The following is a 69,982-nucleotide window of genomic DNA, read 5'->3' on the forward strand; positions in this document are numbered from 1 at the left end:
TCAGGCATGCCATCTGGCCCCCACCCTGCAGCCACCCCCTCCCAGGGCCTGTCAGCCCCTGGAGCTGTCGTTGTGGCGTCTGTAGCTGCCGCGTCTCTGCTCCCGGCCCAGCTTCCATAGGGCTGCATGCCTCCTCGCAGTAAACACACGCATGCACGCACGCACGCGCGCAAACACACACAGCCAGACCCAGACACGCAGCACTACGCCCTCCCTCCTCCCGCCTGCCTCCTCCCGCCGCTTCAGCTCCAGCTCCCGCCGCAGCTGTGTGCGCCTGTGTGCGCCTGGGGGGCTCATCACAATGATCGATGAGCCTGTCAGATTCTGGGGGCCACTCCCGCCTGGAGGGCACCCTTCCCACACGCCCAGGGTGCCCCCCTTTTGCTCTGGGGAGGGAGTTTTCTCCCCCCGCCCTCCAGCTCATCTCCTCTCTTGCTTTTTAGATAAAGAGAATCAAGGAGCCTGATGGACGCACTGCGACCCAGGCTCAGGGCACAGTCATCACCACTGCCCAGGCGCCCTGCACTCGCCAGGTCGCTCGCCCGACCCCTCCCCCACTCACGCAGGCACTGACAAGTCAGGCTGTCAGCAAGTCTTTCTGAGCCCTGGGAGCCAAGCATATCCGGGGTGTTTGGGAGGCAGGGACGTCTCTTTCTGCCTGCCCAGGGGTGGGGTAAGGGGCTGGCTCTTCAATAAGGTGACAAGAGCATAAACCCAGCCTAGACACCTGCAGGCAGGTAACACACCAATTACAAGCCAGCGGAAGGGAAGACTGAGAGTTCGAGGGAAGGCCTGGGCTGCAGGGCAGCCGTCTGGGAAGAGGCAAGTTAGGACGCAGGGCTGTGGCGTGGGCAGCAGGAGGGGGACACATGAATGGGGCCCGGGGGAGGGGCCTGGCATGGGAGCTCAGATGGGGCAGGGGCGCAGGCTGGGAGCTCTGGGAGAATCCTTGTGGGTAAGGTGGTGGAGGGGCTCGGAGAGACACTACAAGGCGGGGCAGAAGCTGGCGCTGCTGAGGTGGGGCAGGCAGTTTGCTGAAGGACTAAGAGTCTCAGGGCAGGTGTGGAGGGCTGAATGCTGGGTCACTAAGGGACAAGTGGGCAGGAAGACTGCATGGCCACGAGGTAGCTGGACGTGAGCGTGGACCATCAGACATCACATACTGATGACAACACACACGTAAGTGTCCACACGCACGTGCACAGGGACAACACAAGGCGAGGAGAGAAAGAATGCCGGGGAGATGGAGGTACCCAAGTGAGCTGCCATCCTCATCCCCCGGCACTGCTCCCCCCCATCCCCTCCCCCAGCTTTTTGCTGATTTTCCTACTGCTCCCACAAGGCAATTCCCTCCAGACCACTTCTGGACTCCCAGCCTCTGGCCAGGAGGGGCTGGGGCTGGGTGACGGGCTGTAGGGGATGCTGGCTGTCGTGGGGGCTGCGGGAGCCCTCTCACCTCTTTGGGTTGCTGCTTGCCAGCTTGCTGCTGGGTGAGGAGCTGCAGGTGGAGCTGCTCTTGCTGTTTCTTGTAGTATTCCTGCAGCTGGGGGTGGAAGGTAGGGGTGGGAGTGGATTACCACCAGCCGGGGACTGTGGACCCCCACAACCACCCCAGCCCTGTCCCATGTGGGCTCTTGGGGCCAGTTTCATTTCTCTCCCCAGTCAGCCCTGAGGGTCCCTGAGCAGGGCCGGGTGCAGAGGGAGGGGGAGGCTCATCCCACAGCTCTGAAGCCCCTGCTCTTGGTGATCTCCTGAGTAGGTCGAGGGGACAAGGTGCCAGGGTGTTCCAGTACTTTGCCCTTCCCTGGAGTTCAGCAGACAAGAGTGGGGCTGGCAGCAGGGAGGGCGTGCTGGGAGTATTGTGGGGGCAGGGCTGCTGGGAGAGGCCTGACCTCTGACCTCTCCCAGCTGTCCTGCAGGAATGCAGATCAGTCTGGCCTGAGCAGTCCCTCAGGTTTCTCCCAGCACTGGCCCTCAGTGGTGGTAAACAGCCCGGGAGAGGGGGGCTGGGCAGAGGAGGGACCAGGCTGTCTGTCCCAGGCTGTCTGTACCAGGCTGGACTCACCTGCTGGAGCATGAGGGCTTGCTGCTGCTGGAGCAGGGCCTGCAGCTGCGGCGGGGACAGAATCTGCTGCATCTGCTGCGGGGTGAGCATCTGCGGCGACATCATGGCCACTGACACAGGCACCTGCGGGATTCGGCCGTTAGCCTGCTCACTTCGGTCCCACCCCAGCGAGAGGCAGCACCCAGGGCCCCACCACGGCGTGGCAGAGATGCTCTGCCTCCCTGCTCTGTTTGCCTTGTCTCTAAAATGAAAATAGCAATAGTGCCTACCTCTTAAGGTTCCCATGAGGATAAATAAGTTAATACTTAAGACAGAGCCTGGCACATAGCAAGCGCTTATAAGGATTGGCTATTATCACAGGGTGCGCTGTCCTCGGGGCAGGATTAGACCCGAGTGACACTGATCAGTAGAACCCATGCTTTGGAGGGTTTCTCCTCCTTCCTCTTGCTCAGTCTGCTCTGAGAGCGCTACCTCCAAGGTGACCTGGCTGGGAGGGCAGTCTACAGCCATCAGAAGGATTCAAAAAGTGGCCCACCTGGCAGGAGGACCTGGACCGTGGCCCCGCTCACACACACGTCACACTCTCCAGCACACCTGTCTAGATGGCACACACACACAATGGCCCAGAGCCGAAGCCCAGGGAGTGCTGCTGGCACCGTCCTAGTCCTGGTGTGTGGGCATGTGGGTAATTTTGTCTACGGTGAGGCAGAAGGAACAACAGGCAGGGAGTTAGGAGGGTAGGCTTCTACTCCTAGCTCTGTACTGAACTTACTGTGTAACCCTGAGCAAGTCATCTGCCCTCTCTGGGCTGTCAGTTTCCTCAAACAAAAAACACAAGGATTGGGCTATAAGAGAAGACACCTTCTAGCTGGAATATTCAGGCTAGAAGTAGAGCAGCTTTCTGTCCCCTGCCCTAGGTTAGGCCTCTATAGGAGGCCCCAGGAATCCAGCCGCAAGGAAAAGGTTCAGGGGAAAACAATGACATCATTCTTTTCCCAGCCCCACCTCCCCTGAAACCCCCAGGCTTGTGCAGTGGCAGCCAGGCAGGTCTAGGCCCCTACGTTGTCTTGTTCTCCTGTTTTAGCAGGACAGTGCCCTGTTGGGGTTGTCTGCCACCCCCACCACTCTGTGAGTCTCACGTATATAGAAGTCTTGTCCAACTTCCTCTCTCTGTGTGCCCAGCACACAGTAGGTACTCACTAAGTGTTTGCTCCCTGGGCTGAAATGCCTTCCCTAGCAAATCAGAGGCCCTTCTACTGGCCCTGGGGCAGGAAGGGGGGGTATGGGGCCAGCCCAGTCGGGCAGGAGTGTGCAGGGACTTGTCCTGGGTGGTGACAGGTTAGGTTCCCAGGGGACCCTCCCCCCAGTCTCAGCCCCACCTGTGGGGTAGGGGAGGAGGAGCTGGTTCTCTTCCCAATCCCTGGCAGGGGCAGGACTCAGCCATGAACCACCCCTTAAGCCACGGATTAGGAAATCCCCAGGCAGAGGAGCCACGAGGGAGGGACAGTGAATCCAAGGATATCGAGGAACCCCCACCACCCCCAACTCTTCTCATCCATCCATAACTAGAGGCTGTGACCCACCTGGGCCTTACTCCTTTATCCCGGGCCTGGCAGGCGTAACACCTAGCTTTTCAGTAAGGCCCACACCATGTGAATGAAGGCTCCCAGGGACCTCTGATCCAGAGGGGGATGTGCCACATCAGCCCTCAGGAGTGGTTTTGTCTCTTTTTCACCCCGTTCCTACCAATGCGATCAGAGAGGTCCAGTGGCTTTAAGGGGCAGGGTTGGGATTCAAGCCAGGTGTGTGTACTGCATGGTTCCCAGGTCCCACACTGCCTGCCCCAGCCCCAGGGCAGGTGTTGAGGAGGGTCAGGGAGGGCACATGCAAATGGGACGTCTAGGGGCCAAGGGGCAGATGAGGCTGAGCCCACAGAGGCAAACTTCCCTCTCTACAGTTGTATCCCAGAAGGACTCTGCAGGAAGCCCACGTGCAGGGTTGTATGGTCCTTGCTCCCTGAGGGGGGCAACCCCCTTGCAAAGCCAGACTGTGTCTGTTGTTGGCTGATCCAGAGGCAGCTGGAGTGGCTGCTCAAATGACTTGGGTTTTGCCTTCCAAACACTTAGGATGCAAACCCTAGGCTAGGGGTGTCCGACACGGAGCAGGTACCGGGACTGTCCCTCCCATGGCGGTGGTCAACAAAGAGAGGCGTCGTGGTGGTGGTGCAGAGCCCACAGCCCTGATTTCTCAGTCGGGTGAGCCCAGTTCTTGTCCCTGATATTTACTACTCTTGGAAATCACCGAGCGTCACTTCCCTGTCTGCTGACTGGGGTCTGGGGCACTTGCCCTCCCCGCATCACATGATGGCATCACACGATGGCACAAGAGGGTGTTGCTGACAGCTCAGGACATGCCGGCACTTGGCTAGCCTTTCATGTTGGCCTTCTATGTTAACCCTGCCTCTCCGCAGCAACCCTGCGAGGCGGGACCATCGTCATTGCCATTTCACAGATGAAATGAGAAAACTGAGGCCAAGAGAGGTCAAACAGCCCGCCCTGCTCCGAAAGGACGAGAGAAGTGGTCAAAGTGATTGGTATGCTGATAAATTCTCCCTCAATGTAAAGAAAATCACTCTTTAAAACACTCTGGATCTCCCCTTTTCCCTCTTTCCTGTCCTTTCCCTCCCCCTTCTGCCCTGTTGTGCCCTGGGGCACTGCATGGTAACGGTCACTTAGGACCAAAGTGGGGGACCTGAGGCCTCAGGGCCACACATGACCTTCTGGGTCCTTGAGTGCAGCCTTTTGACTGAATCCAGACTTTACAGAACAAATCCTTTAATGAAGGGATTTGTTCTGTGAAGTTTGGATTTGTCGAGGGGTCACACTCAGGGATCTGGAGGGCCACAGGTGGCCTTGAGGCCGCAGGTTCCTGGCCGTCGTCTCAAGGTGGCCCGATGGGGTCAGGAAGGGTCGGCGAGGTGGCTGCCACATGTGGATCTCCCAAGCTGGTGGACCCCATCCACCTCCCGCCTTGGGAAGGTCGGATTCTGAGGACCGAGCTGGAGCTGCTTTGGGGTCCCCGCTGACCCCTCACCAGGCTGGGATGCAGCAGGATGGGCGCTCTGCAGCTAGTAGGCTCGGCAGGGCCGTGAGTCACCATCTGGAGAGCAGCCAGGGCAGCTCGCTGCTTCCTAGAGCCCTGCAGCGTGAACCCGGGCCAGTGCCGGCAGCTGCCCCAGCCCCTCCCTCAGGGACCCTGCTCAGGCCCCTGCGCCCTCCGCCCACCATGAATACGGTGTGCTCAGCTCAGGGAGTGACTGGAAGGAATAGGGACAGTGCCTGGTATAAAGGACGCCTATTTGGGGTCTGAGGGATGGAAGCAATTTGGTGCCAGAGTCAAGGAAACAAATTCAACTTTTTAAGTATGGGGTCTGGAGTCGCTGGGGGAGTGGTGACATCAGGCTGGAGCTTGGTTTGAGTTCCACTCCCTTGCACATGGCCAGAAGGAAGTCCTCAGACTAACTCTGGGCTGCAGGTGCAGCAAGAGAGAGAGAGACAGGGCTAGAACATGGAGAACAACTTCTGGAAATGCCAGGTAGGGGGCAGAGTCCAGGGGCCTGGCCCTAGCCACCTCCCCTCCACCCCAGCCACCTGTGCTGCCTTCTGCGATGGACTTCTTCCTGCTGGGGCCCAGGCCTGCACGTGGCCAGGCCAGCCTGCTGGGCTGGAGCTGGAGCCCTGAGATGGTTTGGGAAATTCTTCTGAAGCTGGCTGTGGAGGAGAGGGGTGGTGGCTGTGGCAGCAGGGGCGTGGGCAGGCGACGGTGCTGGAAGCAGAGCAGCAGCATTCTGTGGGGACCACTGGGAAAGGGGCTGCTATTGATGTCCCTTCCTCACCCGTTTCACTCGGGCTCCAGTCAACAAAATGCACTTTTACGCTTGGGTGGGGAGCCCGGCCCTCGAGCTCCTCTATCCCTCCAGCAGCCTTGAGCTCACAGAAAAGCTATTTCTAGGCCCTGCACCCTACTTGGGGACAGAGGTCCCACCTTTTCTTGGAGATTGTAAACTTAGGGGTGGAAGGCAAGGAAGGTATGCAGGCTGGAGGAGACAGACAGGGATCCACAGTCAGGCTCCGGGGAAAACTCAGACGTGGCCCCAAGAACCCCCATCTCTCTGAGACCCAGGGAGCCATCGCCTGGGTCTCTCTACCTGGGAACTATGGTGTCCACTCCTGTGCTAAGCGCGAGGGAGCATCCCAGTGCAATGATTGCAAGCGTGAGTCCTGGAGCTAGTTGTTTGGGTTCAAGTCTGGGCTCTGCCTGCTATTCGCGGCGTAACTTCGGGCAAGTTCCTTAACCTCTCCAGGCCTCAGTTTTTCTTCATTGCAAGATGGGGCTAACGGCAGCACCTATCCCGTAGGACGAGATGATACTTGGGAAGTGCTTGGTGCCTGCCTCGTGGCAAGCACTCTGCAATGTCAGTGGTTAGTTTGGGAAGGACTCAGTAAGCATCTGTTGAATGAATGAATCGATCTATCAGTTCGGGGAGGAAGGAGGCAAGGAGAGAGAAGGCCCGAGGACAGGATCATTTCATCTGTCTCTTTGATCCCAAACCTCTAGACCTCCCTCATTTTGGAGGGGGAGGGTCTCCTAAGGAAGAGTCCACAGCCTCTCTTCCCCCCTCCAGGATCTCGCTCTCCTACTTCTGGCACCCTGCTAGAAGGCCTTTGTGCCTGACTCAGCCCCTCTGACTACCACCAAGCTCCCTCCCTCCTGCCTTGGGTCAGCAGGCTCTTCCTGGTCTGGGGGAACATTCCTGTTGCCCAGCCTACCCCTCCTTGTTCTTAGAGGAGGGCACGAAGCTGGGCCCAGGGTGGGGAGGATTCAGAGACGTAGCCCTGGGGCCACTGCAGACACAGGGAGTGTATATGAGGGTAACTAATTCAGAGAGATCCAATCCTGACATCACACATGCAGGAGAACCTTTTACTTCATCCTAGTGCATTCCAGAACTTTCTCTTCCTCCCTTTATTGATTTTCCAGATTTTGTCCTCCCCTCCTCCCCTTTGAGGGTTGTCTCATTAGGTTCAAGATTTTTAAGAGCGCTACCGCTGAGGCCGCACATCTGTCCTGCACCTTGAACTTTTCCAAAGCACTTTCCGAACGTAAACTCATTTTATATAAAACCCAGACACTTTGTCAGAGCCCTGGAATCTCCCCCAGGACAAAACCGAGTCCTGGGTCCTTCTCTGAGCACCTGCACCCCACCCCACCCTCCTCGCCTCCCTCAGCTCCGACCCCAGACTCCAGAGCGCCTGTGGCTCAGGATCCCCGCTCAGGCTCCAGCTCACCCTTCCTCCCTTAGATAAACTTCCTTTCAAAGCCCTGCTTAATCCTCTCCCCAGTTCCAAGCCTCCCCCGCTGCTGTGGGGAGGGTGGGGAGGATGCCGGCCGTTGGCAGAGGGGGAGGGGAGCGGGCTGCCCGAGTTGTGACCCAGCCCAGACTCAGACTGCAATTCTCCCAAGTTCTTTGTGACACAAAAGGTAAACAGAAGGCCTGGGTGCCCCCCCTCTCGCCCCCCCACCCCCTCCACCCCTTCCAGATCTCCCCTCCCCCAGCCAGCCAGATGGGCTGGCAAGCTGGGGGGAAGGGAGAAGGGGAAAAAAGGGCAGATTGTGCAAAGAAAAACAAAAGAGATAGAGAGACACGAAGAGACAGGAAATGTGGAGAGACTGGAGAGAGTCGGCAGGGGAGAGATAAGGGGGAGACCAGGTGACCGACTGTGGCGACTGGGAGGGGCCAAGACCCAGACACGGAAACAGAGAGGGACGAAGTGACCCACAGGGACACAGACACAGGAGAAGTGACCGAGAGAGAGACCCTGAGGGGAAGAGGCAGGGGAGAGGAAATGGTGAAAGCTGTACAAAGAGACAGCGAGAGCCGCAGACAGACACCAGCTCGGATTGACAGACACAAAGAGAAAGAGGCTGAGCAAGGCAAAGACCTGGCCGTTCAGGTGGAGACCAGAGAGAAAGTGGAAGTCTCTTTGCCCCACCCCTGCAGTGACTGAATTTCCTTCCGGAAAGCTGCCCGCTTTTTGGCATTGGGGGCTGGCAAGAGCAGTTCTCCAAGGGATCCCTGCCCTCCCTCTGTGCCAGGCCCACCCTCTAGACCTGGCCTGAGCCCAGCCCAGCCAGCAGGGTGCCCTCCTCCTCACCTGCACGGCAGAGGCAGACTGCTTGCTGTCATTGTTCCCCGGGGAGCTCAGGCCTGAGGCCTGCTGCAACAGGAACTGCCGGGCCACCTGGAGAGCCTGCAAGACAGGGGCTGAGTCAGTGCGCTCTGCCTCTGCCGCAGCAGTGGCCTGAGAGGCTGGGTGGGATCCAGGACTCAGGGAGAGTTTGGGGTGCCAGTGGGGAGGAACTCTGGGTACACTGGAAGGTCCTGTGGGTGAAAGAGTCACAGATCCAAATGGGCTTGGGGAAAGGACAGGGATAGGAGTCAGGAGAGCTGTTGGGGTTCAGGGATCAGAGCCTTCAGGGACTCGTCCTTATTAGGACTCAGTGGGGACAGCAAATGGAAGGGCCAATGGTCAAACATGACTCTAGGATAAAGTACGGGGGGGTGGACTCGGGGCATTAATAACAGGTACTATTGTTGAGCATCTACTGCGTGTCAGGCACTTTACAGGCAATAGCTTATGTAATCCTTCTCTGTAAGGTTGTGAGGTAGGGATTATTAGCCCCCATTTTGCAGATGAGGAAACTGAGTCTCCAGGAGGTTAAGCAATTTGCTCAAGATCATACAGCTAGGAGGAATCACAGCCAAGATTTGAGCCCAGGAACCTGGCTCTGAGACCATCTGCCTCAATGGGTGGTCAGGCTGGGGGCTAAAGGAATAGCATTCGCTATGGAGATAGAGCACACGGTGTGGGGGATGAAGGTAGAGTCAAGGGGTCAGTGGCACAGGCTCTGAGCACTACGTGGCCTTCTGAGTTCAACAAGTGTGGGTGCAAGGCCCTGTGGCGCTGAGGGAATTGGGTCAAGTCCTGAAGGATGTCTGAACTATCAGCACAGATGCATGGACCACAGTGGCTTGGAGGACATGGTGGCTTGGACTGGACTCTGAGCCAGAGGGGTCACAGGAGCAGGAAGTTTATGGAGTTTGCAGGAGGAGCAGCTCTGGCGGGTCAGTGTGACAGTCAAGGAGTCAGGGGGCCCAGAAAATTCTCCATACGGCCAGCCAAGCCTTCTGTGCCCTCACTCTGGGTCAGTGGGGGGATCACAGGCCAGGGATGTAGGGGCCTGTCCTGAATCCACATAACAGGAGCACAAAACCCGTCTGTCCCCAGGCCCTTGACAGGGGGCCCTGGCATTAGGCGGACCTGGGTTTCAGTCCCAGTTGCTTGGCTTACGAGCCGTGACCTTGGGCAAGTTATTCCATCTCTGCGCTTCCGTCTCCTTATCTGAAAAACTGGGACACTACCCATCTCCGAATTACTGGGGGGATTAAAGGACCAATGCCTGGCACCTAGTTGGCATTCGGGAAGTGTTCACTCCCTTCCTTTCTCATTAATCTCTCAGCAGTTCTCCACTTCACTTCCTCCAGCCTCGCCCCCACACGGCCACGTGCCCCGCGCTCATCAGACAATGCGCCCGCTTGTGGCTTGCTAGCGCGTCTGTGCACACGCTCCTGTTTTTGCTCACGTGGGCTTCTAGCCTCCTGCTCCACCACAAGCATCTTCGAGGCAAAGCCTTTTAAGGTGGGACAGGGCTGTGACACTCATGGCTCAGCAAGCGAACGTGGAGTGACCACTGTGTGCCGAGCACACAAGCGCAGCCGCCTCGTGCCCGTGCTGAATGCCGAGCCTCCTGAGACTCCCGCCTAGTTTATCTCAGGATGGTGTCTACACAGGCACTACACACTCCTCACGGCCCCCGCCCGTGGCCCAGGCCCTAGCAGGCGGCAGGAGGGTCTTTCTCTCCAAGATTCACTTCCAAAAGTAGAAATCTGACCTTTCTAAGTCAAAAGGCTCCGAGGAGCCATGGAAAGGGGTCAGGAGGTGGGGTAGAGCGGGCAGGAGAGGCAGGGAGAGGCCAGGTGGTCATCAGGACGGAGGCCCTGCCGCTGCCACCTTGTTCTCACTGACCCCTCCAGGTCTAATGACAGATGTTCTTTGTCCTCCAAAGGTGGAGGTGGGTGGAGGGGCACAGGGTCCAAGGCCAGGGGCAAGGCTGGCGGAAGACGATGGCTCAAGAGGAGCTGGGCAGCCCAGGGGCCCAAAAGGGGCACTTGGGGCAGGGGGGCGGTAAAGCAGCCCAGATTGGGGGGGGGCAGTTGGGGAGGGATTTCCGGGGAAGCTAGGGGGAGAGCGCTGCTCAGTCTCCTGGGGTGCATGGGGGAGCGGCCAGGGGAGCTGAAGTCATTCCCCATTGACTCTCTTAGTTTGTGGTCCCCTGGAGCATGAAATTACATGATTTACAGGAAAAAATGACAGGGCCTTGCAATCTCATTCCTGTGAGACCTCCCTACCTGTGACAGGCCCTTCCTCCCCCCACAACCCCACCCCTGCCTCCAGGCTTCCCTCCTCCTCCTCCTGCCAGCTGAGGTCCCTGCTGGTAGGCCAGGTGAGAGAGAGCCAGGCAAGAGCTCAGGCCAGGCCAAGGCTGCCCCTTCCCTGACTCCCCACTCTGCCCTCCACTGCACAGTCCTCACCCGCTGCTTCACTCACCCACTCCTTCATTTACAGTTGTGACGTCCTTGCTGGATGCTGGGGACCACGCTAGGTGCTGGGATACAGAGAAGCAGAATATGGTCTCCGCCCCCCGGGGTTCACAGTGGGTTCTGTGATGACAGACTCTTACACAGAGACTGCTAAGGAGCTGGTCAGCCCAAAGCGGGGCTGGGCACCAGGGCCCAGAGAACGGCTTCCTCTGCCTGGGGAAGTCTGGGAAGGCTTTCCAGAGGAGGTGGCAGCACTAACTGGAGTCGCACCACCTCAAAGGTGAGTTCACCAAGTGGATAAGGAGGGTCACATCTATCACTCTGCTGTACCAGTTGTGTCTACACTGCCTGCTGGCACTGGGGCCTGTAGATCACGGGACTGCCCGCTACCTCTGAGATATGGGGGAAATGATGGGCCCTGACCCGCACAGATCCAACCAGACTGGAGCCTCCTTGAAAGCACAGACGTTGTCAAAGACAGCTGGGAGCCCCACCCCAGCACATAGCAGACGTGGGATACCTACTCACAAAATTCATTTGAGTCTAGGCTGAATACGGGAGGCCGGCAAAGGCTGACACTGAGTTTAACACCTAATATTTCTGCAGTGCCTTGCAGTCTTCATAGCACTTCTTCAAACATTTAATTGAACCTTCACAACACTGAGCTAGGCAGAGCAGGTATCAATACCTCCATTTTACAGACAAGGAAACGGAGGCCCAAGGTCCCACAGCTAGAAGGAGTGAAGTCCGGACACCTGACTGCCCAGCTCCCCACCACATGAGTGGCCTTCATGACCTCATGCAGAGGCCAGCGAGGCCTCTGAATCCCTTCCCCTTATCCGTGTGCTTTCAGCTCTCTGGATGGGAAGGGGAGGTGAAGATGGTTGCGGTAGAGAGAGAACACCAAGAAAGGAATCTCCAGGAGAAAGGTGGGCTCGGTTTCCCTTCCCGGGGGACCAGAGGTACCCAGACACAACCCTGGGTGGAAACGGTGTTCGGATGCCCCACCACGGAGAAACCATCATGGAAAACCTGGAGCGGGGGAAGAGGGGGCTCAGGACAGAGCGGAAAACTAGAGCCATTTGGCCTCTTACACCTCCTTCTCTTCCTCCCTCCACCCCTCAGACTGAAAACCGAATGCCCAGCTCTGTGGCTTGGGGAGAAGGTCTACCCTTCCTTTAAGGGAGGCAGTGCCAACCATTCGGCGCACCGACTCTGGCCAAAAGAGATCTGCATCCAAGCCCTGGCTCCACCGTACACGAAGTGACCTTGAGTAAGTCACTTTACCTCTTTGAGTCTCCATTTCTTCCTCCGCAGAACCGGACCAACCCCAAACTTGCTCACAGGGCTGCTGTGAAGAGCACATGGGCCAACGTGCATGAAGCACTCAGCACACTGCCTGGCAAGCAATGGGTCCTGGCTGAACATTAACTATTGCTATTGTTATTGATGTTTCGCCAGGCAGCTCCTGGTCATTTGCCCGATGCCACTGGAAGGCCTTGCTAACCAACCCTCTTCGGCCTACCGCCCCCTCCCCCTTTCTCCCCAAGCCTAAGAACTCAGTCTGTTAATGAAGCTGAACTCTCCTCCCCCATCCCCCATTCAGAAGTCATTAGCAGGATCTCTGCAATTAGGAACAAATGGCTTATAACGGATGGCATCCAGGGGGGTGGGGTGGGAAGGAGGGAATGGAGCTGTAGCTTTGAGGGCAATAGGGAGCTGCTATGAAAAGCGAGTCTTGGGGCAATGGAGTTTCTGGCCTCCAGGAGGGGACCCTACCCCCATTTCTGTTTCTGAGAATTCCAGGTTGGGGCGTGAAGGGTGGGAGAGAGATCATCCTCTCTGGGGAAGCCAGGTGCAGGGCTGTGTACCAGTCTTTTCGCCAGGCTGGAGAACTGGGGGCGGGTGTGTGTGTGTGTGCGCGTGCGCTCGTGCGGGGCGGTTGCGAATGAGAAGCAGCGGCACACGGACCACAGCCCTGGTGAGCTGCAAGTGTTGGAGGGTATCTGGTCCAGGGTTTTTCAAATTGCTGGTCATGACCCCATAGTAGGTCACACAATCAATTTAGTGGGTCAAAAAATAGGAATTTTATATGCATGTGCATTTGTATTTATACTGATCTAGTTCACTTAGAGATGAGGAAATGGAGATCCAGAGAGGGGCAGTGACTTGCCCAGAGGGGCACAGCGGCAGAAGCAGAACCTGAACCCACCAGGCCTGAAAGTGGGCTCTGCACAGGAAGCAGCAGCATGAGCTGGCCAGGCAGGGTGGAGCATGCACAAGCAAATTCTGGTTTAATTTGGGTGATGGTGAGGGGCAGCCAAAATAAACAAAATCCAAACTTCTTCTGTCTGCCTCTGCTTCGTTTTGGCAAAATTGGGATTCAGTCATAACTAAATTGCCTCGATAATTAATTTTCACTGGTGGGTGCTGGATTTAGAAGGGGGGACTAAACACTGTGTGAGGTGCTGGCCCCACCTCGCCCCACTCCAAACCTAAAAAGCATTCCCTGGAAAGCCCACCACCTTCACCTCCAGGGCAACAGGCTGATTTGCTATTAATTTACCAAGTAGTTATTAAGCCTGCAAGATGTTCACACTTCCTCAGCATTAGGGACGCAGAGTATTTGCGTTAGTGGGACTCACATCCTGAGGGGCTGGGAAAGACACTAAACAAAGAGACAAGCAAACTCTGGGACAGTGGTAAGCGTTATGCAGAGGACAGCGGGCTGGCTTTGGGGTGTGTGGCCAGGGAAGGCGGCTCTGGTGAGACACTTAACATCAGAAGGAGGTAACTCTTCCAAGGGACAGTGTTCAAAGTGAAGGAAACAGAAGGTGCAAGGGCCCTGAGGTGGGAAAGGTTTGGTGCATGACGGATTAAAAAGGCCAGTGTGGCCAAGCAGAGCGGCCTGAGATGAAGTCCCAGAGATGTGCAGGGGCCAGACCACAGAGGGGCAATGATTTTTTTTTTATTTCATTCTACACTTAGAGAAAAATTGCTGGATGGTTTTGAATAGGAAGTCATAAAACCTTTGAGGGTAGTTATCTAACCCACTGCTAGTAAACAGCAGGTGCCTAATAAGTACTTGTTGATTGGAATTAAACAGGAAACACCTCTTGAGTCACCCCCGCAAATGCGACTGCTCAGGGCCCCGAGGTGGAGGGGAGGGGAACAAGAAGAAGGGGTTGGACATCAGTGGTCCTGGCCGCTGGGAGAACTGACCTGGGAGGGGAAAGTTCTTGACCAGCCAGGTTTTGTCCCCCAGCAAAGAGACATAAAAATGAAACTACACAGAGAAGAGGCCAAGGAGGATGGGGAGAGGAGACTATAAAACCTCCGAAGTGATTCCACACCTTTTTCCCTTTAAAAAAAAAAAAAAAAGGCTTTTTGGAAAAGGCTGTAAATTTTTTTTACACCAACCTCGTAAAAATGACATGGGAGCATTCTCAAATTAGAACCATTAAAATGAAAACCAGCAACGCACAGACACAGACAGGCCCATGGGGTGGAGGCTCACATCCTGGGCACACAGCCCTGGTTTCGGGACCCCTTCCCCACCTAATGCCTTGAAAAATTGCCTCCTAGCGGCACGAACTAGACTCCGGCCTCAGCGAGGCAAGACTTGATGACGGAACCGGCAGTATGGAAAGGCAACGGCGGTCCTTCGCAGGGCTCCTTCCCTCTCTCCCTTCCCCAAGCCACGGCTCCGAAACCCAGGCAGCCTTCGTGCCAGCAGGGGCCAGGCTTGGCCGGCTTCCTGCCACCGTGCGGCCCAGGCCTGCTCCGTTCTTCTAGGCCAAAGCCGCCTCTGCGGGGCTGCCCCAGGTGTCTGGGCAGGAAGGTCTGGCCTTTAGCAGGGAGCTGACTGACATCACGGGCTGAGGGGCGAGCCGAGGTTTCTGCCATTGCTCTCCTCACTCCTGGTGGTGCCTGGAGGTGGCTCCCAGACACTCGTCCTGTGTCCTGCCCACCCACCAGGCCTTACTTGTGGAGCTCTCTGGAAGCCGGTCTACTCTGGGGGTCTGAGTTCTGAGCCGCTTCACTCTAGCCACTTCTGCAGGGGGCTGTAAGTACAGGATTTAGAGCGGGGCCAGTGGAGCCTGCGACTCTCTTCCCGAGGACTCCTACTGGGGCTTCTCAGAATGAAGCTCCTCCAGGAGAGAAACGCCTCACCCACTGAGGGCTCCAGGCCAAGTCCCGCTCCATCCTTCACCCTCCGAAGAAGGAACATGCATGCACCCACCTTCCCCGAATGCTCCTCTCTGTCCCCAAAGTCTTAATGAGCAGGGACGAGAACTCTGCCATAAAAAGGGGGTGAGGGAGGGGAAAAAAGAGGGATTTCAGAATTCCTTACAAGGAGGGAAGGTAGGAGGCTTTCCTGCTAGTAGAGTAGGCTGGCTCCTTCCTAGTCCCACGAAAGCTGGGCTCTGGAGGTCGCTCCCCCAGGCCCTGGGGCCTTTCCTCTCCCCTCGTAGTAGTACAACTCTGTCCTAGGGGAAATTTCTGATACACAAAGCAGGGTGGCCTTTGGCTTACGGTGACCCAGGAGACATACAAGAAGGCATATGGTTACGGCCCTCTCCCCGGCCCTGCCTCCTCTCCCCACGTCCGGGCCAAGGAGGGAAGAGCAGTTTCTAAGCGTTTCCCCGCAGAGCCATGAGCTGGTGTGCAGTCTCTAAGCCTGCCCTCTGGGGAGCACAGGCCCCAAGTCTCTTGTCTCCTGCCACACCCCCGGCATCTCCAGAGCAGGGGCTCATTCTCCAGCAGGAAAAGGAGAATCCAGAAGGTGTGGGCCCGGTCACCAACTGTACACTCTGGGGCATGGGAGCAGGAGTCCTGAAGACTGAGGACAGCTGTTGACAGTGTGTGTGTGTGTGTGTCTGTGTGTGTGTGTGTGTGTGTCGGGGGTAGGTAGACAGGGGCTAATTCACCCCTGAATCCTCCCCTCCACCCCCCCCACTATCCCTCTAAGTAGCTTGGGCAGAGGAGGGCCGGATGGGGAAGGAAAGGGAAAGAAAAGTCTCTTCCATTCTTCTTCTCCCCTCCCCCAAGTCCCTGACACCCCCCATCTCTTTGAAGCGGGGTGAGCTAAAAGCCCACTAATATGCAGAGCCCCCCAACCCTTTTGAATCTCCTCACAGGATGTGAATGGGGTGGGATTTGGCCCCGTTGCCACGGCAACTACGGTGGGAGTTCCCAGACGCTAGGCAACCCTCCTGTGACCCTTGCTGACCTGTCACCCCTGCAACCCGTGGACAATGGGAGTGCGCGCACCAGAGGCCCAGGACGCCTTTCAGTGCGGCCTCAGCAGCTCTGGCTGCCCCGCCCCACACAGGCAGCCCTCCTGGCCCCAAGTCCAGCTCTTTCTGGCCAGTGGGCCCAGACCAGTCCCCACGACCTCCCCTCCCAAAATCTGGGGCACACTTCTCCCAGGCCTCACTGCCCCCCATCAGAGAGCCCAAAGGATATGTGTGGGGTCCTGGGGAAAACCCCCACACTCTGGGAACATTTTCATACAGTGGAGTCTGATTAGGATAAAACACGAGAGCAACCTTCAAAAACAGCCATCATAATAGGGCAAAAATGTAGGAGTGGGGCAGTGTGACAGAAGCACTTGCCTTGGGGATGGAGAGGGACAGTGGGCAGTAGGTCATCTACAGTCTATTCTTTAGCAGCGGCTGGGCAGCACCAGCTCCAGCTGGCCAGCAGCGGGCCTGGTGCAGAAGAAGGCTCAAGGCGTATTTGCTGAATGACTGAATGCCCCAAGGCCCAGCACCCTCCCCAGGGCAGACTCTCCACGAGGGAGGAGACTGCAGACGTGGTAAAGCCCCCAGGACAGAGAGGAGGTAGTGTGGCTCCATCGCCCACCAAGGATGGGGCTGCGAAGAGGGATCCGGGAACAGGGGCCTTGACGCTGACGTGGGGCCGCCAGCCGACGACCCCCTCTCTCCAATCAGACCTGGCCCGGCAGCCATACCAGGTCACCCCCCAGCCTCTGTTTAAACAAGCTCCCAGCCCGCTCGTTGCATAGAAACCGGCTCCTGCTCTTGTTCCAAAGTGACGTGGCCGCCCTCTTCAGCACTGTTTGTTTCAGCCTAAAGTCCTGTCGCAGACCTGACTTCTGACTCGCCCTGTTTATCTCTCTCCTCTGTCAACTCATTACTCCCAAAGGCGAGGATTGCATTTCCAGGGCTTGTTTACCCAGAGCAGAGGGACAGGGACCGAGAGAGAGACGGACAAAGGGCAAGGGGGCTTGGAGACCAAGGAGGGCACAAGCACAGGACTCGCATGGTCCACAGACCCTCTCCCAACTCCCTTCCTAGAGTTCGAAGTTGGTGCTATGGCAGCTATTCAGGGCCCCTGCCAGTGTTGCTTTTTCATCATTTTAAGGTCATCCGCAGACATTTATTTAGCACCTACTATGTTCAAGGCCTTGCTCCCTCTCTTCTCCATTTCCCACAAGAACTCTGTAAGTGGCGCAAAAAGGAGGGTGCATTGAGCCCTGAACTAGGGACTAGGGTCTTGCTGCAGTCTGTTATTTATTTTTTTTGGAGACAGTCCTGCTCTGTCACCTGGGTAGAATGCAGTGGTGTCATCATAGCTCACGGCAACCTCAAACTCCTGGGCTCAAGCGATCCTCCTGCCTCAGCCTCCTGAGTAGCTGGGACTACAGGCACGCGCCATCATGCCAGGCTAATTTTTCTGATTTTTGTAGAGATGGGGTCTTGCTCTTGCTCAGGCCGGTCTCCAACTCCTGGCCTCAAGCGATCCTTCCTCCTCAGCCTCCCAAAGTGCTAGGATTACAGGCTCGAGCCACCGCACCCGGCCTCACTGCAGCCTTTTGTTGTGTTGCCTTGACAAGTCGGAGCCTACTTCTGGCTGCCTCATCTGTGAAATGGGAATAATAGCATTGACCTCCCAGGGATGGTGAGGTGAGTGAATGACACAGTATACACGAAAGACCTAAAGCACCAAACAGACGAAAGGCATTTGTTTGTCCTCTAAGGACTTCCTGGTTGCGACTGAGAGGGAGGAAGAACCTGAGGGGCCAAGGTCTCTTTCCCATACTTGTTAACCCTACAAATAGGAACACTTGTTGTTGGGTACCAGAAAATGTTACCCTTGAAGCCCCCCGCAAAACCTCACTCGTATATTGGGGGTGGAGGGATGGCCCACAGATGGTTTCATTTTAATTCAAAATTTTTAATTTTAATTTTGCAAGGTTCTTCTCATAGTTTGGAGCCAACAAAACCTTTTTTACAGTCTCAAATATGTTCCCTGGCCCTGGGCACTATGCCCATAGTGAGCCCAAATGGATAAAACAGCCCTCTGCCTGACTCCAAATCCCCACCCCAGTTTATTTGTGAAACAGATATAGGATTTTCCAGGACTTTGGGATACTCCCCAAAACAAACAGGAATAACTGGAACGTGGAATATGGATGGGAAAACATGGCTCATGTGCAATGCAGAACCGAGAAACCTGATCAGTACAGGCAGTTCTGTCTCTCCCCACCCCAAACATCTCCCCAGTTATCCAGAGATCTGTGTTCACTCTTCAAGTAATTTTTTAGAAGAAACTTTCTACTTTTGGTACTCCCCCACCTCTGCCACATTCTAAATTTTTCATGGCTCCGTCTGCATAGCGGCACAGGAGGGGAAGAGCAGGCCACACAAAATGGGTGGCCTTGGGGACTTCTGGAGGGGGTGTGTTTTGCTGTTATTTTGATAAAGGGTAGGATTTGCCCTTTGACCTTCTGTCTCCAGCAGAGGGCACAGACTCTGTGGGTCGCTTCCCCAGAGAACTTGCTTAGGAAGGCTTGGGAGATGGCAGCAAACTCCCAAAGACCATCTCCCTGGGGGAAGGAGACAGGCCCTTCCTGCTCTAGTCTCCACTGTCAGCAAGAGGAAGTGATTTTAAAGTCCCCAGTTCTGCTCACAGGCACATCGACAAGTCAGTGTGTAGAGGGACTGCACATCTAAACTGCATCTGATCCTAACACTTTAGGCACCAAGGAGGCCAGGGCTTACAGGGGCCCCTGACTTCGCTAGGGTCACACCGCTGGTAAGAGGCTGGCTGGGACTTAAATCAGCTTTCTTCAATTCCTGCTCTAGTTCTCGCTGGCCAGCTTGGCGCAGGGGTGCTGAGCTTCTGATGGTGCTGCTTCCAGTCTGACCTCTGGCTCTAGGAATATGGTGGGAAAGGGCCCTTAGGGGTTATGGAGTGGGGGTGGGGGTGAGGGAGGAGCCCCAGGGTGAACCTGGGAGATGGCAGTGCCTTGGAGGGGAGCAGGAGGGCACAGCAGGTACAGACATCTGTGCACACGAGGCAGGGGTGGGGTACTAGGCAAGGATGTACATGCAGGACCCTGCTTTTCCACGTTCCCAGCAGAGCCCCCGAGGGCCAGCACCACCAGCAGCGATTCCAGGAGCAGAATCAAGTAAGAGAGAAAATCCCAAAGCCAGGGCTGGCTGGGCCGGTTCCCCTGAACTTGTCAAGCATGATTCTCCCTTCTCCCCTGGGTGGGGCCAGGACCTGGGGCCCCTGCTCTGTCATCACCTAACCAGGCTCCCTATCCTCCTGCCTCTCGATCCTCAAAGAGGCTGGTCTTGAACTCCTGAACGCTGCACTTAGGGTGGGGATGACAGGGGTGGGACAGGGTAGGGGGACACAGCCGGGAGTTCTAGTCTGAGCCCTAAGAATGGAGGCCTGCCTTTGCCTACCTCCCTTGGCCTTCTCCCAACTGCTTCGGCCCCTAGTGCATGGAAGTTTAATCTCTTCACAGCTTGGATCTGGCGCCCAGGCGGACGTGGAGGTGGGAATGTTTTACAATACAAATAAAGTGAAGACACCCCTGTGTGCACAGCACCCCCTCAACCCTGTTAATTTGGCCAGTTTCCTAGCCAGTGTGCAGGCGGAGAGCAGAGGTGCCCACCCATTCAACACGCAGACTCTCAAGCCTGCTGCCCAGGCATCTGTCTCTTCTTACAGCATTTCTGGGACCATCCCAAGCTCCATGATCTCAGCCCACCCCCACCCCAGTTCCACTTCTCTCTCTTGAAAATGCTGCGTTAACCCAGGCTCAAACTGGCCACCAGAATGGGAGGGTGCAGACAGAGCGCTTGGAGGCTGGCCAGTCTTAAGAATGTTCAAGTGAGGCTGCCTGGCAGGGAGCAGTGGTGCCCAGGTGGCCAGGATGGAGTGGGACGAGGCCTGGTGTCCCCTCTTCCCCTCCCCAGACGCCCAGGAGGGGCGCCAGCTCCTACCTGTTGCTGCTGGAAGTGCAGCAGCTCCGCAGGACTCATCTCACCGTTGCTGTCTGCACCAGTGGCTACATCCCTGCCCGTGCAGCCTGCGGCCGTGCCAGTGGCCCCGCCGCTGCCGCCATCAGCTTGCCCAGAGAGGCTGCCCACGCCATTCTGACCAGACGGAGCCGACCTGATTGTCTCCGAGGCGGACTCCACCATCATGTCGCTCTAGCGGGACCTGGAGGAGGAGGAGAGACATGGGGGAGGAGCCAAGGCTCGAGGCTGGACGGGCAGCAACCAAAGCCCCCCAATATTACAGTCACCACCGGACACCTGACGTCCGTCCCCCCCACCCATCCCCAGTCCTGGCGCATCTCCCCCCATCACTGGACACCCCACTCCCCTCACCCCCATCTGCAGTCCTGCAGCATCTCCTCCTCAACTTTCCACAGGCTGCTCTCTGGGACCCCTCATGGGGTGTGGCCCCTCCCAACGTCACCCCTCCCCTAGGCCTGGGTAAACAGCAGCTCCTGACTGAAGCTGAAGCCTCCCATGCTCCTCCCCTACATTTCCTCCACTTCCAGGAGACCTGGGCTGGGATGGGGAAGGGATGAAGGTCCTGCACTGCCCATCAGGGTCCTAAACCTGTTCTGGACTCTGCCTTCTGGCCAGGGTGCTAAGGGAAGAGAGAGAGGGATCGGCTGGTAGGGGAGGGGGGGAAGTCCTATGCCAATGAGGCAAAGGCAGGAGAGTTATTCACTAGGGACCCACCATATTGCTGCCCCTTCCCTCCACCTGTAATGGGTTTTGTGTTTGTTCCCCAGGGCAGAGCGTCCTTCCCCAGGCCACAAAAGGCCCTAATCAATGTTTGTTCTACAGTTTAAATGGCAGCCACTGGCCCAGCACCTCCTGGGAGCCATTCAGCTGGGCGGGAGGCATCCGATAAAGGATGCCCTGGTCCCACTTTCCATCTTCTGTTTTAAAGCCCTCAGCCCAGTCAGTGCCTGCCCAAAAGCAGACCCTCAATACTGTCTACTCCCTCTCTACAGGCACCATGAGTCCTCTGCACAAGCACTGTGGGAGACAGCTGTCACACCCGTTTTACAGATGGAAAAATGGAGGGTCTAGAGAGTTGGGTTACTTACCCAAGGCAGAGAGTCAGGGTCTGAATCTCCCCACCCTGGAAATACCTCCCAAGGAGTGGCTGGAACATCCCCAGCAAGACAGGGTGTGTCTGGGACATTCAAGGGCAATAGAGAGGAGGAGAGGGTGGTCCGAGCTGCTGCACACAGCTCACGGAGGTTCCACGATGGTGATGGGGTACTTTATGCAAAGCTGTTCTCAAATTCTGGAGGGGGTCCCCAACTACCCCCAGAGCTACAGTCACCTGAGAGGAACGTAGATTTCTGTCACACGAGCCATGGCTGGAATCCACCACTGACTTTTGACACATCTTTTTTTTTTTGAGACAGAGTCTCACTCTCTTGCCTGGGTTAGAGTGCCGTGGCGTCATCCTAGCTCACAGCAACCTCAAACTCCTGGGCTCAAGTGATCCTACTGCCTCAGCCTCCCGAGTAGCTGGGACTACAGGCATGTGCCACCATGCCTGGTGAATTTTTTTTTCTATATATTTTTAGTTGTCCGATTCATTTCTTTCTATTTTTAGTAGAGACGGGGTCTCGCTCTTGCTCAGGCTGGTCTCAAACTCCTGAGCTCAAACAATCTGCCCGCCTCAGCCTCCCAGACTGCTAGGATTACAGGCGTGAGCCACCGCGCCTGGCCAAACTTTTGACACATCTTAAAGTCCCTAAACCTCAGTTTCCTTGTCTGTGGCAGTAAAATATTCCTCCATATCTACAGAGGAGGGGTTCCAGGACCCCCCTGGAAACCATAATCCAAGGATGCTCAAGCCTCAAAATTGGCCCTGCAGAACCTGTGACACAGAAGTTGGCCCCTGTACCTGTGGGTTCCGCATCCCAAAAATACTATACAGTACCTTTAGTCTGTGGTTGGTTGAATCAATGGATGTGGAACACGAGGATACAGAGGGCCAACTATATTTAATCCCAGCCTCTTGAGTCCTTCGAGGAATAAACTGAAAGTACGTACAAGGCACCTGGCAGAGCAAGCCCCCAGTACTGATTAGCTCCTTCTCCACCTACCCTACTTGTAAGGGTGAAGCCCCTGAGGCTCAGAGAGGCCAAGAACTTGGCCCAGGTCACTCAGAGGTCACCAAGGGGTAGAGCCACAGGAGCATCCAGAAAGGCCCAGGGAAGCCAGCCAGTGTTCTTTCCTCCCTGTTTGATCCCCTTTGGCCAAGGCAGACCCTACAACCACATGGCCGCGCTGACCCACTTGGTGGACGAGGGCCTGGCAGGTAGCAGATTGGAGACCTGCAGGAAGAGACTGGATTGTTATTTCCCTAGTTCTTTCTCCAAGGAAGCGGCTCCAAAAGCATCTCCCTCCAACTCTCAAATTCTCTCCTTTACTCCCAAAGGGCTCTTTTCCCTCACTCTACTGGGCCATTTGCTCAGCTTTTATTCCTGCTGGGACAGAGAGGGAAGGAGGTGGAGGATAAAGAGCTGCTAAGGGTCCATGGGGAGCCACATCACTGTTCCTGGGGACTCTGGGGACTTGGGGTATTCCTGTCCCAGTGAGTCTGTGGCCTCCTGGGTGCCCGTGTTTCCGAGTTTCCCCATGTGTTCCCAAGGTCTTGCTCTGCTCACTCCCTCAGCTGCCACTCCACTCCGGGGTTCTGAGAGGAGCAGGGCCTGGGTGCACGCAGGATGGGAGTGATGGTTCGGAAGAGATTGAGCACTCGGTCTCAGGACTTAATGGCCGTGTCAGCCTGAGGGCGAGTGGCTGCGAAATGATGAATGGGGTGGGCACCAAGGCTGAGGCCAGAGCACAGGGCTCTAGCCCCTTCCCTGAAACCAGCCACCCAGGAGCGAACAGAAGCACCTTCCCCCACTCGAGGCGGGCCTGGGTCTCAGCTACACGAGGGGGTACGGAGACAGCAGGCCCGCTCTGCTCTCCCTCTCCCCCAACCCTGGCCCTGCTGGGGGTAGAGAGCAGCTGCCTGCCCTGATTCCAAGTCTAGCTCCTCTGAGATCTGAGAACTCCTGGGCCCCAGGGGACAAAGACCAGAGCCTCTGGGGTGTATGCACTCACAAGAGAAAGGAAAGAGAATCTGGCAGTTATTTCCTAGGGGTAAGGGAGAGCCTCCCTTCTGACACACAGGAATACCATAAAGTTGTAGATCAGATAGCAAGTTTGGAAAAAGAGAAAAAAGGGAGAAGGAGGATGCAGACAGAGGTGTCCCTTTCTTTTCTTTTTAATTTGGGGGGGTGTACAAAGCGATACCCAGTGAACAACATAATTGCTGCAATGTGGTGTGTAATAATAGCTATTCAAGGGCCGATCATTCATATTAAACAGGGTGAAGCAAGCCTCTCATTTGCATGCTTGAGATTATATGCATTTGAAAAGTCATTTCCGCAGGGTGTATGAATGGCATTAATTCCCATGTGGCATACTCTGCCCCCTCCCCGGCCTTTGCTGATGACATATACCCATACACCTCCTTCCACACTCCTACCCACCCACCGACACACCCCCAAACCTGCAGGACAGGCACTCCCAACCCTCTCCAAGTTCTCACCTCTGCCCTGGGACACCTGCCCTCCAAGAATGAGCATACCAGCAGCCTCACACCTCCTGCTCACCTTTCCATAAGGTGTTGCAACTGCACTGGAGTGTTCCCTGCACTGTGGGTGAGCCAGCTCTGAGTGCCTGGGGCCCAGCCGGCTAGGGACAGGACAGGGTAGGGTGCTGGGGGCAGGCCTTGATATCAGTGCTCTGTAAAAACAAAGGTGTCGGGAAGGAAGCCAGTGTCCATGGCAGCCTGCACCCTGGCTACGAGAGAAGGCAGGGGTCTGGGCTCCACCACAAACTAGCTGTGAATCCTTTGCCTTCCTCTTTCTCTGGGCCTCAATTTTCCCCTCTCTACATGGTGGGGGGTGGTCTTGAAGGTCTCTTCTGACTTGGAGCTCCAGGAGCAAAACTCCCTAGTCCAGCAAGTGGACATGAAGCCACAGTATTTCAGTGGCTGTTGGGAGCCACTGAAGGTCCATTAGCATCACAACTGTGGTCCCTTTCCCAAAGAGCTCCACCCGGTGTAGACCTGAGCTGCTTGCTCAGTACTGAGGGTGCACCCTGCAAGAGCCCCTCCCCCCTTCACTCCCTTCCTTGTTCCTTCCCCAAACACCGCTCCCCTCCCAGTCCTTGCTCCTCCCAGTCACCTAGTTGCTCAGCAAGGAGCAGCTGAGCACCTGCATTAGCGAAGGGCAGAAGCTCTGAGAATTAGACCACCTGGTTTCAAGGCCCAGCTGCGTGACCTTGGTCAAGACACTGCCTCACATCTAAGTCACTGGGCTGCTCTTCTCCCGCCATACAAGGAGGAGGAGGATCAGAGGTCTTTCTAGGGTTCTCTAAAACCGGGCTTCTCATCCCCCACCCCAGACTTCCCAGACTCCTCTCCTGCCACATGTTGGGGTGCACTGGAGGCCGAATTATTTTGGGTGGCCCAGGATTTCTTTCTGGGGCTGGGTCCTGCACTTTGGCAGGTCCTAATCTCCCATTCCTCAGGGTTCCCGGTAGGGGGACAAGAGTGTTGTTGGCCAGGCCAGAGGCTCTCAGGAGAAAGTCAGGTCAAAGCAGAGGCCGCCTCTACCGCTCTGGAGGAGTCAGGGGGCGCTGGGGGCTCTCACCTCCCCTGAGGCTCCAGGCTCTTTGAGGAACCCGGGCGTGCCTGCTCGCTAAAAACGAGGGACGCCCTTGGAACTCCCATGGCCCGCCTGATCCCCTCCCAGGCCGGAAGTGATGAGTTCCACCTATCTTGGGGCCACAGGTTGGGGGAACCCAAGGGCTGGGGTGCTTTGAGGGGAGGGGGAGACAGGGCGCCCCACACGCGGAGAAACCTTTTGTGCCTTTTCGCGGGCCCATATGGCGTAGCGAGTATTAATTACCGTAGCTTTTTAATTAACAATCGCTTAATCTGAGCCGTAACATTTGCCACGACACCCTTCGCCTCGCCGAGAACCCGCGCCGCCCGCCCTGCCAACTCATCAATTAATTTTTATTGACGTTTTCTTCCCCAAACAGGCACAATACCAGGGTTTTCCAATTAACACCTCCGCGATCTCTAATTAGTGCAATTAACAGACTGATGGATGCCCGGAGTTTACCCTCCAGGGAGGGAAGAAGGGAGGGGGCGAGGCAGCCCCAGGCGCGCTCCCGGGGCGCACGTCCCGCTGGACACACTCGTGCACGCGCGCAGCTGGAGTGGGGACGTGCCTGGCTCTTCAGGGAGCACAGGGCTGGGTGAGTGACCACAGGTAACCTGTACCCAGAGCAATGGTGGCGACTGGAGTTCGTTTCCAGCTCTCTGGAAACGAGGAGATAGCAGAACGAGGCGAGACTGAGAGCCTGACTCTGGAAGTTGGAGAACTGGTGTCTAGCCCCAGCTCTATCACCAACTTACTGAGTGACTTGGGCCAAGTTAATTCTCCCCTTTTCTCCTCTGGATAATGGGGAGAACTGGACTAGATCTAGCTATCTATTTTATAATTTATGATTCCAAGAAAGATTAGGAAGCAGATTGTAATAAAAGATAAAATTTCTTAAAATACAGTATCATGGAGAAGGAGGGGTAAATGATGGAACAAAACCTTAAATCAGGGGATCGAAAACCTGAGTGCACCAGAATCACCTTGTTAGAACACAGATTTTGGGTCCTAACCCCAAAGTTTCTAATTCAATAGGCTGGGGTGGCCCCAGGGATTTGCATGTCTAAAAAGTTCCCAGGTGATGCTGATGCTTGTCCAAAGCAATAAGGCTCCAATGATCAACACTGACGTTAGTTATGAGCTTCCTGGTGGCCACAACTAGATGATCCATCTCCAAGGGACACTCATTCACTCAACATGTATTTAGGGCCCAATTAAGCTAGGCACTGGGGATCTATCTGCAGGAAACTGAAGCATGGTTCCTACTCAACAAGCTAGTGCTATAGTGTCCCAGATGTTTTGAAAGCTGTGTGTAAAGGACTCAGCAAGGGCAACTGGTAATAAGGCAGGTCCTATCCCCTTTCCTTTTTTCTAGGTAAATCTGGCATTTGTCTTTTTTAAACTTTAGCTACTAGTGGAGCTTTGACTGTGAACAAAGTCATGCTTCTCTTTCCTCCAATGGTTGGCCAGGGGTACATTTCACCGTCAGTGACCCTTCATCCATTCATTGGTTCAACAAACATTTAAGTACCTACAATGTGTAGGCCCTGTGTACGCAGACCTGAACAGAACAGGGCAGGCACGGGCCTTGCACTCACAGAGCTCGTTCCCATGAAGGGAGGCAAATGATAAACAAAGACACGAATAAACAGATAAGCTCAAAAAGACAAACTCTACCCAGTGTGAGCACAGGGAGTAAATGGGGATCTAGTTTAAATGGAGAGGGGCAGGGAAGGCCTTCCTCTTTGAGGAAATGGCATTCATGCTTAGAAATGAAGGATGAGCAGGTATTGGCTGGGAAAAGTGTACACAGAATGCAGGGGAAACAACATACGCAAAGGCCCTTATTTTACACAAGAGAGGTTACCAGTTGCAGACTTTTCCAGAAGCTTTTCAGAGCAATGAGCACTGGCCCTACAAGTAACTGAAGGCTGCTTCTCAATCTACAGGCTCAGAGGCCCACCCTCCCCCATCCAGCTCTGGCCCCAGAGGCCCACTGGCTTCAGGCTCCAGGTGAGGGGAGGGCTCTAGGGCAGTAGCCACTTTGGGCCTCTTGGCCAGCCACTCATTTGCCATTCTACCTGCGAACTCTTCCCTGGCTTCTTGTTACCTTTGTGACATTGAGCAGTGAGGTCACCAGTCTGAGCCTCGGTTTCCTTATCTGTAATATGGGGCTAATGCCAATAAACCTTCCCTCCAGCGTTGTTGTGTTACCAAATGAAACACACGGCATGAAGACGACGTTCAGAGAAGGGTAGCTACTTTAAGTATGGAGGCCCAGAAGTCCTGCTGTAACCAACTCTGAGTAGGCTATAGTTTAAAAATTGATGCCACCCCCTTCCCCCAGCCCTTGGTGCAGCACTTGAGGACAATGAGGCAGGACCCAAGGATTAGAATGCTGCTATAGCTCCCAAATGGGTCCTGGAACCAGAGCTGGGTGATCTGAGTCCCACGACTACTTGGCTTTCTGATCAGGCCAGCAGTTTCTCTCCCCAAACACATGCGGCTCTGTGAGTTCCAGAGTAAGCTTAATCTCTCCCCAAACCCCTGTCCTCCCTGTATGTCGGGACTCCCCTTTTGTAGGTCAAAGGCTGGCACCCTGGGCTTCCCTCTACACCTCCACCTCTGCCTAGGATTTTCCCTAAATGACCTGTGACACCACAGGAGCTACCTGCCCTAACTCTAGGGACCATTCGAGGCACCAGAGGCACTTAGTACAAGTGGCAGAGCAAGGACATGCCTATCTAAAAGGTCGCAACAAAGCCTCTGATTTGTAAGGTGAGCCACCATCTTGTGTCATCTGTTCCAGGTTCTCTCCCGAGTTTTAAATAACTTCATTTCCTAATCCGAAAAGTAACAGACATCTTGGTAGAACATTCTGAAGGAAAAAAAAAAGTATAAGAAAAAAATAAAGACTACTCATAATCCTACCACCTAGAGATCTAGCCTTTTGGGATATACATACACCCCTTCCTGTCAATCCACTTTCACTCTCTTTTGGCATATAAACATTTAAAAAGTGAAATTGGGGTCATAATCTGTACATAGTTTGAATTTTCCTTTTCCCCCCACTCACTACTTACTGTCATAAGCATTTCCACATGACATCAAATATTTTAAGCAACGGTTTTTAATGGTCACACAGTTGCCTGAATGGGCTGCATGTTCCAGAATTTATTTTGCCGATTCCCTGGAGTTAGACATTTAGGCTGCTAGCTATTTTTCACTATGACTCTGCAGTAAACACCTTTATGGGAACAGGATACTCTACATTTTTGACTATTTGCCTAGGATACATGTTTAGAAGGTAGAATTGCATATTTTCAAGCCTCCTGATATTTTTATTCCCTAATTGACGTCCATAAAATTTGTAGCAATTCTGCCCTCCCTTCAGCCAGGCAACCCTGTCCCTCAGAAGCCCACACCTTTTTAGCAATTTCCTCTCATTCTCCTCAGCCCCTTCTCAGGGAGACTCTCAGATCTCACACAAGGCATTCAAAACTCAACACTGTAGGCCCTGTTGAGTCTGGGTGACTGCCTGGGCTCACAGCGGGCGCTGGGGCTTTACCTGCAACTGACACTGAGCCCAGTGGGCAGTAGAGTCTGGACAAACGGAGGTGGACAAAACGCAGCCCTTGCTTTGAGGGTGCTTACCATGGAGGAGAAAAGAGAGAACTTGGGCAGGTAAACTTACCTTCTATACATCAGAATCACCTGAGAGCTTTAAAAACACAAACCCACAGCTAGGCCCCCAACTAGGTCGATTAAATTCAACTCTTCAGGGAGTGGGACTCAGGCGTGGATATTTTGAAAAGCTTTTCCAAGTATTCTAAATTTCAAGTGCAGCCAAGGTTGAGAAACTCTGCCCTACACAACACACACACACCCCTTTACAAATGTTATGTTAGACTCAGGGGGGACCACAGGTCCCCAGAGGGAGTGTGGTGCTCTGAAGAGGCTTTCTGTAGGAGGTGACTTCTGAGCTGAGCCATAAGGCAGCCAGAGAGGCCCTGGCACACAATCTGTGAATATATTTTACTCTTAACAGCAACCATTCCACTCACAGAGTCCCCGAAGCCCTTTCCTATGCCCTGTCCCTCCCCTCCACACAATCTTGTGCTCATTTTGATGGAGGAAGAAACCACACTTCAAAGATGCCAAGTGACTTGACAAAGTCATCTGACTGCCTAGTACCTGAGCCACACTGACACCAGGTGGCTCTTGGGCCTCCCAAACCAGTACCCTTCCCCGCATCCCACCTCAGAGGAATCCCACCTCAGAGGAGGCAAGGACCGAGGGCGGTCACTCTGGAATCCAAACCTCTCCTGCCACCGCCACTATTCTCAGGTTACCTTTTACTGGCTCTGGGCCCCAAAATGCTCCCACTAGGCCCTGGCAAGGTGGCCTCCCTCAACACCCCTTCCTACTGTGTGACCAAAAGGAAGAATTAACAATAAAGGGGAAAAAAAAGAAAGAAAACCAAAGATCCTACTCCATCTCATTAAGAAAGTAAACATAAGAGCCATCTAAGTGTCTAATTAAGCTTCTAATTAGTCCCTGCTTGTTACTAATGCAAATTAGATTACTCCGCTTAACTACAGCATGTCCACAACACCCTTGTTAATTGCGGCCTTTTGAAATTAAATTACTCCCTAATTAGCATATCAAAGCCATTGATTCGGAGCTGGGAAAGATGAGGGCAAGAGAAGCCGAATGCCAAGTTTGGTTAATCAGAGATGGCTAATTAAATAGTGACGTCTTACGTGGGGGGCCTGCTGGTTAGGGGGTAGGGGCAACTCGCCCAGGGCCTGGATGGCCATCTGGAGCCTCGTTCTGACAGTGTCTTTGGCACCAGGGGCTCCAGCGGGCAGAGGAGGGGCTCTTGTGGCCCTCCCTGGGCCATTGGCTGTTCTACCCAGCCCAGCCCACCCCGACAGGCCCCAGCTCCTCCCTTCATCTCCTCAGATGATTTCTAGGTGTGGCATTCACCAAGACCTTGGGCACCAATTCAGGGACACCAGAAACAGCCACATTCGAATAGGCAAAGAGTAAATGTCCTCCCACATCTCTCTCCCTGTTCCAAGGTGAGTTCCAGAAGGGTGGCATCTACCTAGTTTTTCTCTAGTCTCCACTTGTGGTTCTGTTCTTGGAAGAAAGCTCCTCCTCCCCTAACAAAAGTACACAAAAAGAACAACTTTGGGAGGCGGGTAATAGGGTGATGACTTTCACTGAGGGGCTCACCCTGCAGGGGTGGGCTTGTTTCAGCTTGGAACAGGCTCCTGAAGACACAAGGCCTTATCATTCCCTCCATGGAAGAAAGGAGGGAAAAAGAATCACCACCACCATCAGTTCTTACGCAGCTGTGTGGGAATTAGATTTGGGTCAGGGCATCCTTATAGATCTTCTCTGAGCTCTTGTTGCACAGACCCTGCAGAGCCTTCCCGACACCACTTCCCTCTAGATGTTCCCTGAAGAATACTGGGAACGGGTAAAACTCCGAGTCAAAACCGACAACCAGGCCTGGCTAGCACTCTGGGAGGCCGAGGTGGGTGGATCATTCAAAGTCAGGAGTTCGAGACCAGCCTGAGCAAGAGCGAGACCCCCCGTCTCTACTAAAAATAGAAAGAAATTAATCGGACAACTAAAAATATATAGAAAAAAATTAGCCGGGCATGGTGGCACAGGCCTGTAGTCCCAGCTACTCGGGAGCCTGAGGCAGGAGGATTGCTTGAGCCCAGGAGTTTGAGATTGCTGTGAGCTAGGCTGACGCCACGGCACTCTAGCTCTAGCGCGGGCAACAGAGTGAGACTCTGTCTCGGGGGGAAAAAAAAAACAAACACACACCGATAACCAAAATCGATAACCAAAATGCTCTCGGGGCTAGGCAGTCAGCCAGGAGGCCAGGTGAGACGTGGAGGGCGGAAAGGAGGAAGCAGCCGATACTCAATCCAGTCTCTCCTTGCTACACAGAAATGCAGGCACAGTGTTGACAGGGTATGGGTTTTTCTAAAGAAGCAGCAGTGGCGACACAGAAATGAAATTTATTGTAATGAACTGTGTGGGGGTCAACAAAACTCAGCAGGAACCAAGTTAGTCAATTTGTGCCCCAGCATTCCAGAGAGGCAAGTTCCAGTTAACTGTGTGACCCTGGGCAAGTCATGTCACCTCTCTGGGCCTGGGTCCTTCACCTGTCAAATCAGAGTAATAACTATCGCTACCTGGAGAATCTCTCAGGGTTGGGGTGAGAATTAGAACAAGGAGGTATGTCAAACTGCCAAGCTCAGTCGGGGGCTGGTGACCACCTAGTCTACCTGCCACAATCCCCCACTCCCAGATTTTCCAGCGGGCATGTCTTACGAGAACCTTCTGCCCCCATCCTCTGCGCAGGGGGCAGAGCCAGGGCTTCCAGGTATTCTTGAAAATGCTGAGGCTTTGTACTTGACCTGGCCGTTGGAAAGCTTGGAGGTGCCACACACCTGTGCCCTCTACCCTACATTTAATGAATTAACCGGGGCAGGGGCAACAGCTTCTAAGCGACTCTTCTGAGAAAACAGAACAAGAACAAAATCCCGATGGCTGAGAGGTCCCTAGCTTGGTCCTTCTTTACCGGCCTCCTCCCCAGCTAGGATGGAGTCTACCCCAATCCTCCTTCCCCTACTTGTCCTAGGTTTCTCACCAGGAGCACGCCCTGGGTCAGGGCCAAATTCCCAAAGGGGGTGATTTTGTTTCTTTAAGGAGAACTCCAACTGCCTCCCACCTCAGAAAGGGTGAATTCCAGCCAGTACCCAGCCCACGGACATCCATCCAAGCCAAACTGGACAAAGAGGTCCATAGCAGTGGTTTTATTTTAGAAAATAAGTGAAATTAAAAGCAAAGCAGAACGCGAAATGGGGGGAGGGGTAGGCTCTCCTGGTGTTGCGGGGAGCGGGGATGGCGGTGCATAAGGGCCAAGCTGCAGGCTGCCTAGCAGAGCTCTCTCCCCCAACGAGATTCAATTAATTGATAACAAGAGGCATCAAATTAATTTCTGGAGGATGTGAGATTCTGATGAAGGGAAATCTCGTCGATGGGGATCAGACGGGAAGGGGCGGGCAGTGCCCCCTTTAATCAGGTTCCACTGTTTAATTGGGAAGGAGGAGACTTGCATGAGTTGCAGGATCCCCTGCCCCCAAGCTCCACAGTGCCACTTCCGGGAAGGACCCACAGGGGCAGTAGGCTCCCCACACCGTCAGAGGGAAAAGAGTCTGCACTTGGGGCCTTCAGGTCTCTTCTCACCTGGCTGCCAGCTCATAGCTTCCAGATGCGGAGGCCAGGCAGAGGGGAGGGGCTGCAGTTGCTGTTTCACCAACTTCACATTTAGGAAAATCAAGTCCCTGAGAGAAGGTGGGTCATACCTAAAGCCACAGAGCAAGTTAGGAAGTTGGTAGTAGCGTGCTTACTGGGGCCTTTCATGATCTACCTGTCTGAGTCCAGACTCTGTATAGACCCAGACCCATGAAGTCAATCCTGAGCACAAGGGGTGTAGCACACAGCATGAGTGGCCCTCTCTGTGGCTAAAAAAGGCCGTGCTGTCCAAGCTGCCCCCTCTTCCAGCGTTGCCCGGATGGGTGCCCAGCTGCCGGTCCAAGCTGGCCCGAGGACGGCAGTCATTTTCTCAGCGTCTGGTGAGGGCTGACGAAAACACCTGGTGCTGCATCCCAGTGCTCAGGTCTCAGACATCAAAGAGCTTCCAGCACCTCACGCATGCCCTTGGGAGCTCAGGGAAGTGCCGGCTGGGAGGGTAACCCAAAGTGTCCTCAGCCGGAGAAGGGAGACAGGTAGCCCTGGCTCTCTGGGGAAAGAAATCCCAGAGGCTACCTAAAGGAGGAATCCTCTCAGTGGACCAACTCCACCCTCAACATTGGAAGCACCTCCAGCTCCGATCCAGAGATGTGGCCACCTCAAGATGCCTGCCATTTTGCTCCCCAAATGCATACAGCAGCTGCCTCTTGCTGGGTCTCCGCATCCTGACTCTCCCCCAAATTCTCCCCAGCTGCATCGTTTACTTCCAGGAGGTGGATGTGCATCTGCATGGAGAACTCTGGAAGGCAAGGAGGAGGTACACTGCTACCCTCCTTTAGACCAACTTCTTTAGGCCTGCCTGGGTCTCCTAGAAAGGTAGAAACTGCCTTCTAGAAATGTAAAGCCAGCTGGGGAATGGAATATTAGGGAGGCTGCTAGGGCCTGCCCCGCTGAGGAAAGGAGAACAGAAGCCCCCTTACCTGCCTACCTCCAGTTTCCCCTCACGTGGGAAGGCCCACCCAAGGACGCTCTCTGGGCAGCACAGGTGTCCTGTCTCACCTGGAGGTGTCAGGACCAGAGCCTGCCTCAGGTGGCCGGTACCCATAGGAAAGATCAGTGCTCCAGCCCTTGCTCAATTTCTGATTTTCTAAGTTGCAAGCGAGCCCCTCTCATTTCACCTCTTCTCCCAGTCCCGCCCCACACCCAGTGGGCGTTCCGTGATATTTGTAAAATGGATACAACTACTAAGTCACTGGCTCCACTCCCCAGTCAACCTGCCTTTGAGTTGCCATCATTTTGCACCCTCCTTCCTGCTAGCCAGAATCCTGAGTAACTTCCACCCCACCAGCCCTGCCTACCTGAACAAATACCCGAGGGTCTCTATTCTACACAGTCCACTCTGTTACTGTCTACAGAAAACCTACCATCCTGCCCCCACCCATGTACATGGTAGCCCAGGTCAGGTGCCATTGGAATTAACACAAGGGAGAAAGGAAACCCGTTTACCTCTGTCTTGTATGGCCAACTGACCCCACGCACTCTCCCAGCTGCTTGGGAACTACCACTTTTTCATGGCTTTTTACTTGTGACCAAGCTGTCCCTTCGGCCTAGAACTACTTCGTCCTCCCCACACAACCACTCACTCTCAGGCCTCAGATGTGGAGGCTCCAGCGGGGCACAGGATGAGGCCTAGGGAGGTGGCCAGAGCAGCTGGGTCCCAGGGCACAGGCCATACGGCTACCACCCAGACTACAATGAAGAAAGGTGCCAGGCTGTGCTGGAGGGAGAGCTGGGGAAAGACCTGGGGTCCTGGGACCGGGGATCAAGGCAAAGGAGGGCACCCACCAGGCCCAGGCCTGGCAAGCTCAGGTGACACCACTGCAGCGCTGACTCCACAGCTCAACACCCTGTGGCCCGGTTCATCTGTGTACCTCTGTGCTGGGAGCTCTTGCTTTCTAGCTCAGACAGGCGTGACCTGCGTCCACGCTCTGCAAGGGCCCAGGAACAACATCTCACAAGACCACCGCATCCAAAGCCACAAACTTCCGAGGAAAGAGTTCCCACTGTGATCCCAGCTTAGCGGAACCGGCAGTGAAGGTGTGTATTTCCACGGAGTATCCCGGAAGACAACACTGAAGACAGCCAACAACTTCAGGGTCAAGCGGAGCTTCTTTTTGCTTTTTCCAGATGATCCATTCAGTGGTAGGTCCCAAACCGGTCTGAGACTTGCTGCCAAATGTCTTCCATAAGGATGTGTAGGCTAGGGTTGCCAAACCCTAGAAATCTCCTTGTTTGGAGAGAGGGGGTACCAGTCATTTTTCCTCCTCTGAGTTCTGGGAAATTGTCTCTCCCATTTATATTTGTCTCCGTAAGCACCTTAGGAGTGCCTGGGGGACGCTCCAGGGTTGTACGCAGGTGGGAAATGCCAGGTTCCGAACCCTGAACCCCTACTCCCTTAAAGGGCAAACAGGAAAGGAAGATACAGCCTTCACCCGGAAGGAAGAGAGGGGCCTGGGCCTAGCTTGTGGAGTGGGGAGTGGCAGCTCCTCCCCTCCCTGCCTTTCTCCCTTCCCCACAGCAGACGCCCAGGCCCTGCTGGTTACACTGAGAGTCAGGAATCCCCCATCTTAGTGCCAGCTCTGCTACTAAGTAGCAGTGTATCCTCAGACAAGTTACTTCTCTCTCGGTTTCATTTTTCCACCCTATAAAAACGAAGGTTAATACTCCAGTATTTCCAGTATTCAGCCAACATGTGGCCTGGCAGTGCCGGTAAGCTAAAAATAAAAGCCACCCCTTGATCAGCAAGGACTACCACGCACCAGGCACTGTGCTAGGTACTTCGCATCTGCTGTCTCCTGCAACTCCCAAGCGGACTCTTTAAGGTGGGTATTATTGACCTACTTTACAGTGTAAGAAAATTGAGGTTCGAAGAGCTTAATTAAGTTCCCCAGAGTCCATCCCTACTGCCGAGTTCCAAAGCCTTTTCCACTCTGACACACGTTCTGCCCTGGAGAGGCCTGCGTTCCTTGCTCTGGGTTCCAGAGTTCTGGGGCTGAGTCTGAGGAAGCCATTTCAGCCAACGGAGCCTCAGAGTCCTGTCAAAAATAGTACCTATCCTGTCTTGGTCTGGGGAAGCTGGAAGGGTGGTAAGATCTCAAGGAAGGGAAACTGTGAGAAGCTTCTTGGATGGAAGAAATTATTATTTCACACAGTTCGGGCTATTAGGAAAGTAAAGACGTAAAGACACCATGCCTGCTTTGGATGGGAGTGGAGGGGCTTACAACCAGGCTGGAGAGACAGGAAACCGCCAAGGCAGTGGGGCAGTGCAAGGTTAAGATGTAGGAAAGGAGGGGGCAGCTCTCAGGCAAAGGCAGCTTCTTGGGGAGATGACCCGTTTCCTCCCTAGCACCTCAGATCTCTCCTCTGTACAGACACCCTGTCTCCACCCTTCTCCCCCTCACCTGATATCCTTCTCTGCTATACCAGCAATGGCAGACCCCAGCCTTCATCATACAGGTACCCCAGTACCCAGTCTGGGACCTGCCCAGACAGAGTAGGGGCTCAGCAAACATTTGGGGAATTACTGGATCAAAAGAAAGCTCCCCCCAAGGAAGAGGTGTGTTCTGAGTAGGGGCCCAGCAGGATATGCACATTCCTGGCAAGAAGGGACCTACCTGCCTACAACCAGAAAGAAGTTTTTGGCCAAAGGCAGAGGAAGGGGGATGGGGTATCTAGGTGTGAGGAGGGTACCTACACGGAAAGGAACAGGGGCAGGCCCCTTTACAAGCTGGGCCGAGCCTATCCTGCCCCAGGCATTCTCCAACATTGGTGTCAGGCCCTTCCCTCCCCAGGGCTCAGGGGTTCCCCAACTCCTTAACTTCTGGGAAGCCTGCCCAGGATTGGGAGGATAGAAAACCCCACCCAGGCACCCAGCACTTAGTGCCAAGAGAGAAGGTTCCTGTGTTCTCCCCCAACTTAGTGCCAAGGCTGGGGCCCAGGGTAAAGGAGGGCCTGAGGGTCTAGGAGGAGAGATCTGGATTTCACCCTGGGCCTGGGTGTGTGGTGGGGTGGAGGCACCCACAATGCCACCTCCTCCCCACGCCACCTTGCCCCACTGACTAGAGTGTGAGCCACGCCAGATGGGGAACCCCCAACTCACAGACTTTTGAAAGACTCAGATCTAAGGGCACCCTGGGAGCCAGCAAGCTGTCCAGGTGCACAGCCCAGCCCCTGTGCCCTCCCTTCAGCCACCAGGTAACAAAGAGCCCAGAACCCACGACAAGACAAAGTTTCTCAAGTTAAAAAAAAAAGCTTGCATACTTCCCCGCAGGGGTTTTCAGCAGAGGTTTTCCGAGGGAGGCCGGTGGCTACCCTTCAGGCAGCTCAGTCCAGCTAGGCCAGGCCTTCTGCCTCTGCCCCTACCGCCGGTTCACCGGGGGTCGGGGCCGGTTCAGTCAGGCCTCGCTAGAGGCCGTTCAGTCCCAGTTCTCCACGGAAAGCGCGCTTCTGGGTTCGGCGGTGGGACGTGTGTAGACTTTCCTGCAGCTACAGGCCAAACAGATAATCCCGCTGCTCCTTCTTTCTGAGTGGGAGAAGGGGCACTCGGGCCAAGCCTAGCAACTGTCCCCTTAAGCTGTGCTCCCGTGACCCTGAATCCCAGACCTGACACAGTTCAGCCAGGACGAATCCAGGCGAGTGCGTTGAAAGTGCGAGTGAAGATGCTGAAATTCAGGTAAAACCCGCATTGGCCAAAATGCTCCTGGGCTTTCTTGGGAACCGCCGATGTGGCAGCTTCAGACTCGGATTTGCTCCTCCAGGTCCTCCACTCCTATCCCCAGCTCTGGGCACCACGGTCAACCGGCAGGGACACCGGGCGCCCGAGTGCCAGACACGCGGGGATCTCCGGATACCTTAAAACTAGCCGCTGAGCGAGGAAACCGGCCACGAGGAGGGTGGTGAGAGAGGCCAGGGTGGAAACGGAGGAGCGGGGCGCTCTCCGGGCTCTGCGTTCCCGTATCCTTTTCCCCCAACCTAGAGAGTCGGGGTGGGTGGGAAGCGGGTGAGCCGCTGTGTTCGCGAGGTCGCCCCAGTTGGGGGAGAGAGGGGATCCGCCTCTGCCGGGCCTCTGCCTCAAAATCCGCGTCCCGCGAAACTGCACGGCTCTTTACCGGGCAGCCGGGACCCCAGATCGCTCGGGGTGCCTCGCATTCTAGCGCCACAGGCTCTGCTCTGGAGCAACCCAAGGAAGTTAGTTTAGCGTTGATGGGGAGCGCGAGGCTTGAGCGCCGCCGGTCAAAGAGAGGTATTGGGGGACACTGTCCAGGCGAGACACTAGAGTCCTCAGTCTGCTGGGGGCTCCTGCTTGGTCCCTCCAGGATACTTCCCCGGTGGCCTCGGGGCCCCCGCTGCCGCCCTCTCTGCTCCTCCTACACGATGGAGCGAGGGCTCTCCCCGAAAGGCGTGAGTAGAGGTTTCGGTCAGATCGCTCCCCCACCCTCCACCGACGGCGCACAAAATCACAGGGGCCGTTTCCAGACGCTCTCGAGTGCCCAATAAGTTTTCCGCTCAATCTCCGCGATGATTGAGGGATGGGAAGAAGGGGTTGACCGGCTCGGGCACTTCCGAGGTGCGACCTCAGCAAGACGAGTCCCCTCTTCACCTGACTCGACGCGGCGGGTAGGACCGCCGTCCCCATCCCCTCCCGCTTCCCCCACGTCCATCTGCCACCAGCGCGTCTTGGGGAGTCCCGCACAGACTGGGGCTGGGGGAGCCCACTTCACCACTTCCCTTCCCAGCTCAGGAAAGTCCGGGCCGGGAAGTATTCTTTGTCTGACTCGGGGCAGGGGAGTCGTGCCCCCTTACACCCCAATCTCGGCGGCCAGGCCGGGAGGGGGCGGGGCCCAGATTCTTGGGGGAGGGCGGGCCTCAGTGGCCTCTCCAGCCGCCCCCCGGGCCGGCCTCACGCTGCCCCCGCCCCCGCCGCGCCGTAGTCCCCACCTGTTCCCAAGACAGCTCCAGCCCGCGGGGCCCGGGCCGGGGGCGGGGTGTCGCCGCTGCGCTGGGTCAGTGCGCGGCGGCCGGCCCCGGCTGGAACAAAGTACGCCGGTCCGGGCCCGGCTCCTCCCCGCGCGTCTCCGGCGGGCAGTTTGCAAACACAAAGTGAGCCAGTGAGCGGGCGAGAGAGTGCGCGAGCTAGGGAGTTGGTCTGGTCGGCGGCCCAGCCCCCACCCGCGTTCCCGGGCCCGACCCGCCACCTACCTGTCCGGCCCGGCCGCTCCGTGCGGGCTCCGGCCCGTCAGCCCGCACGGGGCATGGGGCTCGCTCCGGTCGCAGCCCAGGACCGCCGCCGCCCGCCGGCGCTGCCCCTCCGCGCCGCCCCGCGCCGCGCAGCTCCCGGGCGTGCTCCTTGCGCGCCGCGCTGACCGCCGCGCGCCTTAGCCCCGCCGGAGCATCGCACTTTGTGGGCAGCTCGGCTCGCTTGGGCCCCGCTTCTCCTTCCCGGTCCTTCCGCGACGCTAGTTAGCTCGCTCCGGCTCCTGGGCTCCCGGACCCCGGCGTCCCCGCCCTCGGCCCAGCCCTGGTTCCGGCCCGGGCTCCTCCCCGTCGCGCCGCCGCCGCCTGCGCCGCGCCCTCCTTGCGGGCTGGGGGCTCCGTCCCGGCCGCCGGCCGTACAGTCCGCTCGGCAGGGGCGGCCGGCTGCGGACTCCGAGGGGCTGCGACTGAGCCTGGGATGCGAGTGGCTGCGAGCGGGCGGCGCGCGGGCGGGGGAGGAGGAGGGCTGGAGGGGAAGGAGGGAGCGCGCGGAGAGCGAGGGAGGAGGGAGCGAGGGAGCGAGCAGCGGAGGGAGGGGAGAACAACTTCTAGTGCTACCATAATTCGCCTAAAGCAGGTGCAGCAACTTTCACCCCGCGAGGCAGCCAGCCGAGAGCGAGAGAAGACCACGTGGAGCAAACTTTAGGGGAGGGGAAATGAGGTCGTGGGGAGAAGACGTGGGGCTACGGATCTGAAAAAGGGGGTAGGTGGAGAGACCTCAGGGATTCCGCCTGGCCTCGGGCTAACCCTGTGGCGCGCTTTGCAAGTCCTCGCCTTACCCTGGAGTCTGGAGGTACGGCCAAGTCCTGCTCCCACACGGTTCACTGGTTCCCGGCGGGCTGCGCCCGGCGCAGGGAGTGGCCAGGGGCCCAGAGACCGGAGCCGGCGTCCGGCCCCGGCCCTGCCCGGCCTCCCTCCTGCTCCCCGCCGTGTGGGGACTGGGGGTGGGCTTTCTGAACCGGGGGCGGGGGGCGGGGAGCCTCCTCTGGGCTTTGTGAACAGTCACCCCCGGGCGCACGCTGCCTCCCTCTGAGGAAGGGGAATTTCCCAGAAAGTGCTCCGCGAGCCAGTGAAGAAGGGGCCCAAGGCCGAGCCACGAGGGCAAAGCGAAGTGCAAAGTCGAGACGACTACCTGGGCAAATTAGATTGTAAACAAAACTCAGTGCCTTTGAATGCCGCTTTTGCCGGGGGTCCGGAGGGATTGTGATGTTGGTGGCGGTGGTGTGTTTGGGTTGAGAGGGGGAAGTCCGGGTGAGGAAAGGCTCTCGATTCAAGGGGAAGGGCTGTGTTGGTAGCAGACACCCCACTCCGAGATTCGTGGAAATCTCAGTAAATCCTTCCTCCCACCCCCCCATGCCGGAAATATCTCCCATCTGTCTGTATTGAGGGTGGGGAGAAGTGAGGGATGCCTCAGGGGCCCTCAAGGAGCGCCCCCACCCAGCCAAGTGATGCCAGGTCCCCGTGACCAGGGGAGGACCCTGCCGTGGGATCAGGACGGGAAGGCAAAGGCTCTTGAAGGCTCTCCTGGCCCCAAATCGCCTGAGGCAGGTGGACAAGGGGCAGACACAGGACGCCCCTGTGGACTGTGAGCTGGTGGAGGGGGCAGGGGTGGCTGTAAGAATTGAGGCTTAGTTGCCTGGGGAGAGAGGACTTTTTGGAAGAGAAGGCCCTCCAAATGGGGCTTGAAAGAAAAGGGATCTCAGAGAGGAGGCTGCCTCTTGGATTGTTCTCTATCACTTATTCTGTCCATTTTCTGTGGGTGCAATAGCCTAAAGTAGTTGTAGTGTTGGTGACACCTGCCCAGGTCCGGATCTTATGTATTTGCCCAGATGGGCAGGTGCGACAGGCGTATTTAGGTCCTGCTGGAGCCTTTCAGATATCTAGATGTGACATTGTGGGGGAAGGGCTCTAAGTACCATTTATTTGGCTATCACAGTGTCTTTTCCAGTGTAGCAATAGCAGTAGCAATAAGGCTAAACTAACAGCTAACATTTGAGTCGAACCACATGCCAGGCACATTGAGTAGCTTAGTCTTCACAATAACCCCATGAGGTAGATCTATTATCTCCATTTTACAGAGGAGGAAACTGAGGCACAAAAAGATCAAGTCACTTGCCTACGTTTACCCAGTAGGTAAATGATGGAGCCAGATTCCAGCCAGAGCCACATCAGTGAGGACAAGGAAGAAGCTCATGGAGGTCTTTAGAGCGGCACTGCCTGCTTGTGGGTTACCTGAGGAGGAAGAGGATGTTTTGGGAGGAAGAAAGTCCTTGGTGCTATGATCTGATTTATCTTGCATGGAGATTCAGCTCTGATGGAAGTCATGGAGTGGCAGGTCCTTGTGCCAGGTCAGCCGGGCCTGTGACCATGCCTTCAGCCCTCCCATTCCAGCCTCTCAGCTGTAAAGGCTGAGAGTAGGATTCGACCTAGGGACTTCAGACACAAAAGAGGGGATTTCTGCAGGGGACTTGGAATGAGGTGACCTCCAATGGGCCTCTCCAGCCCTTTTCTGGTTGGTTCTCGTTCCCACTGTTCCTGTCCCCATCGTCTCCCTGTAGCAGCCCTCCATGCCTCACATGTGGGCTCACGTGCCCAAAGGCATTGCCCTGGGAAGTGCTTTTGCTCTCATTTAAGTTTATCCCTCATCTCTGGGCCAGCTCTGTTCCTAGCACCCTGTGAGTCACAGTGGAGGACCCAAGAGGGTCAAAAGACTCAGTCTTGTCCTCACCCAAGGGGCATGTTAGTGAAGAAAACAAAGCTTCCCCAAAGAAAGAGATAGAACAGATGCCCCCAAGTCAAAGAAGACAGTCCAAAGTCCTTCTTCCTGATGCAAGAACTTTGTAAAAAGATTCTAAAGAGTAGCCCTTGGCCTGGCGCGGTGGCTCAGGCCTGTAATCCTAGCTCTCTGGGAGGCCGAGGCGGGCGGATTGTTTGAGCTCAGGAGTTCAAAACCAGCCTGAGCAAGAGCGAGACCCCGTCTCTACTAAAAATAGAAAGAAATTAATTGAACAACTAAAAAAAAATACATAGAAAAAATTAACCGGGCATGGTGGCACATGCCTGTAGTCCCAGCTACTCGGGAGGCTGAGGCAGAAGGATTGCTTGAGCCCAGGAGTTTGAGGTTGCTGTGAGCTAGGATTACGCCATGGCACTCTAGCCCAGGCAACACAGTGAGAAAAAAAAAAAAAAAAAAAAAAGAGTAGCCCTTGCCTCCCAAGGGAGAGTAACTGGGAGCAGGGAGGAGGCTCCTTTTCTGTCCTTGTTCCTTCATAGGATTCAGGGCAGGTACAGGAGCTTGGTGGTGGCAGGAACTGAGGCTTGTGGCCTGGCCCTACTAGGGAGACCATGATTAAGAGCACAGGGGCTGGAGTCAGGCTGCCTCGGGTTGAACCTCAGCTTCTGTCACCAGTGTGTGACCTGGGCAAGTTACATGATGTCTGAGCCTCAGTCTCCTCACCCACAAAATTGGGAGAATGCCTCCTGGGGTGGTTGGAAGGGTAGCATGAGAAAGCATGGGCAAAGCACCTAGCCTGGTGGCCTGCTCTTCAGTGCTTTCCATAAATGCCTATTTCCCTTTTGTGAGCCCCAGTTTCCTCACTTAAAAATGGGGAATACTAACCTCACAAAGCTGCAAATCTAAGAGTTACCAAGTATTAAATGTCTGCTGTGTGCCGGGCCCTTGAGTAACGTGCGGTTCAGCTTTATCGCCCCAGCTCTGGTGGCTCTTCTCCCCATTTTACAGGTGGGCCTCAGCAAGGTCCGCTAACTCGCCTAGGCCAAGAGCAAGGAGGCGGTGTGACAGGGACTTGCTCCCAGGTCTTCCTGCGCTGAAGCCGATGCCCTTTCCCAGGGTCAGCTGACTCTCTGTTTGGGGCGTGAAGTGGGCTAATGGGTGAACTTGTTCCTTCCTAGTAGCAGGCCTGACACCCGAGGTGGTGGTATGTGCCTCTAGAAACATTAGTCTCTTTAGTCCCACAGTCCCAACACACCTAGGCCCAGATATTTTCTGTTTCCATTCATCTGGTTGCTTGAATCTTATTTTTTTTTCCCAAAAACTTTTTTTTGTTATGAAAGAATAAATCTTTATCAGTATAATATAGCAACTCCACTCCTAAGTATACACCAACAGAAATGCATGCATATATATGTTCACCAAAAGGCATACACTAGAATGCTATGCCATCTGTTGGGATGTGCTGACTATTGACGGTGGCTGTCAGCAGTGGAATAGGTAAGTAAATCATGGTCTTCTCATCTGTGGGCTAATACTTGGCAATGAGAAGGAATAAGCCATTGCCATACACAGCCTGGAGGAATCTCACAAACAATGTTCAGCATAAAAGCTAGACACAAAAGAAAACACAGAGTATGATTGCATTGATCTGAAATTCAAAAACTGATCAAATTAATTGATGGTGTTAGAACTCAGAGGAAAAGCTACTCTAGATGAGGGAGTGGCTGGGAGGGGCATGGGGGTGGTTTCTGGGGGTCTGGGAATGTTCTGTCTTTTGAATTTGGAAGTTGGGTACATGGGTATGTTTACTTTGTGAACATTAATTGAACCGTAAGTACACTTATGATTTCTGCACCTTTCTTTATGCTTAAAAATAAAAAATTTAAAAATCATTGCTGAGGTCCTTCTCAAATCCATCCCTCTCTCTCTTTTTCCCTCCTTCTCTTGCCTTAGGTAACCGGTTTCCTGAAATTGGTCTTCCCAGGTAAGTTTTATACTCTTAAGTCCTTTAGTGTTGGGTGGTTATCTTAAAATTGTAAATGAAAAGTATCCTGCTGCTGCTTGCTTTTACTTATTTTTTACTCAGCTGCGTGTTGCCGAGATGAATGTCTACGTGTTTGTTTGTTGCGTGTATCTCTAGGTCATTTCTTTCCCAGGCTGCTGGAGAGCATTCCACCAGATCCATGTGTCCTCATTTTGTTACCCAGCCTTCTGGTGATGGACAGTTAGATTGCAGCCAATGTTTGGCTACTGTGGTCTCCTTGCTGCAGTGGGCTTCCTTCTGCGAGCCCCCCTCCCACCACACACACACACTTTGCTTTCCCTTCCCCCTGTGGAATCTTCTGCCCTCCCCATCTCCCACCGGTTCCTCCCCACCCTGCTTCCCAATCTTTCTGACTCAGAAAGACCCAGGGTCTGTGCTGAATGGAGGTGAGGGAGGGACAGGAGGGGGACAGCCGTTTCCTCTTCCACAGAGGTCCCTATTCCCCAAGATAAATCATGATTTAAACAAAGAAATATTTCATAAGGGTTGGTGATATCTTAATGAGCTGTGCCAGGAACTTTCAAGGCACTCTTTAGACTCCCCCCTTTTTAAGAGGGGGTTCATAACCTGGGGGGAGGCTTATCAGTTAAAGGACCATGGTAGTGTGGGAGCTGTCCCAGGAGCATGGAAGGGAGGGCACCGAGGACTGGGTGGGGGCTAGGCTGCCTTTCTAGGTGCTACTCTGGCTGGGTGCCTGGGTCCCTGGGAGATGTTGCAGGCCCTCCTGCAGTCACTTTTAGGGACTCAGAGACTCAGGCCTTGTCTATAGGTGTTGGGCTCGAGACTTTGGGCTGATTGGTGGAAAATCAGTCATTAAAGATCAGGAAATGAATAATAACTTGACAAGCAGTGAGCAATTTTCCATTAGTTAGAACACAGCATCTTTGGGTCAAATGAGATCCCTGCGTGGAGGGAATTTCTGTGCTGGAAGACAGCACAGGCATGGGCCAAGGGAGCAGACCCAGCACATTACCCCTCCCCCCACGCACTGCACCCACTCATTCGTGGGGGTGGGGACTGAAGGTGCATGAGGGTGGTGACAGGCCCAGGAGTGGGCACAGAGGACAGAACCCTTCTTTCTTCTTCTAGTTCCTCCTCATCTTTTAAGAGTTATCTTCCTCCTCTGTGAAGACTCTTGAATTTAAATCCCAATTCTATCACTCTCTAGTCCCAAATCCTGAAGCAAGGGGCTTAACCTTAGTTTATTCACCTGCAGGACGGGAAGAAAGATGAGGGTCTGGCAGAGAGATGATGAGGAACGTTCTTCTCAGTGTAGGCTTTGACTGTAGCGACTGTTCGTTTTTCTCCATTGCCCCAGCCCACGCCTCCCTCTCTCCCTCTTCTCTTTAGCACTCTGTGTGCGTTGCCGATGTTACAATGTGTTGTTGGCTAACTCACTTAATAATCACCCAGTGACTTGTAACACATTGCATTGTTTGTTAACTGTTTAGCCATTTTGTGCCTCATTTCTCCAACTAGATAATAAACTCCTGAGGTCAGGGGCCCATGATTTTAGTCATTTCGAGACTTCCCATGGCATACAGCTTAGTATCTTCTGCATAGTAGGTATGCAGTAAATGCGTGTTGATTTAATTTGTTTTGATGATGATTTGATACTTTAGAGCAAAGTTAAAAAAAAAAACAAAAATAGCCTGACACCTAAGGGTAAATTGGTGTCCTACAGGTATCAGCTGGAGGTTGTAGAGCATACGCAATGACTGTGTCTTCGTCAAGTGTGAGGAAAGAGCTGGAGGTCTGGGGAACGTGGATAGAAGACGGGACAGCGCAGCACGCTCATTCCTGCAGAGCCGGCCCCTCCTCCCAGGGCGCTGTTCCTCCCATGCTCACCACTCCTCCTGGCTCCTGTTCTGTTTGTTCCCTAGGGATGCCTTCAGCATTAGCAAGGGAAGCAATCTTTCCCCGTGGAACCGCGAAGGCCTGGGGCTTGGGGTCTCAGCTGCTGGCACTGGAGGGTGAGGTGGGAGGTGAAGGAGGAAAGTCAAAGCCCAGGTGGACTCTGAAAACTGCCACCTATCAAGCATCTACTGTTCACCGTCACTTTTTATATGTATCTCTAAGCCCCACAATGCTTTTTTTTTCTTTTTAAGAGCAAGCAGTGCCCCAAATGTCAGAGGCAATGAATGTAGAGTGGATATAAGGGAAGACCAGAGTCTTTATCCACCCCTTATTGTGTGCGGCATCTGTCTGGGCCCATGGAGTGGAGCTCGCACCTTTCCTGGGGCTTCTGCACATTGCTCCAGGTCATTCTGTGCCGGGCCTGGACCTCAGGTCCCACCTCCTTCCTGGTTCTCCTGCACCCACTCTTTCTCCTGGCTTTCCCCACATCCCCTAGTGTCCTCTTTCCTCCCGTCCCCTCTGCTCTTGACCCCTGGCCCTCCAGCCCTCGAGACCTCTCTCGTGGTGGTTAGGCAGCAGGAAGTGCCAGGAGCAGGCAGCTGAGGGCAGACTGAGGTTGGGTCTTGACTCGAGAACCACCTGTGCAGCAGGCACTGTGCTAAGCATGCTTCACACGTGACCTCATTTCACCTCTGGACAGCCCTCAGAGGTCATGCAACACATGCCATTGGTACCCCGTCCATGTGTCCTCACCTGACCACTTACATCTCTAAGGCTTTCAATCACCAGTGCTTGTTTTTCCACCCTGAAGATCCCCCCCACATCAGAGCCCACTCTGCCAGTGTGTGGGAGACCAGAGGTGCCAGAGAATTAACACTTTCTGGGAGAGCCCTCCACCCATAACTGATGGAAACTGGTATATAAATGCCCCCACTCCTTCAGTCCCCTGGTGGGATAACTCTGCAGCATGAGTTGTATGTGCACCCCCAGGGTGTCCTCGACAGGATCGAGTTATCCTGATAACACGTGCCTTAGAGCCTGCCTGCCGTTTCTTGTCTTCCTCCCTACTTCTCTACTGGTATTTCCTTCACCTCCTAAATCGACCGTTTGCAATGGAATAGTTGTCTCGGGGCTGCTTCTGTGGGAACCCAGCCTAAGTCAGGTTGGTACTATTATTATCCTCATTCCACAAAGGACAAGGCCAAAGCTCAGAGAGGTTACAACTCACACACGCTTCCATAGTTACTTAAGCGGAGTGCACACTTTCATACCCTGGCTTGCTACACACCAGAGTGATCACTTCAACGCTCTGCTGTATGGCTTCTTGAGGGCCCTTTCCTCCTCAAGAAGTCTGGTTCAAGCCCATTGCCCTTGGCCTCTTGCCTTGAGAGGTGGGAAGTGAGGAGCAGGAGGGTGTCGGGTGTACACTGGCTGGAAGTAGGGGGATTTCCAGTCCACCCAGCTCCCCCTGCCTCCCTGCGAGCCACCGGCCGGCTCGTAGCCAGTCCCGGATCGCAGACAGAAAGAAAACAGTGGACACCTGCAGGGCTGGAGATGGGATGAATGGAAAAAAGTGAAAGCTGTCTGAAGGGCTAAAAATGAAGAGGACCGAGCCAGGGAGAGAGCAGGCTCGGGGCTGAGGAATGTTTCTGAGCCTCTGCAGTGTACAGCAGCCCCTAACTAAAGCAGGAGGGACGGAGGTGAGAGACAGGAAAGGGATGGTGAAATTTGCTCAGCCTAGCCGTGCGGAAAGTCCCCTGCCGAGACCCTTAGGAGCAGAGGAGAAAATGGCCTGCGTCTTTTGTGAGCGTGAACGTGGGCACCTTGGCACAGGGAAGACCTGATCCCCTCGAAGACCAAAGTTACCTGGAGAAGACATCTGGAAATTTTCTGCTTGTTTGGTGTTGGTGATCCCTTTGTCTTAGTTGAGCTTCTCCCAGAAGCAGACTCTGAGACATTCAAGCACAAGTGGGTTACTTGGAAGGTGTCCCAGAGAGACCAGCAGGGGAGTGGGGCCGTGAGAAGGAAGGGCAAAGGGCCAGTATAGGGGGTGTTATCTCGAAAGCTACCACTGAGCAAGAGGAGGGCAATCCTGTGGGGGACTCGCAGACGTGGGGACTCCAGGATGTGTGAAACGCACCTCACGTTAGCCAGGGCCCAGGGCAAGGGAGCCGGGGCACTCATCCACAACTCCCCTGGGTCGCTGGTGGAGGCCTGCTTCCAGGAGCACTGGCTCTCCACACTTCCGGCTTGCCCTGGGCTGGAGCCAATGGTGTTTCCATGGCCAGGAAAAAGCCCTCAGGCAAAGAGCAGGTGTTGGCAGTAAGCAGCCTTCTACATTTAGAGACAAATGCTAAGAGACACCGGCCGGGCGCCAGTGCCTGCCACACTCTGCCCTCCCGTTCTCTTCCTTAACTTATCGTGTGCTTTTGTGGGTGCATCTCATCTCCCACATTCCCCTCTTAAGCACTTGGTCTTCTCAAGGCTTCAGTCTTGCCCCATTGCTCCCTCAATCTACCTGTCCTCTTGGACAAGCCCACCTACTCTCATGGCTTCAACTACTACTTGCGAGTTGGTGGCTTCCTGGACGACCCCTGGGACCTGGATCCCTTGCCCGTGTCTGTGGGCCTCCAGTGATGGCATCTGCAACTCAGCGTGTCCCAGGCCCAAGTCATCATCTTTATCCAAAACATGCCCTACCTCTGCATTTGCTTCCCCACTGGCGGCACCGGGATCCACCCTGTCACTCTAGAAACTGGAGTTACCCCTTGAATCTCTCTACCCCTTCTTTACATCCGGTCAGTCCCCAAGTCCTGTGGATGTGGCTTCCAAAGCATTTCTCAAAGTCATCTTGACCCCTGGCCCTCCAGCCCTCGAGACCTCTCTCATGGTGGTTAGGCGGCAGGAGGTGCCAGGAGCAGGCAGCTGAGGGCAGACTGAGGCTGGGTCTTGACTCCTCTCCTGTCCGTCTCTCCCAAGCCATTGGTGGGGACCCTCATCATCTTCCACCTGGAGTATTCTAGTCGCCTCCTAACTGGCCTCCTCCCTTCCAGCTTGATCCCTCCCTGAGCCTTCCTCCATGGTGGTGAAAAAGTTCTATCCAAGGTGCCGACCTGAACTTGTCATGCCCTGCTCAAGATTCATTCCAAATTCAAGCACCTTGGCCTGGTGCACAAGGCACAGGCGTCCTTTCCTGAACCTGCAGTTCCATCCTGGCCACTCCCAACTCTGCCACCTGGGACTTGTGGCATGTGTTGTGCTCTTTCCTGCAGCTGGGCTTCCCTCTCATGTCGTGCCCTCTGCATGGAGCATCTTTTCTCCCCTCTGCTTTCACTGCTAACTCGAAGACCAAGCTCAGATGGCACCTCTTCTTGGAAGTCTTCCCTGGATGCCCCAGGCTAAATTAGACACTCTTCTTTTGTGCTCTTGTATCAGTGCAAGCATCAGAAAATCCACTTCAAATGGGCTTAAATAACCATGGAAGTTGACTGACTCCTGCACCTGAAAATCAAGGTGGCAGGGCTCGCTGCAGATGATGCATGATCCGGGGGCTTAAGTGATGGCCTTGGGTTCTCCACCTTGCTTAATTCTGCCTTTCCTTGGGTGGGCTTTATTCTCAGAGTCCTTGGAGGGAGTCCCATCAGCTTCAGACTGAATTCTGCCCAGTTCAGTCCAGTGAATTATTCAGGCAAACACTGGCTTATGTGGACCTAAGGACTTACTGCTCCTCTCCAAGCCGATCAAAATGGCCAAAGGCTTACAGTGTTCGACTGCAGGAGTTGGCCAACTGTGGCCAAATCCTGCCTACCACTTGTTTCTGTAAACAAAGTTGAACTGGACACAGCCATGCCCATTTGTTTATGTGTATCTATGGCTGTTTTTGTGCTACAATGGCAGAGTGGAGTAGTGGAGGCAAAGACCAGCAAAATTTTTCTATAAAGGGACAGATAGTAAATATTTTGAGCTTTGCAAGCCAAGAGGAAAAATTGAGGATATTGCATAGGGATTTATATAAAAAGAGAGTAAACAATGTTCTACAAAATTTTCATTGATGAAATTACAATAATTAAGTACAATTTTTTTGTAACACCGGGTTACCAATGAGAAGAATGGAATTTGGAGGGAGGGATAGTATCTTGCTTAATTGGGGTTCAAAGCTAAGGCTCCCTATTATCAAGTCAATGGCAAATGTTCATCTATAAAAACCATCCTTAGCTCACAGACCATACAAAAACAGGCAGGATTTGGTCTGTGAGCCACAGTTTGCGGACCCCTGAATTAAATGATACTATTTCAGAGCTAAGGGAAGAAGCCATGGGAAGTTGGAAAAGGACATCAAATCACCCTGTGACGCTAGAGATGATATGGATGCCACAGGTCTTTGTATGTGATGCTGCCTTTGTGATGGGCCATTCACTGTCAGCTCTGGGAGGCATTTTTGAGGCAGGCTCCTTGGGCCCCTTAATCCTGACAGCGTCTCTGTGAAATAGGCAGGACAAGAGTGATTGTGCACTCTTTATAGGGGAAACTGAGGCTCAGGGAGTAGTGGCTCATTTGAGGTTTTATAGCAAGGCCTTTCTCTGGGATGCCTTTGAGGATTCTAAGACATGGGCCTCAGAACATGTGCTTTGTTGACTAATTGAACAACTGTGGGATGCTCCAGTTGGGGGACAGGCTGGTCTGAACATGGCCTGGGAGACCAGGTCTGCAGCTGGCCCTGTGACATCCAGTGGTCTACACAGCCTAGGAATCCAGTGCTGCTTCAGGAATCTCTGGGTGTAGGCCTGTCTCCCTTACAACTCCCCATGCAGGACAGGGGGGATGTGAGGAAGAAATCAGTCTTCAGGCAAGAATGCCCACGACCACAAACAAGGAGTTTGACCCCTCACCTAACTGCCTCTATCCTTCAGGCCTGGCCTCATCGGAGTCCCTGAGGAGCAATCCTGTATCCTTTGGACCAGGCTGTGGGCAGGGCTGCCCAAGGTCAGGGAGGGGTTCTGGGGGTAGAGTGAGGCGGCCAGATGTGAGGGAGGGATGCTGGGTTCCTTTCCAGGAGGATGATACACGGATACTGCGCTTGTGTGTGCGGGTACTTACACGCTCACATACAGACACACACACAGCTTCATACTCCCACGTCACACCCACCTTCGCTATCAGGATCACACACACATACGTGCATACCAGCTTTCTCATGGCTCCCCCCACTCATTTACACATGCTCAAGCTCATATGGCTGTATTCGTTTTCTGGTGACACTGTAACAAAGTGTCACACACCGGCTAGCTTAAAAGAACAGAAATCGATTGTATTAATATCACAGTTTTGGAAGCTAGAAGTCCAAAACCAAGGTTCCTTCCGAGACCTGCAGGGGAGGATCTTTCCTAGCCTCTTGCCAGCTTCTGGTAGCCCCAGGTGCTCTCTGGCTCACAGATGCGTCACGCCGATGTCTGCCTCTGTCTCCACACAGCGTTCTCTATCTTCAGGTTACAGCTGCAATGATCCTATTTCCAAATAAAATTATTTTGAGGTGCTGGGGTTAGGACTTCAATATATCTTTTTGGAGGGAAGGCACAGTTCAACTCATACCACCACCTATGGCCATCAAATCAAACATGCACATACCATGCTCCCATAGTGACGTGCAGACACACACACACACACACATTCCCATCGTCACAGAATTATGCATACCCATATATCCTACCAGGATCACATACACCCGTGCATACACTCACATATGGCCTCACCGCCACACACACACTCCCTCAGTCTCCTAGTCTCACATACAGCCCTGCACACGCCCTCCTGCCCCAGCCCCACTCCCAGAGGCCACCTGTGGAGTGCATGCTCAGAGACCCTGCACATTTGCAGCCTTGCACTTGGCCCCTGCCTCCTTCATCCTCTCCCACCCACAGCAGTCTCTCCCCTTCTGACTCCTCCACCCAGCTCACCAGTCCCCCCACCAACCCTCCTGGCGAGGAGGCGGCACACTGGCTCTGTCCCACCCCAGCACGGCACCAGGTAGCTCTTGCCCTCTGGAATGCCATCCCCCACAAGCTTTCCTCCTGTGCAGGCTCCCACTCTTTCCTCTCAGGGGCAGACAGACACACACACACACATGCACTCTCCCACTCGCACACACGCCCCCCCCCACGGCAGCAGTCTGTTCCTCATTATGGGCCAATGCGCCTGTTTACTCACCCAGCTGGAGATGGTTAGAGAGTGATAAATAATGAAAGAGAAAACAGGCTTTTCCCCTCTGTGGCTTCTATTTATGTAACATGTGTCACTGCGCATTCACAGACTTTGTTTCGGAGCTGGTTGCAGGAAATAGTTTATTTTTTCCGGACAGTGGCTTGGGGCAGGGGGGTGGGGGCCGGGGTTTGGGTTTCTGGTCTCACGCCCATGGGAGTTTCGGGATCTGGCTCCCAGAGTCCTCCTCCCCGGGTGCTTCCCCTCCCCGCCTCCCCAAGGCAGACATCATCGGGGCTCAAGGCTGCCTCAGAGTGGGGCTCTCCCACTCCGCCGATTTGGAAGGAGCTAGGGTGGTTGGGGGCCCCTCCCAGCAGCCTCTGAAACCTCCCAAACAGATGGGCTTGTTTTAAGAGCCAGACAGCTTGAGGCTAGGACTCCCCGAGAGGAGGCAGTTGGACAAGGGGCTTCCTAGGTAGCCCGCACCTGTTATGGGGGAGGATGCAAAAGAATTAATTCTGTAAAATAAGAATAAAAAGATTCACACCGCATGTTCACTTAGCACTTTCATGTCTGTGGTCTCTCAGGCCTCGCAGCTTTTAATCGCTGCTTCCCAGGTGAGGTAATTGGGGAGGGGCCTGCCACGGTCTGCCCACCTGGTTGGTGAGGACCCAAGACTTCAGACTCAGGCCTCTGAGTCCAGAAGAGCCCTCACATTACCGCTGCCTCCCTCCTCCCAAGGGCACCTCCCTGGGTAAGGGTCTGGTCAGCTGCACTCATGCTAAGGTGGTTGTAAGGGTGTAGGGGTTGGAATATGGGGGAAGCTGAGCCATCCAAGATCTGAGCAGTGTCCCTGTCCCCATCCTTACCCAAACGCTAAGGTGAGCCTCCGTCGGGTGATAAACCGGGGACGGGAGAAGCAGCAGAAAGCAGCCCTGCTCACCAATCCCCAGTGCAGGGACGCTCTTGCAGGAAAGGAAGTTTGAAGGCAACCGGCCCCCCACCCGAGCCTGTCTCTCTGAATGCCAGGGCAGGGAGGCGATGCCTTCTTTTGGCATGCAGCCCCAGTGGCATCCCAGGCCACCTGCTAGGGGAACCCAGAGGTACTGACCCTTGAGGAATGCAGAGCCCACGGTGGAAGATGGACCCGGAAGCCCCCAGCTCCCACCGTGTCGGGGAGGAGCGTATACAGGACGATGGGACCAAGGTTCAGGGCAAAATCCTGCCCAGTGGCCTCAGGGGTTCTTGCAGGGACTATCCCACAAGGACCTCCTGGCTGGGGAGAGAAGGGGCCACATTCCCAAAACGAGGACTTTAAACACTGTCTGACAAGTGTGGGAGCACACAGCATTGGCCCAGTGCAAAAGAGAAAGAGCACCAAGGATGTGATTTTCAAATTCCCCTTCAAATTCAAATTCTCTGAATCTGAAAATCGGATTCATGAGGGGGCTTATTAGATGCTGACCCCCAGGCTGCTTCTCCTGGGGTGTTGATTCTGCAGGTGGGAGGTGTCCAGGAATCAGCATGGTTAACAAGTTCCTGGGAATTCTGAGACTGGTGGCTTCCCAAAGACTTGGAGACAACAGTGCCCTAAGTGGGCCCTAGAGGCCCCCAGGCCCCAACACACGCAAAGATGAAATGGAAGCGTCCTGGTTAGGTCAGGAGAGAATTTGTCTTCCCCCAAAGTGGGAATGAGTTGGTCATAAGAATGATAAACTTTAGCTGGTTGGAAGGAAGAAAGGAAGGAAATTAGAATTTACCAGCAGCTATTATGTGCCAAGCTGTTACATGACATTTTTTGTTTTGTTTTTTTGTTTGTTTTTTTTGAGATGGGGATCTTGCTGGAGTGCAGCGGCCATTCACAGGCGTAGTCATAGCTCACTGCAGCCTCAAACTCCTGGGCTCAAGCCGTCCTCCTGCCTCAGCCTCCCAAGTAGCTGGGACTGCAGATACACACCACTGAGCCCAGCTGTAACATGACATTCTGACCTGGCTGCTTTGACTTTTTGACATTCGTGGCAATTTCTGGAACCTAAAATACCCATCGACGTTCTATCTTATTAACAAGTAATGCTCAACAGACATACCTGTCTCATCCTGAGTCAAAAGTTTTTGTGTCAGCCAGATGTTTTGCACATCTCGGAACACGTACTCTGTGCCAGGCACTGTTTTCAGTGCTTTCCGTGTATTGCTTTATTTTTACCACACCACAACACTGACAGGCGATATTAGTCCCATTTTACTGACGGGGACACCGAGGTTCAGAGAGGTTTAGTAACTTGCCTAAAGCCAGGCAGCTGTGTCAGTCCTGGCAATGGGAAGAGCCAGTGCTCTGTTTACTGCTCCGGGGAGGAATCCTACTGAGGAGGTGGACAGACCAGATCCGGATTCTGATTTTCAGCTCTCTCTGCAGGTCTCCCTCCCTCCCACTCTGTGGAATGGCGAGGTGGGGAGGCAACCTCTCTGCCTCTCACCCAGCCCCTCTGCCTTTGGGACCCTGTGGACTCTCACAAAGCCCACCCAGCTTGCACCCCTCAGCTCTCTCCCAGGAAGCCGAGCACCTGGGGTCCCGGGCACTCCCTTCCACGTCAGTCCCTGGAGCACTTGCGGCACTGAAGGGACCCGGAAGACAGGAACCATGTGAGGGGGGTTAAGAAGCACCCCTCCTGGGTTCCCAGGAGCCTCCAGCATCCCTGTCTCCTTGGCACGGTGGGTGTGTCACAAGCTAGAGGGTGGGAGTGTGTGGGGACAGCAGGGCTGGCCAGATCTGCTGCCCTGGACGTTTGTCCGGGCTGTGGGCTGAGCCTGATTTCAAACACAGGGACTCACAGCAGCTTCGCGGGGGCCCTCCCCAGACCCCCACACACAGACACACGCCTGCACACACACCTGCTCTCGCTTGCACACAGAGTCTCATTCATGAAAACCCAGACGAAGCTCTAGACTCTTGTGTCCCTGTGGACAGGGACATGGATAGTAAAATTCATTCTAAACCCCAGGTGCTCTGTACATATTCACTCTAAACTTCACATTGACCCTGCAGGGAAACTTTGATTCTTTCCCTTCCCGCCAACTTTCTAGATGAGAAAAATGGGCTCAGAAAAGCCCAGTGACTGGCGTGAGGCCACACAGCCACTCCATGGGAGAGCCGGGCTTGGGATCGGGCTCCATCTCATGCCGGGCTCACTGTGTCCCCTTCACCAGGCTGCCTTTCCTGCACCTCCCCGGGTCCCCAGCAGGTGCTGAGGAAGTCCGCTGAGGAATGCGTATGTGTGTGTTTTCTTTCATACACACTCAGTGCTGGCCACGGCTGCCCCCCTCTCTAAACCCACTCTGAGCTATGATCGCCCTGCAGGCTTGCTCAGAAACTCACAGACCCCTCAGCTTCCTTCACAGCCAGGACTGGCAGCAGCCCAAATTCCACGGGTGCTGGCCTCAGTTTCCCCTCTGTCTCTCAGGCCACACACCTGAGCACATCCCTCCCTGCTTTGAGCAGACGCCAGCACTGGCTGGACTCCTGCCCCAGGCCTGACTCTCCCCGTGGAGGCCTCTGGGGCCCAGCCACTCCGTCCTCTTTCTCTGAAACGTCAGGCCTGGCACTGCCCCCCTCCACTCCCTCTCCCTGCGGCCCCCTGGGAGCCCAGGCTTTGCTTGAGGGCAGCGAGTGAAGCCGGCTGTAACAGAGAAACCTCAGGCTCCTCTTTAGAAGTCCCCGGAGGAGGCAGATCTGAGGAAAGGCTGCCGAGAAGGCGCCTGCAGCAATGTCAGCTTGAGAACAACCGGGCTGACAGGATGCTGAGCGGGGATTAAGGTCGGGATCAGGGAAGCCGGGGAAATGAAGGCAAGTTCCCTGCTCCCCTCACTGCCACCACTGCCGCCGCTGCGGGCTTGTCTTCTTGTTTGTTCTGGCTCTGGGAAAGTAGGTGGGGAGGGCGGCGCAGGGTCGAGGCGGAGCGGTGGGGGGAAGGACAGGGAGAGGTGGAGGAGGGCAGGCAGGTGGAGGGAGGCGAGAGGAGAGGAAGCCAGGCCTCCTCTGGGTCTCAGGGCTCAGCCAGCGTTGGGACAGAGGCACGGAAGGCCCTGACCTGGGACGTGTCAGCCACTCTGCCTGCCAGCGGGGGCAGCCAGCGCCCCCGCCCCCAACCTCCCCCCATGTCCTGAGTGTGGATCGGGGGACTAGTGGGGACAGAACTGACCTCACCCCGAGAGGCTCCCAGGCCAACGAAGCAGATGCAATACACCTCCAGAAAGGACTGTTTCCACCTGTCCACAAATGTAAGATCCACTGTTCTAGGGCAATACTTTCACCCAGCCTGCTTCATCATTGAAATGTCACAGGAGCACAGCCAAATGGGCTACTGATTTCCAGGTCATCCGGCGCACCAAACTTCTAGTGAAACCTCGAACACTTGCGTTATCACTGGCGTGTGGTTCTGAATGTGGCTTCTGGTTTCGGACTGCATGGGCTTGAATTTTGGCTCTGCTGCTGATTTGCTGTGTGACCTTGGCCAAGCTGGCTAACCTCTCTGTGCCTCCCAGCACCTCCTCATAAGGTTGTGAAGAAGAAGAAGGGAGTGGACACATGCAAGCTGCTGGGTGTAGGGCCTGCCGCAGCAGACAGAGGATGTGTGCCATAGGGCGGCTTTATTTATTTATTTATTATGGGGCAGAGCGAGGGAATAATAGTGGCAGCTTGAAGTTACTCGCCTGAAAGCTTCCTGGAGGGAGAGGTGTGGGAATCTGACTTGGAGTCTGAGACTCGGCAGGACGGGAGGAGTGAACTGGGGCTGAGGAACAGGCTCCCACTGGTCAGCTGAGTGGTTTAAGGATGTGAGAGGCAGAAAGCACACATTTCCTGGGAGCCCCACTCCCAGCCTGTCTTTCTCCAAAGTCCCTGCTGTAATCAGCGGTGACATGACTGCTCCGTCCCAGCCCTGCCAAGCATGGGCCAAGGATGCAAAGATCATGAAAAGATGCTATTTTTCATGGTGATCTTCCCAGAATGAGGCTTATTCCAGAAATCCTAGCAATTCAGAGAGACTCCAGTTGTACCTGAGTTCCCAGACCTGGTGAGAGAAGCGGCAGTTGCAGAATGCGAAGACCTGGAGGGAGATGGTCCCTGGGGTTGGGTTCCAGTTCTGCTACTGACCAGCTGTGTGACTTGGAGGCCCTCTCTGGGCCTCACTTGCCAGGTCTGTGAAATGACAAAATAATATCCGCCTTAGAGTTTTAACAACGAATAATTACTCAATAAATACCCACGGTTTATCTTCACTTTGGCAAAGAGTGATGAGGTCTAGCCTGGTATGGGGGTCCTAATGAATGACAGACACTTGGCCCTTGAGAGTTGGTGGCCCACATGCAAGTCCAAATACGAGGCTGAAGGTGATGGACCTTAAAGGTCCGCCCAGGAACCAAGGGCGGGGGGCATCCTGGCATCCGGGTCTCATGCTGCAGGGCCTGCTCACCCGGCCCATCCCGTAGCCCTCCTGGGAGGCCTCAGCCCCTCACCCCATCTCTGGATACCCTGGCCAGTGGGCTGGGGGTGGGGAGAGCCTAGGCTGGGTTCTGACAATTGGGGAAAGGGTCTGCTGAGTCTGATTTCTTGGGAAGCCCTGGCGAGGGGGCCCAGTCTCTGCAGAAGTGTGTGGGGAGCACTTTGCTGGGAATTTTATCTCCTGGGGGCTGGTTCTAGAGAAGCTAATTTTAAAAATACCTTTTCTCTTTTTCTGTTAATAAAAGTTATATATATGTTTACTCTTTAAAAATTTGGAAAATACAGAAAAGCACAAAAAAAGATCAGCTGTAATCTCACCACCCAAAGATAACCATGGTGAGGCTTTATCTCCTAGTTTTTTTAAAGTTCACGCACGCACACACTCACACACACTCATATAGTCATGTACATCCCTACACATATTCACAAATACTCATTCAACCACGTCACACACACATTTACATACACATATGTCACTTTTTATTATAGCCTGATACATTTAATGTACGCATGTCTTAAAAAATTTAGAAACAGGATCACGGAACCATGAACGTGTCACCATTTTGTAAACAGATTTTTTCATTAAACAAAATATTGAGAACCTTTCCCCCAGGTCATTAAATATTCTTCAACATAATTTAAAGTGACTGCACAGTGCTCCATATCTTGGGTATATTATAAGGCATATCATTTTATCTGTCCTCAATTGTTGGTTATCCATACTCCAGATTTTTGCTATTATAAACAACAGTGTGACGAACATCTTTGTAGAGAAATCTTTGAAGGGGTAGCTAAATTTGCAGTTGTTTGTTTATGTCTGTCTACTCCCAGCCCTGATTTTGAACGTTTCTAGGCAGAGTCTGCGTCTGATGCGTTTTTGTGACCCCAAAGCCGAGCTTGGCTCCTGGTTCGCTACAGATATCCAGCAACTGTTGAACTGAATTGTGTCCCTGGAGCATGGGCTCTGGGCTGAGGAACTGGGATGGTGGGCTGACAGGGAAGGAGCCCATCTTCCCCGCTACAACACTCAGGGGTCCTCAGTGCCCCCATGCTGGGCCTGTCAATTTCTCCTAGGAAAAAACATTCCCGAGCCCAGAGCCTCTGGCCAGCCAGGAGGCTCACTGAACTGCCCCCTTAGCTCTTACCTTCCCAGGAGAACCAAGCCTTGCCTCCTCTGCCAGGGCCCTCCCCTTCCTACCGCTCTCTGACTCTCTGTTCTTTTGTCGTGTCTTCCAGCTGAAGGCGCAGCCCACAGAGCCCTATCCCCTGCCCATTACTGCTGGAGCAATGCAATGGGGCGGCTCTTGGCTCCCCGTGCAGCAGCTCCCTCTCTGGTCCCCACTTCTGACAGCACAGACCACCTGGCCCCCAGGAAATGGCCACAGGGCACACCTCACCTCTGCCTCCGCCTCCCCTGGGACCGGGAGCCTTTGACTCTTCCTGGGGGGGTGCTTTAGGCAGACGCTGACATTATTACTACTAATATAGATTTGTAGACTCACGAATATTTTGAAGCTGAGACCCAGCTCCCAGTTTTCACGTGGGTCTTTACAAAAGAGAGAGCGGTAAGAGACAAAAGCTAAAGGTAAAACTTACTAATTTCATTTCCCCTCTCCGGCACCCATGCTCCCAACCTCTTGGAATTTCCTCTCTTCTTTTTGATTTTTAATCTCTTCTTTTCCTCTCTCTTCTCTCCCTTTTTCCCTCTTTCTCTCCTTTCCTTCTCTCCTTTCTCTGCCTCTGTCTCAGCTCTGACACACTCTCCCACCCTCCTGTCCTCCTCTCCCCTCCTCTCCTCTTCTTTTTTAAGTTTTTTTTTTTCTTTTAACTTTCAAGGTCATTCCGGACTCCTGACGCCGCCAGTCCCGCGGTGAGATGTGAGCGCCATTGGCGTCCGTGGCCTCTGTTTCCGTGGCAACCCAGTAACCATTAATTTTCAATTAAAGGAGACAAAAAGCTCGATGACAGCTCCAGGTCTGCTGAAGATGTCAAGAATCTGTATTAATATACAGCAAGAGAGCATAATTGTGTGTCCATCTTCCAGAGCAGCGAAAAATGGAGGGATAATTACCAGCTCGAAAGCCACTCTGTAATTTAGTTCTTACTGTCACCACAGCCCTACACATTAGCATAAATTAAAAGCAGAGTTTATTGTTATCAAAGTGCATTGATATCGCCAGACCCGCTTTCTTTCTTTTAACTGTTTGTTGTGGGTGAGTGACTCCTCAACTCTTGCCAGGGTCTCACCGGGGTGGGAAGAGCGAAATGTGGCTGCTAGACCCCAAAGGTCTTGGCCATTTCTGCCATCCTCCCACAGGGCAGATGGGGACAGGGGTCAGGGTATTGCCCCTCCGCTGGGGTCTGGGGTTGGTGGTGGAAGGGGCTTGGATAGTAATTCACCTTTCACATGTGAGTGCTTTGTTTTGCCTAAGAGCCCTCCAGCTCTTTCCAGAGGAGAAAGAGCTGCCCCATCTTGGGGCTTCCTTCAGTGCCTGCTAAGTACAGGGCAGGGGGTGGGTGCCCAGAGCCAAACTGTTAAACAAAGGAATAAGCAGATGTCGAGGGGTCTCCTCTCCAAGGGTGGATATTAGCGGAGGGATCCTCTTGCTGTCCCCTTCAGGGTGTGGCCAGCTCAGGTGCAGGTGCTCCTGACTGTGGCCCGGTTCCTGCTCAGCCACCCAGGACCCCAGCTCCCCAGAGTGGTCCCTCTGGATCCCCTCTGCCCACTTGCTGCTTGGCCACGCACCCTCACGCCCGGGTCCTGCCACAGCCGCCGCCCTGCAGACTCACCTCCAAGTCGTCGGAGTGCCTCGAAGTGTCTCGCTGCCAGAGTGCCAGTGACAGCCACAGAAATCATGCGTTTCCGTGAATGGGGGATGCGGGGTTTTCTTGTATTCTATCCAGAGAGAGCTGTCCTTCAGAGGGGAATTTAGTGTAATTACCCTTAAGGGAGCGATCCTTACACAGTCAGTCACAACACTGACCTCCTGGCTGAGATCTGACAGCAAAATTACATGCTGTGTGCTCAACAGAAGGGGCATCCTCCGTTTTGGGTGTGTGTGGGGGGGGCGGGAAGGAGGAGGGAAAGGAGATTCAGAGGCTTTGAAAAGAAAAGTGCTGGCTTACAGCTGCCAGGCGAGCGAGTTCTCCTTGGCAAGGCTTCTACGGGGCAGGGGGGCAGGGGGAAGGTATCTAGAGACCCCCCACCCCACCCAGTGCTTCAGGGCGCTAGTGAGGAGGGGCCAGGGCAGCCCCTCCAGCCCTTTAAATCTTTGAGCTGTGGTCTGTGATCTCAGCTAAAGTTAGTCCTATTGTGAGCAGAGTTTGGAGGGTACTAGGAAGTATTTGATAAACTACTCCGGCATGTTTTCCCAAACATATCCATCCCAAGGTCTCCCCAACACTGCTGAAGTTTCCACCGTTCCTTGTACCTTTAAGTCGACATGTCGGAGACCCAGTTAACCCGCAACTGGGTTACCTGGCAGGGCTCACATGCTAATCTGTAACCATTCCAAATTTCACATGGACTTACCTCTCAGCCGTGCTGGCCTGTCACATGGCAGAACCCTAAGGACTCAGGTCAAGCAGGTGTGTGCAAAGTAGTGAAGAAGATCGGGTGTGTGGGCAGGTCTCGATGGACTGACAAGGAGTGGAGGTAAATCCCCAAATCTCAGAGCTGAAAGGGACCCCAGAAACCAGTGGGTCCAAACTCTTCCCAGAGCAGGCGTCCCCCACCCCTCCGCTCTACCTCTGTCCCAAACTCAGCCGCCTCTGCTGGCGCAATTCCCATTGGCACGTCGGCAGGAGCGCACTACCTCTAAAGAGGCCCATTCTGTGCTGTTCGACAGCACTGACCACTGGAAAATGCCTCCTGAGCACCAGTGAAAATCTATTTCCCTGAACATTCCTACCTTCCCTTTGGAGCTTCTTTGGAAAAAATCTAGTTTTTTTTTTGGACAGCCCTGCAGCTACATGGAGACAATTCTCAGCTGTCCAACAACTTCTCCTACAATTCTGGGACCCAGTGGGCCCATCACCATCCAGCTCACCCTCCTATAGGAGAGCCCGAGAGGAGTTTGAAGTCTGAAAGGACGTGGGAGGGTCCCGAACGCAAACCCAACATTTATTGAGCATCTGCTGTGTTCCAGGCACAGACACCCCCCACCCCCCATACCTCTTTTCATCCTCCCAACCATCCAGTAAGGGGAGGATACGTTATTCTCATTTTACTGTAGAGGAAACAAGGACTCAGGAAGCTTCAGGTCACTTGGCCCAGGTCACCTGCCAGCAAGAAGGCAGAGCTGGGCTGGAGCCCAGACTCCCGACCGAGGCTGAGGACTTCCCTGGAGAACCCAGGTGCCTTTGCCACCAGACCCCTCCAGCACCATTGGGTTTGGGGAATGAGCTCTGTCATCAGTCTCCTGTCCCCCTACCTCCACGCTGCTTTTCTCTCCTTTCTACTTGGCAGGGAGACGGAATTCTAGGGGAAACCCAGCTCAAGTCCGACTTCCTCCCTGAAGGCTCCCCTGCCCACCCAGCCCTCAGTGACTGCTTCAGTGACAACAATGACAGCATCAGTGGTTATTTACTGACCGGAGGACCATGCTCCAGTGCTTACCTTAAGGTATTTGATTTATTCGCCTGAGGCTCCTGCCTGGGCCCCTCTCCCCTCAGATACCTGCATCTCCTTCAAAGACCACCTTCTCAGAGAGCTCAACCCCAAGCATCCTTGCCCAGTTCCTCGTACCTGCTCTATTCTTTCCCTAGCTCATACCACCTCCTAACACAGCATGTAATTTAATTATTATTGTGCTCATCCTCTATCTTCCTCCACTTTAAGTTCTAAAAGGGCAGAGGCTTTATTTTCTTGACTGTTGTAACCCAAGCACCTAGAACAGTGCCTGGCAGAAAGTAGGTGCTCGATATTTGTCAAAGGGCGAAAGGAATACTTGAAACTCCTTGAGGCAGGTGTGTTATTTTCATAGCAGAGAGGAACTAGGGCTCTGATTCTGGGTCAGCTGGCTCGTCCAAGGTCACAGAGCTGGCAATACCCAGACTCAAGCCTTCATGTATGTTGGGCTCCTGAGTATGAGGCCATTTGGGGTGGGACCTGAGCCTGGGCCTGTTCTGAACTTCGAGTGTTTGGGGGTTTAGGGGGTAGGGAGGGTGGCTTCCTAGGGGATTTCTGCCTGCATTCCAACCAGCAGGTCCTTCTGGGTACCCCTCCCCTCCTATGCAGGGCGAGAAGTGCCCCCCTCTTCCTGCCCAAGCCGAGAGGGGCCTGCAAGTGCAGCCCAGCTCACCTCCCTCCCCTGAGGACTCAGGTCCCTGCCTTGGCTGGAGTCTGCACCCAGAGCCCTAAGTACCCCTGGAAGGCCCCCACCCTGGCCTCGGAGTGGCTCCTCTCCCCAGAGATGTAAATCCGGGCCCCAGAGTGGCCACACAGAACATACATCTTAAACAAACACTTCTCCTTGCTGTTTATCTCCCTGGCCTTTAAACAAACTCTTTCAAAGGTTTCTGCTGATAGGAGAGATTTACTGAAAACCATTCCTTGTTTAAAAGCCCTGGGTTTATGCTGCCGGGGTGGGGTGGGGGCAGCGGGGCCTTTAGGCCTGGGGTTTCTCTGCCTCCGGACCACATGTTTATCCTCCAGGCCTTGATAGAGGAGCAACACAGACTAATCTTTATGGAAAGGAAAATAATAAAAGCAGGAAAGGGGAGGGGTGGAGCCTGGGGGAGGTTTGGTTCTTGTCACTGACTACAAGAGCAGTGGCAGGTCTGGGTGGGGGTAGGGTGCAGCGTCTGGGAGGGGTGGGGCTCCCTTGGACTTTGGACAGAAGGCCTTCGGGCAGGTGAGCCTCTTCTTGGGCTTCCACCTCCTGACGGAGGCCACAGTGGGCCTCTCCCAGCTGCTCTGCAGGGCAGCAGTCACATGGTAACGTCTGTTCCTGCGTTCAGCCAACCTGCAGGAAGCACCTAGCATGTGCCAGGACCTCGGGGTGCAGAGAGGAGGAATTGTTAACATTTACTTCAGCATTTCTGTGGGCCCAGTATTGCTCTAAGTCTCTTAAATGAATTAACTCATTTAATACAGCGGCCCCAGCAGTAGATTCTATAATTATCTCAGTTTTGCATATGGGAAACCAAGTCACAGAGAGATTACTGGCCACACTCCAGAGGTTTGGGTTTAATCGGGACGCAGTCTGGGAATTGGATTGTAAAACGCATCCCAGGTGGGGGGAACTATTGCTGTAGAGATTGAAATTCCTGTTTCCCCTCCTTGTCCTCCCAATAGTACCATATTTCACCAATTCCAAGGTGTCTCACAATTCATCCACAGCTGTATTTCTTTTTTAGTGGAATGTAAAAAATGGTGCATTTTATAATCTTAAGTTCTACAAAACATAGTAATAGAGAACTAACCTCTACCAACTGCGGGGCCTGGGCTGGGTGATTTGCATACATTATCTCATTGAATGTACCTCCCAAAGCTTCCAGATAGGTCACATGAGCACCTCTGCTGGGGAAACTGAGGCACCGGGGACTCGGTAACTTGCTCAAGAGCAGCCAGCTAGCGGGCGGTGGAGGCAGGATTTGAATTCACAATTAAATGTCCTGATATTTATTTCTGACCCTTGAAGAGCACTTTATACTCTGTAAACTGTCTTCACACCTATTTTGTCCATCAAGGAAGACACTGAAATCCAGAAAGGTTAAGTGACCTGTTCTAAGTCACACACCTGACTTCAACCTATGAACCTGTGGGAGACCCGTGGGAAGGTTTCTGTTTGTTTTGTTTTACACCTGCCTGGGCTTTTTTAGGTGGAAGCTGCTCCTAAGAGGAGAACAGGATGAGGGAAGTGGGCCAGGGCAGGGGCCTCTGAGAGTATGGGCCATCCTGGGTCTTGGGAGCTGAAGGCTGCAGCCAAGGCCTGTTCTGGGACCTCCCAAGGGCAGAGGAGCTGGGCAGGGACTCCACTGCCTTGTCTCTGCTTTGTTTGTGAAACTGCAGCAGTGGCAGGAGGGACAGAGCAGAAGGCCAGGTGGGAATTTCTATTGGGTCCCCAGCCTACAGCTCTGCCAGAAGCCACACCCCTCTCTGTGTTTACACTCAGTGGGCCACACCCCTGGAGATGGCAGAGACTGACACCCCCTCCTCTTTCATCCCCCTGCTCCAGGCCAAATACTTTTTCCCTCACATGAAAGCACCTTTCAGCACCCGGGCCCTAGGCTGGGGTCCATGTCCAGGGAGGAAAGAACGGAGAGAGTGTGAGGAGGAGGCTGGGGGTGGGCTGAGGTTGGTGGGCAGGCGGGGGTAGTCGAGGCAAGGACAGAGTTATGTAGGTGATTGTCTTGCACCCATCACCTTTCTTTTTGTACGATTCTTTCTTTATATAGTGTCTCCCAGTTTTCAAAACCTTTCCTTTCTCCTAGCAACTCTTGCTCTAAGATACTTCATTCACACCAAGGTAAACATGACTGATAGCAGCTTCCAAAGTGACCCTTTCAAGGGAAAAGTGCGTTTTGGCAGTGGCCTCTTTGTTTGTTCGTCCATTCTTTGATTTACTCAATGATTTCTTTTGGCATTCCTGGAGACCCTCCGTCCCATCTCAAAGCTTTAGCAGGGACATCTCAAAGCTGTTTGGTGGGCTGCTGTCCAAGCTTTGGGCTTTGCGGGTAATGACACCCCCATCCTCTGACAGTATGTACGTATATTGGCAGCAACCCAAGCTCTCCTTTTTGCACCTTCAATGAAAGAAAAAGTAATTCATCCTTATGAAAGAAGTTTGGGGGACTCTGCTTAAATGAAAAGGGAGGTGCTGTAGTGATAGATTTTTGGGCATCAACCCATCAGCCTAGTTGGGTCATGGGGCTGAGCTCCCCAGGACAGTTGGGCAGGAGCCCACCCAGGACATCGGAACTTGGGGTGGAATTTCCACAGGGGGCTGCTGGCAGTCAGGGCTCTGGCTATGTCTCTCTCTGTCCTCCTCGGTAGGGAAGGGGCTGACTGTGAGCTATTAGGGGAAGACTCTGAGCTCAGAGCTGGAAGGGATCCAGGGAATCATCTACCCAGCAGTTTACAGAGGGTAGAATGGCTTAAAAGTAGCACAGCCTTTTAATAAACTTAATTTATGCTGAAATCCGAAATATAAAACAGCTAAGAGTTGTAGCTCCAGTCGACGGGGTCGGGGTGTGGACTCTGCCTACCCTGCCTTTGCACTTGACCCTGAACTGGTTGGTCCAAAGCATCCCAGGACCTCTGCACCTCTGAAGAACACAAATATTAGCAGAACCCATTGCGCCAGTCCAGTCATCCATTTCACAGACAGCGACACTGAATCAGAGTGATGGGGTGGACCAGGTCTTTAGGGTCCTCCACTTCCTGCAGTCTGCTTTTGGTTCATGTTCATTCCCTAGACTCGTAATGTGTCCTCCTTTCTAACTTGACCTGCAAAAATTCTGCCCACCCTTCAGGCTCAGCTCAAATGCCACCTCCAGCATGGAGTGCTCCCCAGTTCTCCTGTCCAGTTCTGGCCCTACTCTCACCCTCTGTGGTGTTCCCAGAGCTCGCTGCGTTTGCACCTCTCTTCGGATCAACTTTGCTTGCATTTCTGCTGATCTGAAGAGCCCTTTTCTCCTCCACCAGACGGTTGGTCTCCCTGAGCTCAGGGGCTTTTTACACATCTCCAGCATGCCGCCCTGGGTAGGTGTGCGATCCTCCCCCTGGGGAGGCTACTGACGTGTTTTCTCCGTGACGGTGGCATGCTTTGCCTACTGGGGTGGGGGTCTGCCTACCGAACAACCCTAGATCACAATAACTTGGCAAGGAAGGCACTGAATTTAACTAGACAGTTACTTGGAGACCTAATGTAGGCCGGGGAGGGGACGCAGAGCCTTCAGAGCCTGGGAGGGAGACCCTTCTGCTCCAGACTGGCTCCCCCTCCCCTGCCCCAAGAAGATGGAGAGCAGAATGGCGGAGGGAAGAGGGCTGGGGCCTCTGCGTTTCCCCCATCACTGATTTCCCTCTTCTCTGGCATTTTAAGAGCTCAGACTCGAGCCCTTCAAGGGCTTTTGAAACAATTAGATTTGCAAGTGCCCAGTGCTCAGTCTAATTGCTTAAAAGCCACTTCAGGCTCCAACTGACCCAGAGCAAAGCCTGGGGCTGGGTGGGGGGAGGGGAGACCTGAGGTACTTTGTCACTGGTATCCCAGGACTTTCTTGCTGACCAAGGCTTGGGTAAGAAGTGATGCCAAAAAGGAGTCTTCAGTTGTCCCCAGTAGTAAAGCCACCATAATCTTCCGGTCCTTTCCCCAGGCCTTGCCCTCAGGGAACCCCTCACAGCTAGCCCTTCTCTCAGACACCTCATGCCAATCCCAGCTTTCTTGGCGGTGATTGGAGCAGGTGTGTCCATGACCCATTTGTTAGCGTCTGAAAGTGGACTAAGCCAAAGTAAAGAAACGCGGAAGTGTCAGGGGCCAAGCCTTGGGGTGTCCAACTCGAGGAAGATGCTTTGCTCTGGGATATTCTGCGATTAGGACAAGAGGGGCTTTTGCAATCTCTAAGTCAGTAATACGTCTCTACGCCTTCCTGATCACTCTTCCCCCAAATTCTAGTTTCTGCATAAAATTCATCTCTCTGGCTTAAGACCTTGCGATGGCTCCATGTCAGATAGGGTCACACCGTCCCCCAGCCTCCAAGCCCCTCTGCAGTTTGGCCTCCTTACCTTTCCCGCTCCATCTGCCCTGTGTCCCTGCAGCTCCAGCCCACCTCACGTACCCTGCTCTTGCCCTCCACCCCCTTGCCATCTGAACAAAAATATCCATTTATGCATCGGCTACAGGCCAGGCAGAGGGGACACTGGGATGAATGAGCCATGGGCCCTGCTCTCAGGGTGACATGTTCTAGTTGAGACACAGAGACAAACAGATTATTCCTTTGCCAAATACTTGTTGAGCACCTACTATGTACCAGACCCTGTTCTTGGCCCTAGAAACATGGAGGCGCACAAAACAGATCAAGTCTCAACTCTTCTGAGCTTATATGGTGGAAGGAGAGACAGGCAGAAACACATAAGCAAAGAGACGTGTAATCTGCCAGGCAGAGATGAAGAAATGAAGGGCAACAAAGCAGGGGGAAGAGAAGGCTCTATGAGATAAGGACATTGGAGCAGAAAGCCCAGTCAAGGAAGGGAACCATCTGTGCGAAGGTCCTGAGGCAGGTGTGCCTGTGGGTTCAAGGAGGAGCAAGGGGGCCAGTGTGACTGGAGAGGAGCAAAGGAGTGGAGGAGAAGAGAAAACGAATCAGAGGGCCAAGGGCCAGATCGTGAAGGACACTGCGGTCCTGGCAAGGTCTTTGGATCCTAGACTGAGGTGGGAGCCACTGGGGATATTGAGCAGGGGGTGACATGAGCAAACATATGTTTTAAAAGGCTCGCTTTGGCGGCTGGTGGAGGACTGCCTGGAGGAGAGGGCAAGAGTGGAAGCAGGAGGACCAGACAGGAAGCTACCGCGATAGTCCAGGTGAGAGACGGTGGTGGTGGCTGGGGTATTGGGCAGTGGTCAGTTCAGAGATGGTTATGATACAGTGTAGACACTCTATTAGGAGAGCACAAGTCAGGGACCCCATGACGGACAGGGAGGTGGGGGTGGTGCTGCAGGTTTGATCCTGAAGCCGAATCTTCGAGGAGGAGGAGTTAGCGCAGGCAGGAGAGGAGAGAGCGGGGCAGAGGAGGGTGCACGCACCAGGCGGGTGCTTCATGTGTCTCAGGGACTGGGAGCGGGGCAGACAGGCCAGGACAGCACTTGGTGGCAGGGAGCGGTGTGGGCAGACACCAAAGGTCAGTAGCTGAGTTGGATTTGGGCCTTATCTGGGGGCAGCAGGGAGCCACTGCCTGGCCTATCACAATCCAGTCTGTGCTCGAGAAAGACCACTCCGGCTGTGGACAAGGGAGGGGAGGCCAGCTAGGAAGCTGTCGTGGTGGCCTGTGACCAATGAAGTGGCCTGGACTAGAGGAGCTGTGATGGGGCTGGGAGAACTGCTTAACGGGGAAGTCAGCAGGATGTTCAGATGTTGGCCGATCAGACGAAGGGATTAGAAAGCAGAAGGAATAAAGGGTGACCCACGCTCAGCCCCAGTGTCCTCAGACAAAGGATCCCACGCTTGCAGCCCTCCTCTGGCCCTCCCCACAGGGCGAGGTGTAAGTGCAGAAGGAAGGAGTCACCCCTCATCCTAGACCACACTCCGATACTCGGAGCCCCAGAATCCTCTGCCCCAGGGGCCTGGAGCCTCCCCACGTCCAACCTCCAGAGCGTGGCCTGTGCCTCGGCTGTGAGCTGCGTGCGGGGCGTGTGGAAAGCTTGGGCGTGCAGACGGGAGTGTCCACACACGTGCTCCTGAAGCCCTTCCTAGTTTACAGAGGGGCTGGGGATAGGAAGGGAACGGAGGCAGGCTGGGGCAGGGCTGGGGGAACGCAGAGGCAGTGTCTCCCTGGTCTGCCTTGAACAGAACCTGACGCCTGAGAACTCTAAATGCAAACCTGGCCTTCCAGATCTTCCGAAGGTGTATGTGTCAGCCTGGGAGAATAGAACATATTTTATAAAACAGTTTGTTAACTTGATTTATAACTTTTAAATATTTAGACATATGGAATGTGGGCCTCCATTTGTACTTTCTCCTGGGCCCGAGGGGTGAGTGGAAAACTCCCGAGGGCTGGGATTATGTCTTATTTGCCGTGTTCACCCTGCCATGCCCCCAACCTCAGGCCCTGGACCTTGGTAATTTCCATCGAACTGGAAAAAGAATCACATCCCAGCCTAACAGTGAGGGATGTGGACTCGATATGAGCCCAGGGAAAGGTTGGTCAGGCCACTGAGCGCAGAGGCCTTTGGAGGTTGTGGTCAGGGGCCGGGGAGGAGGCTGCCCTGGTGCTCTTAACAAGGGGTTAAGAGCAAGCAGACTGCCTGGGTTCAAAGCCCAGGTCCGCTCTTGAGGGTTGCTGGCGGATTACTGGCCGCAGCAGGCTGCTCAGCTCCTCAGTGTGCCAAGTGGCCTGCCTGTGAGGTAGGCTAACGCTAATAATCCCTGGTCACCCCCCTCCCCGTGTACTGGGAGAAGGTACAGTGTTAGCATGTTGTAAGTTGTATAAACAGTTGCCATTGCTATCATATGAAATGGCCTTTTGGAGGGAATTTTTAAGCCAAGCTAAGGGGCAGCTCCTGGCAAATTAGGGAAGGTGGAGAAGTCGATTTTGGTGGCAGACTTTTCTCCCACTTTGGAAGTTCCCCATGGAGGAGGGGGCACCCAGTGACCAGGCTGCTCCCCCCTCCACTACCGGCCTTGGCTAACCCCCCAGTTCTCTGTCTCTTCAGGCTCAGCCTCTCACTCCCTGGGGGCTTTGCCAAACGACTGATTTGCCGATTCTTGAGAACCTCATTCACAGGAAGATGTCAAAGGGTGAGAATGGGCTGGCTTAGCACTGAGTGCCCTAGCACGTTATCTCGCTGGATCCTTTTAATAATCCTCTGAGCGATTCCAGACCTCTTATTCCTATTTCTCCCAGACCTGAGCAGAGAGAGGTTGAGTAACTTGCCCAGTATTTCTCAGCAGCAAGTTGCAGAGCTAGGACTGGAAGCCAAGAACGTGTGGCTACGGAGTCTGCTCTCTTTACTGTGATGGATCCTGCCTTAGTCAGAGCTACCGTGACACTCCGACCTAAGAAAGAGTTTGGGCATTCTAGAGACAAGGCCCTGTCCCCAAGGGGCACTTTGATGGGGGGTGGTAGGATTGTAGGCACTGTGGCAGCTAGTGGTGGGTTGATGTTCTCCTTTGTAGGGGAGAGGAGGCTCTTTTGGTTTCCCTTAGATTATGGCTGAGGGCCTTCCAGGCAACCAACCAACCGACCAACCCTTGCTTTTCAAGGGCCGTGACTATGGCTGGGTCTGGAAAGGCAGGTACTTTGTGTGTTGGAAATTCTGAGGCAGAGAGCTCTGTTTGGCAGTGAGGGTTCCAAATGGAGGGGATTCTACAGGGATAAGGAGCTTCTCCTTCCCCACTCCAGCCCTGCCTCAGTCTTACAGCTTGGCCCTACTGAGGGTCACAGAGGCAAGTTGCTGACATGGACTCCTCAGATAGTTGCCCACCACGCGGATGAAAAGCCCATGAAATAGCACTCAGGCATCACTTGCTTGGTGAGAACAGACAGAGATGTTTCATTCTGGTCCTTGCTCTCTGGAGCTTA

General features: G+C 54.3%; 1 protein-coding gene and 1 long non-coding RNA gene across 3 annotated transcripts in view; one reads left to right on the forward strand and one right to left on the reverse strand.

The window, feature by feature from the left end:
- FOXP4 (forkhead box P4) overlaps positions 1–20,273 on the reverse strand; it is a 31,258-nt gene extending 10,985 nt beyond the window's left edge. The window contains exons 1-4 of the mRNA XM_012640812.1: positions 20,054–20,273; positions 8,281–8,376; positions 2,066–2,188; positions 1,457–1,543 (exon numbers count right to left, since the gene is read on the reverse strand). Of these exons, the coding sequence (XP_012496266.1) occupies positions 1,457–1,543; positions 2,066–2,188; positions 8,281–8,376; positions 20,054–20,257 (510 nt within the window). The 5' untranslated portion in view covers positions 20,258–20,273. The remainder of the gene's footprint in view (positions 1–1,456; positions 1,544–2,065; positions 2,189–8,280; positions 8,377–20,053) is intronic.
- Positions 20,274–37,694: 17,421 nt separating this feature from the next.
- LOC105807435 lies at positions 37,695–58,909 on the forward strand. Of its 2 annotated transcripts, none has more exons than XR_001137330.1 (2): positions 37,695–37,779; positions 58,579–58,909. It is a non-coding gene; the product is annotated as an uncharacterized LOC105807435 (long non-coding RNA). The 2 variants fall into 2 exon arrangements; XR_001137331.1 differs by lacking the exon at positions 37,695–37,779 and adding an exon at positions 38,964–39,118.
- Positions 58,910–69,982: the final 11,073 nt, after the last annotated feature.

This window comes from Propithecus coquereli, unplaced genomic scaffold (assembly GCF_000956105.1).
Source record: "Propithecus coquereli isolate 6110/MARCELLA unplaced genomic scaffold, Pcoq_1.0 Scaffold158, whole genome shotgun sequence".
Lineage (NCBI taxonomy): Eukaryota > Metazoa > Chordata > Mammalia > Primates > Indriidae > Propithecus > Propithecus coquereli.